Here is a 72,089-nt window from a genome sequence, read left to right as displayed (position 1 = left end):
CACGATGACGTGTCCATGAGGAATAGCAGTGCCACAACAATGCAAGCAGCAGACGGCATGCGCAAGTACCTGGGGAAGAGAGGCACACAAGAAGTCAGCCACAAAAAGCACAGCCACTTGCATGTGCATGTACTCGACACATGTATGGATGACAACATGCTAGGTCACAATTATGACTGGGGAAATACACTCATCACTGGCACCATCACTCCAGTGACACATCCACACACACCTCTTACTCACGTGCCATACATGCAGATGGAGACACACATCGCAACACATGCCACACGGGGACCAATGCGTGCACACTCAGACACTGGTACTCACCACTAAGCAAAGAAGTCGCGTATGAGCCGAGTCCGGATGTCCTCTTGCGGCTCCACATCCTCCACATCACTAGCCCCATTGCCAAGCCCTTCGTCCTCCACGGGTGGATGGTCCTGGTCATCTTGATCCAGGATGAGTGGCACAGCTTTCTCAACTGCCATGTTGTGCAGCATGCAGCAGACCATGAAGATTTTGCAGACCTTCGCCGGGGCATATGAGAGGGCGCCGCCGGTCTTGTGGAGGCATCTGAATCGGCTCTTCAGGAGGCCAAACGTCCTCTCTATCACTCGCCTTGTCCGGCCATGGGCGGTGTTGTAGCGGAGCTGGGCCAGCGTGATGGGGTTGCGGAGAGGTGTGATCAGCCATGGCATGTTGGGATAGCCAGCGTCCCCTACATGGAAAGCACATGGACATAAGTAGGACAGGAGAAGCGGTCGTGCTGGAAGTCTACGCAAAATACAGGACAGACAGACAGTACCCACCAACAACACATGCTCGTTCGTTGCGCAGCTGCGTCATCATTTCAGGCACCCTGCCACGCCTCATGATGTAGGCATCGTGTGCTGATCCTGGAAAACGAGCACAGACATGTGAAATCACCATGTTGGACAGACACACCACAAGGGCATTGATGGAGTGGTAGTGTTTGCGATTCCTGTACGCTACCTCCTGTGCCTGTGGTGGTACCAAAGCCACATGTGTCCCATCTATGGACCCAATGACATGGAGCATCCCTCCCAGGGCATAGAATCCACGCTTGACCCCAGTCAACATTTCAGGGGTTGGGAAATGGATGAAGTCATCCAGGTGAATCAACATGGCCTCTAAGAAATCATGCAGCACACGGCAGAACATGCTCTGGGACATGCCACCAACATGAGCTATGGTATTTTGAAAGGTACCCGTGGCAAGAAAATGTAGGGCTGCCATTACCTTCAGCTTGGGTGTCAGTGCCGTAGGATACCTGTGCAGCGGTTGCAGGTGTGGTGCCAGTCTCGCCGTCAACTCCAGAATCAACCGTTGGGGGAAGCGGTAGCACCGGATACAGTCATTCTCCCGCATGGCAGCCAAGTCCGGAATTGGTCGGGGAAGAGGCGGCGCTCTGCAGTAATTTGGAAGTGACAAGGAAGAGTGAGTGCACCACAACAACAATTTATTTGTACTGAGCACATGTTAATCTGTCTATACACATATGCTACATACGGAGTCAGGTATGTGCCACATGCCCTGGATACGTATGGCTGCCAGGTGACACTCCTACCAAGACCCAGCTACACATGGAGATTGTGAACCTCCACATGCCATGGCATGGGATTAGCTGTGTCCCAGTGTAAGTGAACAGCCAGACGCAAGACAGGAGTGACATACATCCACACATCAGCAGAAGTAGGATGTCGATTTCAGAGACTGGTAGCGGAACACTAGAGCCACAGGTCACATGACATTACACTAGGACAGCCCACACACCTTGCCATTAAGGTGTACATGAGATGCAGCAGCAGGAAGGGGGTAGGTACATGTGTGTTTGTTGTGTTTCACCAGCATTTGTAAGTGCACAGTTGCATGGATACACTGCCAGGGTTTAAAGGTGCTGTGCAGATCCTGTTAGCCACAGTATAGCTGTGCTCTCCTGCCTCCCTTCCCCTCCTTGCAATGTGATCCCTGGTCTGTGTGTAGTCACTCCTTCACAAGGTAATGTAGGCTGGTGCTTTCTCCACGTGAACTATGCCTGTAGCATCATGTGTGGGGGTGGTGTGTAACAGGTTTGGGGACCTTGGCTGTGCCCTGTCCAGTTCAGTCACATGACATTACACTAGGACAGCCCACACACCTTGCCATTAAGGTGTACATGTGATGACTCACCACACATTCATAGAGAGGATGCAGACATGTCCTTGTTACGCTACTCCGTGTCCCATGCATACATACGCACCTCACATCCCATACCACATGTGGCCTGGTGTCCGTAACAGTGTGCCATGTCCATCTACACACAGACACATGTTGGTTGCTGCAAAAGCTGATGCTTTTGAGGGAGCTCCAACATCAAGCTAATGTGAATCCCCCACACATACATGACATAGTCACATCGTGCACCGTGGGTAGTGACATGTCAGGTGTGGTAACCCCTGTACCTGGCCTCAGGGGACACATCCGTGTGTTGGTGTCCGTGCCATGTCAGTGACGCTCATCCCAAGTGTGCAGTACGACATGTACACATGTCAAAGGAGTCAAGGGCATGCCTGGCACACATTGCACCGTCACACATTACATGTGTACACATCTCATCATACATCTGGTGCCTTCTCGACTCAGGAGTAATGTGCCACATCACAGCCTTTCACACCTGTGCCCCACACATGTAGTACTGCCCAGACAATGCCTTGATGTCCATCCATGGACAAGTATGTCAGCCCTATTCCTTCCTGTGTGCTGCCTGTCACCACTGTGATGTGTGAAAACCACCGTACTTTTGCTAAGAGGGCCTGTGTACATTCCCGTATCACTATGGGAGTGCTGCCGTATGCGTACCCATAGTGATAGTGAGCGTACAGGCGTGTGTACGGTCCGTACCACCATGAGTACGCATACACGAGAACACCCATAGTGGTAGGCCCGTACACGCGTGCGTACGTTCACTATCACTATGGGTGTCCTCGCGTATGCGTACTCGTAGTGGTACGGACCGTACACACGCCTGTACGTTCACTATCACTATGGGTGTCCTCGGGTATGCGTACTCGTAGTGGTACAGCCCGTACACACGCCTGTACGTTCACTATCACTATGGGTGTCCTCGCGTATGCGTACTCGTAGTGGTACGGCCCGTACACACGCCTGTACGTTCACTATCACTATGGGTGTCCTCGCGTATGCGTACTCGTAGTGATAGTGAACGTACAGGCGTGTGTACGGGCCGTACCACTACACCTGTGAGCCCCCCCCGTCTAGTGGCACATGTGCAGAGTGAGGTTTGTCGCTGCATTTGGCAATGGCAGGTGAATGTCCTGTGCCTGTGTGTGTCTGTGTACTCTGCTGCGGTGGCGTCAGTGGCCTGTGGCATGTGACTGCTCAGAGGTGCTGCACATTATCCTGGTGTACCTTCTGATGCACAGTGTGAGCCTGGATCATTGATTGTGTAGTTGCCCTCATTCCACCTGTGTCCTTTCAATGGCACGTACTGCTTTTGCCCTTCCCCAGAGGATCATGTCCCTATGACAAAGGTGCAATGCGTAGGATGCATACTATGCCTTGTTGTAAACAGCAAATGTGTTCTAATATGTGTCTCTGTGACATGTGCCAGGTGTATTGATGTAGTGTCACTTGTTCAACCTCACAGGTAGGCGCCTCTGCCAAGGAGCAGATATGGCTGACCGCCGTCAGCGCCGTGAGGAGTGCGGATGGTCGGAAGCGGCGCCTGTCCCAGGTGAGGAAACGCTGGCAGGATATCCGGTGCTGGACGCGGAGGATCGCACGGGTCCTGCTGGGGGACTCACCTGAGAGCCATAAGAACCGCGGGCGCCGCCGACTGAGCCACATCCACAAGCGTGTGCTGCCGGTGGTCTTTCCAGACTTGGAGAGGCGCTTACAGGAGATGCAGCAGCAGGAAGGGGGTAGGTACATGTGTGTTTGTTGTGTTTCACCAGCATTTGTAAGTGCACAGTTGCATGGATACACTGCCAGGGTTTAAAGGTGCTGTGCAGATCCTGTTAGCCACAGTATAGCTGTGCTCTCCTGCCTCCCTTTCCCTCCTTGCAATGTGATCCCTGGTCTGTGTGTAGTCACTCCTTCACAAGGTAATGTAGGCTGGCGCTTTCTCCACGTGAACTATGCCTGTAGCATCATGTGTGGGGGTGGTGTGTAACAGGTTTGGGGACCTTGGCTGTGCCCTGTCCAGTTCAGTACATGTGGGTTCCATGTCAGTTGGCACTGATGCAGAGTCCAGACATGGGAGTTAGTCTCACAAGTGTCATGCCTTACAGCGCGCATGTCCTCTGTTGTGGCCTGTGACATGATGTGCATGAGTGTGCGATATGCATAGTGCAGGGATGTTGGGGTGTGTTGCAGTCATTCCCATTCAGGACCATGGAGTTGTGTTGCCACTACTGTCCCCTGGGGCATATTTTCCTGGGTGTCATGTGTGTCATCACAAAATGTGGACACTCTCAGTGTCTACAGCATAGGTTGTGCTCTGTGCCATTGTCCCCTGGCACCATGTATATTGAGGTGAAATGTAGTACAAGTGTCCACTGTACAGCCTGACCTGATTTTCCTTGTTCATAGTCACAGTGGCCAGTGCCTGTGTGTCTAGTTACAATCCTCTGATGATGCCCATTTGTATATGATTATTTGGACAGGCACACCTTGGGTATTTGGCGTCCAATCTTGCATTTCTGCAGCCCCTGTGCATTTCACCCAGACTAAGAGATGTAAGTGCCACCTGTGTCTCAACAAATTGTCTCATGTAGGGGGTAGTTGGTGCGGGCCAAGCCTACATGTCAAAACCAGGATTCTCCTTGCTAGGTCTGGCCAGTGTGTGATGTTTGTCTGGACATACACTGAAGGTGCAGTGAGCCAGTCATGGTGGGCATGTTTTCAGTATTACCTATGCAGCATGTGCCTCAAGTTCATGGATATGGTCCCTCCTCATCCCTATTGTTGGCAACGCTGTGTGGTGCAGATGCAGTGCTGGATTGTCCCCAACATAATAAATATACATCTAAGGGAATGGCATGAGATATGCCTTCTGTCAGATAGGGAGTATGAGTATCTAAAAGCAAACAATTCAAGGTTTCCGTGTATTTACTCGCTCCCTAAGATTCACAAGACACTTATGAACCCTCCTGGAAGACCAGTAATTTCCGGAAATGGTAGTCCCACGGAACATCTAGCAGAATACCTGGATGGGTTTTTACAACCACATGTAAAAAACCTACCATCTTATCTGAGAGATAGTAGTGATGTTCTGGACAAACTAGAGGATTTTAACTGGGACAGTGATGATCTATTACTTGTTACCATGGACGTTGAAAGTCTTTATACTTGTATCCAGCTAAGTAACGGGCTGGAAGCCCTAAGATTTTTCCTGTATAGAAGAAGTGCAAGTCATTTAGATCACACTCAAATGTTGATAAAGATGGCAGAGCTGATACTCACAAACAATGTCTTTCTGCATGACGGGACATGGTTCTTGCAGAAACAGGGTACAGCAATGGGTTCAAAGTTTGCTCCATCTTATGCAAACTTATTCATGGGTTTGTATGAGGTGGAGCAGTCTTTTGGTAGAGGGGCCCATGCCTGGCTGGACAAAATCATCTTTTATGGTCGTTACAACGACGACATTCTGATGATTTGGAATGGAAGTGCTGAAAGCCTTGGAGAATATCATGCCTATCTCAATAACAACAGATTTAATGTCAAGCTGACTATGGCCTACAGTAAATTGGGCATTGACTATCTTGACCTCAGTTTATATATCAAACATGGAAAAATTGAAAGTAAGATCTTCAAAAAATCCACGGCATGCAATAGTGTGCTTCATGCCCTTAGCTTTCATCCTCGGAGCACCATCAATGCCATACCCTATGGTGAGATGGTTCGAGCTCGCAGGAACTGCAGTGAAGAAACTGAATTTGTACATACTGTGGATAAAATTAAATCGAATTTCACAGCCCGGGGCTATAAACATGAATGTTTGGAAAATGCAGAGAGAAAAGTCAAAAAGCTTGATAGGAAACACACACTAAAAGGTAATGTGCATAAATTAAATGGTAATAAGAAAGATATGGAACCAGATAAGAATGTATTATTTATTACACAATACAACCAACACAGTAATCATATATACAGTGTACTGAAGAAAAATTGGTCTGTGTTGGGTATGGAGACAAGTCTTTCAAATATTGTGCCTAACAGGCCTAAGGTTGTCTATCGAAAGGGTCCAACCATCAAACAGAAGCTTTGTCCCAGTTATGTAAGAACAAAGGATACAAATACGACTCCAGTCACATGGTTACCAAGCAAACCTAAGGGTTTTTTTGTATGCGGCAACTGCTCAGTTTGCAAAATAGGTAAAAATAGAACTAGCGAGTTCACACAGAATACAAGCAAGACATATAAGATCATGTCATTTATTAATTGTAACACCACCTATTCAATTTATATTATAGGGTGTGGATGTGGCAAAATTTATGTGGGCAGTAGTATACGTTGCCTAAAGGTGAGGATACAAGAGCACGTGCGAGCTATCAAAAACATGGATGAAAGATACTCAGTTGCTATGCACATACAAAATGTTCATCCAGAGAATAAAAAAATCTGGTTTTATGCAATTGAACATGTGACTGTAGATGAAAGAGGGGGGAACAGAGAACTTTTCCTCAGACAGAGACAGGCCAAATGGATATGTGCTCTGAGGACCATGTATCAGGGACTGAATGTGAATTCGGAAATGCATTATTTTCTGTAAAAATACCATTGTATTTTCCATCCTTTAAGATTCTGTTAATGGTATATCTTTCTGTGAGATCTCTGGAACATACCAGTTTTGCTCTTAATGGCATATATAATCTGCTGTCCATGTTGATTCTGGTAATGGTATGCTTTTCCATGAGACTTCTGGAACATACCAGCTCTGTTTTTTATGACATATATAATCTGCTGTCCATGTTGAGCTTTTTGTGATGTATCTGGGCCACTGAAGGTAAAACTATTGGTGGGATTATTCCTCGGATGTCAGAGATAGACACTTCTCTAATAACTGTGTCCTCCTATTCACAACATGATATTTATTATGATATTGACTGTTTAATGATGAAAACTTTCCAAATCAGGTTCAAACATTGGTGGATTATCATGTGGTTTTGCTACAACATCATTTAAATAATGAATTTGTACTATGGGTCTCACACTACATATCTCCTTGTGAGTACGAGGCATTGATAGTGGTGATTTCGCTCTATGACCACTTTGCCTTTTAATATTGGCTTATACTCTATTCTTGTTTATCATCTCATTATTGATGGCATTATGGGCCACGGAATGGAAATCGACTTACAACTGTGATCGTGTTGAAAGTCTCTTTATAATGATGCCTTTGTTTATCCATGTTTATACTCCTTTTGTAGGCAAGTGGATATTATGGAATAGGAGAGATATCGTTACCTTGATATAATGAAATCGTATGTACCACACAGACATCGTGGAATACTTAGCAAGATGTTGCAATTATAAGTGTTGTCTGGCTCAATAAGCCTTTTCAAGATGGCGATATCATTTATATGATACATCTTAGATAGTACATGTTTCTATCAGGAGGTTGGTCATGGTAATTTTTCCTAGTACACTCATGGCAAACAAAGGCGAGATTTCAGTTTTATATATATTTTTTCATAAACGCATATGCTCATTTACTTCCTAAAAACATTGGCTATCAACACTAGCACTTAGCTTTAGGGATCATGTCTTATTTTCAATACGTCTGTTTCTGTGCTCGCTCTAGAAGCCTTTCTAAGATGGCGGATACAGTTTACATGTTATTGGCAATTGGCGTGGCAATTTTCCCCGGTACACTTATGACAAACAAAGGCGAGATTTCAGCTCTATTTTTTCACAAACGCACATGACCATTTATTTCCCAAAAACATTGGCTATTAATACTAGCACTTCGCATTGGGAATAATGCTTGGTTATCGTTACGTCTGTACCTGCGTTTGCTCTAGAAGCCTTTCTAAGATGGCGGATACATTTTACATGTTATTTGACTCACGGCGCATGCACCAATGATGTGATGTGGCGTCTTAAGCCCGCGGCTTAGTAAACTCGTCTTGCATATCCAGCAAGAAGATGGAGTGATAGCTCTCACAAACTCACACTTACGGTAACTAAGACTAAGCGCTTTTCAACTCATATCTGTATGTGTGCGCTGTGTATTTCCCGAATTTTATACGTACGGGGGCAATGTTTTTTTAAACAATTCTTTTCCGGGTTCTTAATAATATATGGTAGTAATAATAGCTTCTTGACATCTGGAATAGTGTGCTTTATGCGTTTTAATTGCTGGGTGAATATTGTCAAATAGTTACTGATACTGTCTCTCCGAGACATATCGCCTACTTGCATAGCCTTTCCAAGATGGAGTATCTCAGTTGCGCTTGTTTACTTGCAAATGTGTCAATCAAGGAACCAATGCGTAAAGCCCGTAACTCAGTATACTGGCATAGCTCATGCAGTGTGCGGAAACAACGGTTTGGCACTGAGAACATTGTGCTTATTATTTTCTATATTTTCATGTAAATATTGTTATATGTTGGATGTTATGGTTTAGATAGGAATGCGTATTATCCACATACTTAGTTGGATCTGGTTAAGACAGGCTTTCCAAGATGGCGGTTATCTTGACAATTTTGCTTGACTGTGCATGTGCGAATCATGAAAGAAATGGTCTTAACCCGCAACTTGTCAAACTAGACTAGTTCGTGTTGATGAATTTACGATTCTTATGAGACCACTGACCCCCTTTTCTTTGGAGTGGCATATTCAGTTAGTAAATTTGCTAGCTGATATGTGGGGGGATCTTGCCATTTTGTTGTGTGATAAAGGATGCATACTAGGGTTAGAATAGCCTCGTTCTTTGATAAAAAAAATTTTTGGGGATTTTGATGTTTGTAGAACTTTGATTATGTGTTCATGGCCATGCACATACACGTATACACACAAACATATGCGTATGTCAGGAAAACACAAGAAGGTTTTCTTTTATTTTTATCTCTTTCTATTAGATGCCTGTAATAGTGATTACCTAAAGAAAGCTTTCAGAATACATTTCGTCCTATACCTAGGATGGTCGTCTACCTGTCGTCACATAACTCAGTACGAATGAGCATTATCTAAGGTATGATGTTTCGGATTGGTCTTAAATATATGTAATTTTGTATAAATTAATGTTGTGAATGCTATGTTCTAGCCCCTGATATCTATTAAGTACATGAACAAGAAACTTGAGGCTGTCACTGATTTTTTGATATGAACAATATTTTAATATATGTAATGTACTGATATATGATTGACACTTAAAATATCACTAAGGATTAGATGCAATCATTGTAATATACCTTTATAGAGAGAAAAACGAGGTACAACCAACAAAAGGAGAACTATTCAGACTCTCATATGAAGAACATGGATTGAGGTATTGAAACTAGAATTGATGTTGGATACAAATGCAAATTAAGGAATATATAATGATGTATGGGAGTAATATATGGTTAGATACAAAGGAAAAGACACATAGGATCTCCCTTTCTCTTTAGAAGTAATATGCGTAAACTTGTGATTTTGTGCTGTAATGAAATTTGTTTTGTTTCAGTGTGGCATGTGCATCTACTACTAGACAGTACTCTATGAGTTTCCCATACTGTCTGATGTCCACACTGGTACATTTTGAATAACAGATTTTACACTTTGTTATGATAGATTGTGTGTCTGGTTAAATTGGATCTGTGAATTCTTATGATTCAGAAAATGCATTGATCTAATACCACTATAATTATAAACCTGACTGTATTTTAAGTAAGATAAAAAGTTTTTATGGTTAATGGTTTTTAATAATAGTTATCATTTATATTGTAGCCCTGAAGAAGTCCCCAAACAGGACGAAACGCGTTGGCTACTAAAAGAAAGAATACGAAAATAAAGAACATTTTAAAAATACACTAACTGAATGGACTTGTATTTTTCATCTGAGTGCGGATCTAAAATTCTATAAACTGGATTGTCCCCAGGGCCTGGCTCCTATGTCAAACTCCATTTCATGTCATTTGCTATTGTGTCATGCTCTCCATGGATTTTCATTGGCATGGTGGGTCAACCAACTGTGTGTTGCATGCCCTACATCTGTACCTTGTTTTGTAGATGTTACTGATCTTTCTTTTCAGGCTATGCACTGTAACCTATGTAGATTGGACTCATGTGACATATGCATACAGGTGTGTGATTAATTGCTGTCTCTTCACCTTGCCCACAGCATCGTCGGGGGACACGGAGGGAGACATGAGCACAGACGGAGCGGAGGGACCGAGCACCAGTGCCAGCGTTGACATCGTGGCTGGCACATTGAGTGGTACAGAGGCGGAGGAGAGTGAGGCCGAGGACCTGTCCACTGGCACCACCGAATATGAAGCCGACGGGTCCGAGGATGATCTCTCCGAGTGGGCGGAGGCTGCACCACCAGCTGACAGCGGCACGACATCGCACCCCGCCCCCTCCATTGCCATCAGCCGCCTCCCACTTGCTCGTGTCCCTTCCCAACGTGCCCGGTCACCACATGTCTCCTTCCTGCCAGGCACCGCACCCCCTGCCCCTGTCTCCACTGCTGCCGCCAATGCCGAGTCTGTGGACATCCAGCGGCAGTTGCAGATTGGTCAGGCTGCGATCCTTAATGTCCTCCATGGCCACAGCCAGGTCCTCAACAACATGGAGGCATACTTGGAGGGCATTCACTCATCGCAGGCTGACCAACGCAGCTTGCTGAGGTCGATAGACTTGACACTGACTGCAGCAGTGGGTCTCCTGCAGCGCTACATCCAACCCCCTACCCCTGCCCCATCCACACCTCCCACTCCCATGCCTGTCCCACGTACACCCAGAAGTCAGCATGCACCCACCATGACGGACACAGGCACCACACCAGCAGGGAAGGTCACCCGCACACCTCCTGGCACGCACACACAGGGTGAAGTAGGCACACCCACTGGGTCAGGGGGCAAACGTAAGACGCGCAGCCAGAGTCGGAGTCCGCATTCCACCAAATCCACTCCCTCCAAATCCCCTCCCCTCAGCTCTCCTGGCCACATATCACACAAAGACTCCTTCATGGCCGCTCTGTCCCTGAGCCCCACAGTGACACCACCCCGCAAGCGGTCAAGGGAGTCCCCGGTCAGGGTGGTTGATTCCCCCCCATCTGTCTACACCCTCCCCCAGTGGCGCTGCGACCCATCCCTCTGATCCCCCCCCCTCCTTGGGGCCTGTGGTTCCTTCAGGTGCAGGGGATTCCCTGGAGGACCTTGCTAAGGTGTGCAGCGAGATCCTGGCCTCCGCCTTTGGCCCTGCCCCACCCCCTGTGGTGGAGTCCTCCATCCCTGCACCCACGACGCCTACCCTTCAACCTCCTGTCCCTGCGGTGCCTGGTTCTTCCCCCCCACAAGATGCCCTCACCCCTGTGGAAGACGACGGAATCTAACTCTGCAGGCAAGCTAGGGGACACGCATCCAGCTGTGACTTCTGGACTGCCCTATGGGCTTTGTAAATATTGAACTTCCTACAAACAAGATTTTTTGATTCATGCTGAATAAAGCAATTTATTTTTTTCCCCTTGGAACACTACTGCTTTGCTGGTATTGCTGTTGGTGGGGCTGCTACATGGTTTTGGGTGGTGTTCATGTGTTGGGTGTGTGGGAAATGTAGTAGTGTGCTGGTCATAGGGGGGACCCTGGGATCTGTGTGCCATCACACGGTGTTAGCTAGGTTTCTGTGTTCATGTAAGCAGTTGCTGCATGGTGAAATTGTCCAAAGGTGTATTCCTTCCTCTGTGTACCCTGACATCTTCCCTGCAGGGTGTTCCCAATATTTAGCGCTGAGCTGTGTGTACATTAGCTGGGTGTGTGACGGACTCCTTCAACTTTGCACATGCATGCTGAGCGATGTCTCCACCTGCATCATTCGTGGCATCCTTGGTAGTCATTGTACTTGTGTATGTGGACTATTGACATGACTTCATGTGGACATGTTTTCTTTTCTGCGCTATGCATGCGTATACTCCCAGCCTCGCACACATGTGGTACATGTACTGCAGGGTCTTTGTGCACCTGACTGAAATTTGTGGGCATGGTATCTGTGGCTACTCCACCCTTTGCGTTCCATGGGCACTGCTGTGAGTGTTAGGCACACACCCCTCCTGTCTCTGGGCACTGCTGGGAGTGATAGGCACACACCCCTCCTGTGTCTGGGCACTGCTGGGAGGACTCTGCACACACCCCTCCTGCATCTGGGCACTGCTGGGAGGACTCTGCACCCACCCCTCCTGTGACTGGGCACTGCTGGGAGGACTCTGCACACACCACTCTTGTGACTGGGCACTGCTGGGAGTGATAGGCACACACCCCTCCTGTGTCTGGGCACTGCTGGGAGGACTCTGCACCCACCCCTCCTATTTAACAATATGTACGCTTAGAACATACACGTGTGTGAGTTCGCTCCATGGGGGTACGGGTCGTACTTACACTGTTGGGGTGGGAGTACGCTCCATACGTACGCGGGTGAGGGTACGGGTCGTACTTACACTGTTGGGGTGGGGGTATGCTCCATACGTCCGCGGGTGAGGGTACGGGTCGTACTTACACTGTTGTGGTGGGAGTATGCTCCATACGTACGCGGGTGAGGGTACGGGTCGTACATACACGGTTGGGGTGGGGGTACGTGTCGTACATACACGGTTGGGGTGGGGGTACGCTCCATGCATACGCTGGTGAGGGTACGGGTCGTACTTACACTGTTGGGGTGGGGGGTACGCTCCATACGTGCGCGGGTGGGGTACAGGTCGTACATACACGGTTGGGGTGGGGGTACGCTCCATGCATACGCGGGTGAGGGTATGGGTCGTACATACACGGTTGGGGTGGGGGTACGCTCCATACGTACGTGGGTGAGGGTACGGGTCGTACATACACGTTTGGGGTGGGGGTACGGTCCGTACATACACAGTTGGGGTGAGGGTACGAGTCGTACTTACACTGTTGGGGTGGGGGGTACGCTCCATACGTACGCGGGTGGGGTATGGTTCGTACTTACACTGTTGGGGTGGGGGGTATGCTCCATACGTCCGCGGGTGAGGGTATGGGTCGTACTTACACTGTTGGGGTGAGAGTACGCTCCATACGTACGTGGGTGGGGTACGGGTCGTACTTACACTGTTGGGGTGGGGGGTACACTCCATGCGTACGCGGGTGAGGGTACGGGTCGTACTTACACTGTTGGGGTGGGGGTACGCTCCATGCATACGCGGGTGAGGGTACGGGTCGTACATACACGGTTGGGGTGGGGGTACACTCCATACGTACGTGGGTGAGGGTACGGGTCATACATACACGGTTGGGGTGGGGGTACGCTCCATACATACATGGGTGAGGGTACGGGTCGTACATACACGGTTGGGGTGGGGGTACGGTCCGTACATACACGGTTGGGGTGGGGTACGGTTCGTACTTACACTGTTGGGGTGGGGGGTACGCTCCATACGTCCGCGGGTGAGGGTACGGGTCATACTTACACTGTTGGGGTGGGAGTACGCTCCATACATACGCGGGTGGGGTACGGGTCGTACTTACACTGTTGGGGTGGGGGTACGGTACGTACATACACGGTTGGGGTGGGGGTACGCTCCATGCATATGGGGGGTGGGGGTACGGGTCGTACATACACGGTTGGGGTGGGGGGTACGCTCCATGCATACGCGGGTGGGGGTACGGTCCGTACATATCCGTACCCACGCTATGGAATGCTTGTGCGGGCCGTACCCAGGCCTTTGCCACGTGGGTACAGCCGTCCCACCATTGTTGGGGTGACGTAGGTGTGGGCGTGGTACGACTCGTACCCACGCTCTTAAGGCGTGGGTACGGGACGTACCTGTATTGTTGTGTTGCCGGTTCGCGTCGTCAGGCACTTCCATTGTGGCGGACGCTGGCTTTGCTGGACATGCCCCCACCCCCTCGTAGTGACCAGGGCCTGGGGGTCAGGTATGTCCAGGGCATGTGTGCTGTGTGACTTTGGTGGGGGTTTTGTGGCCTGCCCCTGGTCCTGCCCCCCCCCTTTGTTGTTCTGACCTTCTGTGGCGTCTGCGTCTGAACCTGTAGAGGAGGTCGACTGCTATGAGGGCCGGGATGACACGTAGGTTCGGGTCCATGTCTGTCCGTCCCGTACAGGTATTCCTTGTTCGCGTCGTCCTGATTTCCCGGCAGTTTTTGGCAGCCGGAAAATATTGTCCGTGCGGGATGACGTTGGTGCGAATCGTAATTCCTGGTTCGTGAATGGCAGGCTGCGTGCGTCCCGACGTCACGTCAGCGCTTTCCCGGATCGCATTTGTATGTTTATTTTCGTCGGTCGGGGTTTCGTACGATTCGTACGGAAATGGAGTTTCCGTGCGAATCGTAATTCCATGTTTGTATATTGTTCCGACCGGGTACGCGACGGACGGAGAATATGCTCCGTCCGACGGTTCGTACCCGGTTTTTACAGGATCGTAATCGGCACCATAATATTCCTTATGTTAAAAATAATGCCTATGGTCCAACTAGTGTTTAATGTAAAATATGAGAGCGCAACAGTGTTGCTGGAACGACGTTCAGAGTGGGGATGCTGTCATCGATGATGTATCAGTGAAGTCATAGGGTTCTAACAAATCGAAGGGTAACACATGGAATAACAAATGATCCACGCTTATACAGCAGGAGAATGATAGGCGAGTAGTGTGTGTTTTCCACTGGTGCCTTTGTGGAGGGCATTGTTGTAGGAAGGTGGAATCTGACTATATGGTTGCCCCCACTTTTTTCCTGGTGTTTGAATGGTTTTTGACTAGTCTGGCTGGGATCCTGCTATCCAGGACCCCAGCCTATCTGCTTACACCCTTAAATGATTGGTGTGCATATTAGATGCACTAGTGATTGGATACTGTGGTACCTTATGAGCCCCTAGTAGATGGTACCTTAGGTACCTAGGGCATTGGTACTTCACAGGCCTACCAGGGGCTGCAGCATGTATTATGCCACCCCTGGGAAGCATCCACAATCTGACACCACAGGCCTGCTACTGCAGCCTGTGTGAGGTAGTGTTAGCACTCCTCACTGAGGTATAGATTCCTATATCTCACCATACACACACATATAAACCTATCAGTCACCCCTCTAGCAGGCCCTAACAATCCTGAGGGCAGGGTGCTTGGTTTACTATGTGAGGGGGTGCTTCTGCCTGAGCAGGACCCCTCTGCAGCTGGCAGAGTCTATTCTCTGCTGCTGTTTGTGGATGCGGTTAAACCATATACTCTTAAGTGCATTATAACCTCGCGGTAAATGCTAACTTTGGAATGACTGCATCAAAACATGTCGTGTTTGGTGTCAAACAACTTGGAATCCTACCCCCACACCAGTAACTGGTGTGGGAGTAGGATCCCACCCTTCTAGAGGGGACGACATGTACCCACTGTACTACACGGTAGAAATCTTTCAGTGCCCTGGCATCACAAAATGGATGCCACCAGCACAGACACCGGGCTGCCCTCCTGCTGCTGACCGAAACTCGCAGTGGAGGGAGCTCAACAAAGGGTTTCCTGTCACAGGGAGGTGTCACAACCTCCCAGACAGGATTTAGTGTATTGGAGCTGGGTGGGTGCACTCTTAGAGTGCTTTGAAGTCCTGCACTGGGGGAGCAGTAGGCTCCTCTGTGCATATGCCAGATCAAACCGGTTCAGGGGCTGCCTGCCCCTGTCCTGGCGCGAAACTGGACAAAGGGAAGTGGGTGTAACCACCCACTACCCTGGCCCTCCTAGAGGAGTGGCCATGGAGCTAGTCCCTCCCATCTTATCAGTATAAGATACCACACATTGCCAATGCAATTCAGATTACACCTGGACGACGCTCTACGAAGAAGAATCCTGGCCCTTCAACTTTCTACTACCTTTAGAAGACCGAAGGATCTCCCTTGGAGTCAAGGAGTGACTCCCCTGCTTGGCAGGCACCAAAAGGACTAAACAACGGTTGCAAACTTTACCGCTCCCGCCGGAGCCCGAAGCCCCTGCATCCCCTGAAGGTGATTTCCTGACCTCTCGTCGGCCATTTTGAGTCCCCAGCAAAGCTGTGGCATCTGGACCCCACGAGTGACGAGGTACAGCAATACCAGGGAACCGTGCACTGATTTCGAGTGCAAGCCTTGAACGACAAAATACAAACTTGTGCTTTGGACCACTTAATGTCCAAGTCCCTAGCAGGTCTGGAACCCAAGATCAATGGCCTACCTTGTCCTGAGTGACCGTGGGCTGCTCCTGAAGTTTCCCTGCGAAGGCGTCTTTGCAGTTACTTGCCCGTTGGCTAGTAGCCTGCCCGAAGACTTTCTGAACTGCTCTAAGGGTTCGCCTGATTGCTCTGGGCCTGCCCTCACTTACCCTTGCTGGGTAAGTCCATCGGACCTTGCTGGTCTGAACCATCCAAGATCTTCATTCTACACAAGACTTGCAGTTGCCAAAGTTTGTTGGCTCTAATCCGAGTGCCAACACCGCCATCAGCTGCAGACGTCATGGCACCCTCCAAATCCAGCTGCTGGTCTTCATCAATCTCTCCTGGACCACATGGGCGAAGAGACAAAACACCATCAGCGACGTGAAGAGACTCGACAGTTGTGGTCATCTATCCTGAAGGCCACCGGTCACTGGCAAGTGACTCTGAACTCTGTCCCCTCAATTTCTAGGTCGCCTGCAACTCCAATCCATCGTTGGATTTCCACGGACACTTCACCCGACGACACAAGCAGCAAGACTTCAACGATTCCCATTGAAAGCAGCATCGCGACCCGACACCAAAGGACACCTATGCACCCGGCTTCCCTGGGTGAGGTAACTCTGGCATTACGGTGCCCAAGTGTGCATTGGCTATCGAAGTACTTACCCTGTAAGTTGTTTGCTTGTTGTCCATTCCGAAGTGCCCTAGAACTGTAAAATACAAACCGTGACATTTGCAATTGAAACGCACTGAAACCCGCGTGTGTGTTTAGACACTGCACGCGTCTCCTGTGGGCTGATTACTTACCTGTAAACACTGCAGCAGTGAAGCCCCAGCGATTCCCAAGGCCCTAGGCCTCTTACTTTTGCAAGTCGAGTTTGTTATACCACTATTTTAGTATATGGTCTGGTACGCCCCTAGGGCTACAGCCATAATTGTGCTTAATTTATTGAGAACTGTTGATCTTTTTAATGTTTACCTGGCTCTAATCTCATAAAGAGATTAGTAGAGTATATTTAGTAATAAATACATATATATTTGATATATATACCTGTGTGGTGTCTTTTCATTTGGTAATTCAAGAGATTATAAGGTAAAACAAGCTGCTTTACATTCCTCAGAGACTTAGCCTGAAGGCTGCTCTCCACAGCTACCACTAGGATAGCTTTCTTTATCAAGGTTGTCTTTAACCTATCTACCAAGAGTCGAATTGGACTGGTGCAAGGTGGCCACTAGAACTAGTGACCAGCATATGCCAGGCCAACTTCTCACAATTGTCCCATGTATATCTATAAGGTATGGTGAGCTAGTGAACTATCTTTTACAGAGAGCACAGTTTTAACAAAACTGCCTCCTGAGAAGGCATGCACATTTGTATCAGTGATGCAGCTTTCCTGCTTGACCTAATCTGGTACACAGATGATAAAGTGTAAATCTGATTTCTGGACATATTTACCATTTGCGGTGTCAAGTGTCTCGGTTTGTTTTGATCCTACTAAAATCTTTCTTCTGATCATACTTTAGAATTACAAAACAGTTCCCCTCGTTTGAATTTTTCTAGCTGCTGATATATTTTGAAATATCTGTAAAATCCTTCAAATATATTTAATATTTGTTTTGTGTTAGAAAGCATTTGACATACCGAATGCGTTCCTTTCATACTTCCTGCACCCCAGCTAGTTTTTCACTTGGTTTAACTTAAAAAAATGCACTCATTTTGCAATCAATGGAAGAAAAAGTAAACACCAATCTCCATGTTAAGTAAGTACCTGCTTGTCAAAATACATTGTATGATACATGACCTCTGACTTTGAACTCAACAAAGGGGACACAATCAATCAATCAATCACAAAATTTGTAAAGCGCACTACATACCCGTGAGGGTTTCATGGCGCTGGGAGGGGGAGGGGGGGAGGAGCTGTTACTGGTCGAAGAGCCAGGTCTTGAGTTGTCACCTGAAAGACAGCAGGTCTTCGGTTTGTCGTAGGTCGAGGGGGAGGGTGTTCCAGGTCTTGGCGTAGTGATGGGAGAAGGACCTGCCTCCGGAAGTGGTTCTCCGGATATGAGGGACCGTGCCCAGGGCGTGGTCGGCGAAGCGGAGGTTCCTGTTGGGTACGTAGAAGGAGAGTCGGCTGTTGAGATAGGCTGGGCCGGTTTTGTGGAGTGCCTTGTGTGCGTGGATCAGGAGTTTGAAGGAGATTCTTTTGTCGATGGGGAGCCAGTGCAGGTTCCTCAGGTAGGGGGTGATGTGGTCGCGGCACGGGACGTAGAGGATCAGGCGTGTGGAGGCATTCTGGATTCTCTGTAGTCTGCTGATGAGCTTGGACGGGGCTCCGGCGTAGAGGGCATTTCCGTAGTCAAGTCTGCTGCTGACTAGGGCCTGGGTGACTGTTTTCCTCTTGTTTGTTGGAATCCATCTGTAGATCTTGCGGAGCATGCGGAGGGTGTTGAAACAGGTGGAGGAGACTGCGTTGACTTGTTTGGTCATGGAGAGTTTCGAGTCGAGGATAACTCCCAGGTTGCGTGCGTGGTCGGTGGGGACCCCAGTGAAGTGGGCCACCAGGAGTCGTCCCAAGCGGAGGGGTTGGGTCCGAGGATGAGGATTTCCGTCTTGTCTGTGTTCAGTTTGAGGCGGCTGTCCTCCATCCAGTCGGCGACGGCCTTCATTCCCTGGTGAAGGTTGGATTTGGCAGTGAGGGGGTCCTTTGTGAGGGAAAGGATCAGCTGAGTGTCATCGGCGTATGAGATTATGTTGAGGTTGTGCTGTCGGGCGAATCGTGCTAGTGGTGCCATGTAGTCGTTGAACAGTGTTGGGCTGAGGGAGGATCCTTGAGGGACGTCACAGAAGATCTTGGAGGCCTCTGATCGGAATGGGGGAGGCGGACTCTCTGCGTTATGCTGGAGAGGAAGGAGGTGGTCCAGTCCAGGGCCTTGTTATGGATCCCTGCGTCGTAAAGGCGTGTGCGTAGTGTGAGGTGGCAGATGGTGTCGAAGGCGGCGGAGAGGTCCAGGAGGATGAGGGCAGCCGTCTTGCCTTTGTCCAGCAGGGTCCTGATGTCGTCTGTGGCGACGATGAGGGCTGTCTGGGTGCTGTGGTTGCTGCGGAATCCTGATTGGGACGGGTCTAGGATGTTGTTGTCTTCGAGGTGTCGGGTGAGCTGGGTGTTTACTATCTTCTCGATGACTTTAGCTGGGAATGGAAGCAAGGAGATGGGCCTGAAGTTCTTGAGGTCGCTTGGGTCCGCCTTGGGTTTCTTAAGTAGGGCGTTGATCTCTGCATGCTTCCAGATCTCAGGGAAGGTGGCGGTCTCGAAGGACAGGTTGATGATTCTGTGCAGGTGGGGAGCGGTGGACTTGCTGGCTTTGTTGAAGATGTGGTGCGGGAGAGGGTCGGATGGGGATCTGGAGTGGATTGTTCCCATGGTCTTGATTGTGTCCTTGATGCTTACATTAGCCAAGGAAGTCAGGGTGTCATGGGCGGTGGGAAGGGTACGGTGTGGTTGGCAGGGGTCGTCCGGGGTTTGAAGCTGTCATGGATGTCGGTGATTTTCCAGTGAAAGAAGGTGGCGAGGGAGTCGCACAGGGCTTGCGATGGTGGGATGGGTTGGCGTTGGAGCTGGGGTTGGAGAGTTCCTTCACGATGGTGAAGAGCTCCTTGCTGTTGTGTGTGTTGTTGTCAAGGCGGTCTGTGAAGGAGATTCTTTTGGCGGTCCTGATGAGGTGGTGGTGGTTGCGGATGGCGTCTCTGTGGGCAGTGCGGCTGTCTGGCGTCTTGTCGTTGTGACATATGTTTTCTAGTTTCCGGCATGTGCTTTTGGAGTTGAGGAGTTCCGGGGTGAACCAGCTGACTCTTCTGCTGGTGTCTGTGTTGGTGGGGTTTTTCAGTGGAGCGACGGTGTTGGCGTAGTCGTTCATCCAGCGTTCGAGGGCGAGAGCCCCTTCATCTGGGTTGGTTGGGGTCATCGGGGGGTTGAGTGCGAGGTTTGTATGTAGTTGTTCTTCGGTGATTTTGCCCTAGCGGCGGCGGGGGGTCTGTAGGGTGCGGTGGTGTGTGGGCAGTTTACGGAAGGAGAAGTGGATGCAGTGGTGGTCTGTCCAGGTGAGTTTGGAGGCGTGGCTGAAGGTGATGTGGGGGCTTGAGGAGAAGATGACATCTAGCGTGTGGCCGGCGTTGTGGGTCGGCGTCGTGACGAGCTGTTTCAGACCGAGGTTGGCGAGATTGTCGGTCAGGGTGGAGGAGTTGCTGTCGTTGTTGTTCTCTAGGTGAAAGTTCAGGTCTCCGAGGAGGATGTAGTCGGTGGAGGTCAGCGCGTGCGTGCCTCTTAAGGTGGTCTTTTGGTTCGTGTGGATCTGGAAATGCATGTGTTCGGCGGTGCTGAGGGTGTCGTTGGTGTTAATTGAGAGCTTGATGGTGTTTTTGTGGGCGATGGCGATTCCTCCTCCGGCCCTGTTGATGCGGTCTCTGCGGGTGATTTTGTACCCGTCTGGGATGGCTATGGCGATGTCTGGTGTGGAGGTTTCGTTCATCCAGGTCTCGGTGATGAAGGCGACGTCCGGTGATGTGGTGTCGAGTAGGTCCCAGAGTTCGACGGCATGTTTGTGTGCGGAGCGGGTGTTAATCAGGATGCATCTAAGCTGGTTGGCTACCGTTGTGGTGGGTGTCTAGGCACTTTCGTGACAGGAGAAGCTGCAGTTTCGGCAGGTGAAGGGGCCATGGGTGCGCCTCGGGCAGCCTTGCAGTAGGTGTGATTTCTTCCTGGGTTGAGAGCGACGAGGGTCTTGGCGTCGTAGTGGAGGTGATCGTCCTGGAAGGTGCGGGGGCCAGGGGTTCTGGTGCTGGGCGCGGTCTGGGCAAGGACGTGCGCAGATGGGCTTGCCTTAGGCGCGCCTTTGGCGCGCCAGCGGCATGCCCGCTGCGCGCGGCCGCACAGCGGCCGCCATATATGGGGAGGTGGGGAGGGAGGAGCAGCTGGGAGGCGGGAGGTGAGGGACGAGTGTGGCGAATGGGCACGGAGGGGGCGAGGCCGCAGGGGAGGCAGCGGCGGGTACGGAGGACGGGAGACCGGCACGGGGTACGGAGGAGCGAAAAGTGTACAAAGCAGAGGGGCACAGAGCAGGCGGCGATCAGGATACAGAAATCAAAACCCTGGGGCAAAAAGCGGAGCGGCGATCAGGATACAGAAATCAAAACACAGGGGCACAAAGCAGAGCGGCGATCAGGGTACAGAATGCAACACAGGGGCACAAAGCAGAGCGGCGAGCGGGGGGCAGGGGGCACAGAGCAGGTGGCGATCAGGATACAGAAAGCAAAAAGAGGGGCACAGAGCAGAGCGGCGATTGGGATACAGAATGCAAATACAGGGGCACAAGCAGGGCGGCGAGCGGGGGCAGGGGGCACAGACCGAGCGGGAACAAAACAACGCTGGCAAAGTAAACAGTGAGAAATAAACAGTGAAAACGAAGCAGTGAAACAAACGAACCTAAGGGCCACCACTGGCCACCAGGGATGAGGCGCAGGTGGAAGCCTGTGGGTGGAGGAGGGCCTCGATTTCACCGGCGGTAGCGGCAGCAGCGGTCAGTGAGCAGCGGCAGCGGGGGTGCAGGTGGAGCTGCTGTGGTGGGGGTGAGCGACCTACCAGGAAATAACATTTAAATTCCCTTTAATAGCTCATTCCTCTACGGAACTCCTGCTTAGATTTTGGGGGGGCGTTACAGCACACCCACCCCCAACACTCCCACTTCCAGCACCCCAAAGAACAATTGTCGTTTCAACTGACCAGTGTGGTCAGTTGGAGCTGTGCACAAAAAACTTGTAAAATTTCCCTAATATATATAAAATTCCTCTCTATTCAAATCAATTTAGTATGAACATGTGAAAAGAATGTGTTCTTCTCAGTGAAAAACGTATCTAGTGTGCAGTTGTCATGAGCTTCCCTTCATGGACTCGTAGGATGGCCTTGAGGGGGATCTATCATTAATATCCACAAATACTGAATCTGTTTATCTCACAAAATCCTGCTAGCCTTACCAGGTTAGGCTTCCCGAAAATGTGAAAGGTTCAACACAGGGCATTGTGGCTCCTGGGCCCCATAAGAACCTTAAAGGTGTTCCCCTAACGAAAGATAATGTGAGGCTTCAAACAAATAGAAAACAACATTCAAAATGGATCAACAATGGAAGCATCTGTGGTAAGACAGTTACCAGCATTTCCCTTCTTGAATATATGAGAACAATACAACACAATAGGAGTATCCTTTCACACTGGATGTACATATCAGCATTCGCTAAAATCAAATTACAAGAACATGATATTCCAAACCCCCAGTTCACAATAATCTTCCACATTTTGCTAGCTTTTATCCAACATATTTGATAAACAACCTTCCGGAGAGCCAACCTATGAGGTTCAAAAGAATTACCAGCAATATCACTGAGTACGAGCGACAAAACTATCAGATGTTGGATACATTTTGCGACAGAGGTTTTCCAGAAGTGATCTCAGCCAACGCGAAATCTAAGGTTGATAGAAAAGACTGTGAGAATTTACTGCAACCTGCATGAAGAAAAGAACACAAAAGGCTAGTTTTTGGTTCAAACTGTTCTTCTTCAAGCTGTAGAATCAAGAAGATTATTGTCAAGCACTGGCCTCTTTTGAACAAAGAGCCTCACCTCAGGGAATGTTTCAATGAGCCTCCACTATTTGCGTTCAAAGAGAAATGAACCTTAGTTACATGTTATGCATCAATCGAGAGATGAGCATGAGTCCTCCAGTCCTGGAGACACAGGACTGTGTCTCAACAGCACCACTGGCAGTGCATTTATCAGAGAACAGACTATAGCACATCAGTAAGTCAAACTCAAAGGCATCCTCTTATGATATACGGCCAGCTGCATGAACTCACTCAAATACCCATGCAGCAACATATATGCAGGTAAAACTGAATGCAAAATTAAAATAAGATGGAAACATCCAGTGCTAAGATATAAGGGGCCAGATGCACGACGTAAAATTGCATGCGCACACGGGTTTGCAGCCTGTTTGCGAATGCAATTTTAGTCTGGGCCATGTACTTACATCATTTTGCGAGTCGCAAATAATTTGCGTCTCGCAAAATAGTGTATTGCGGCTCGCTTTTAGGAAGGGGGGTTCCCTTTCTATTAGCGACCGCAGAGCCATGTATGAATGTTTTGCAACCACAATTGCGGTTACAAAACATTCACAAATTACCGCCCTCTTCAAGAGGATGGTAATGAAGTCGTAAATGGGAAGGGGTTCCCAGGGGACCCCTTCCCCTTTGTCACTGGCTCCAAAAATATTTTTCTCAGAGACCACTGCCTGCCCTTAAAAAATTAAACGAAAACTTTTCTTTTTTTTTTTTTAATGCATCCCATTTTCCTTTAACCCCTTCAGCGCGGCGCGGATTCCCGCGCAGTGCTGAAGGGTTCGAGCGCGGGCGGGGCCATGACGGAACGGTTCCGTCATCCGCACAGCGCAACCGATGCTCATGACGGAACCGTTCCGTCATGAGCATCGAAGGGGTTAAGGAAAACGAGCTGCATTTAGAAAAAAAGCTGCTTTATTTAAATGCAATCCCAGACATGGTGGTCTGCTGAGCCCAGTAGGCCACCATCCCCGGGAGGGCCTGTCATTCCCAGTGTGGTCGCAAATTGCAAGAGACTCATTAACATTCATGAGCCTCGTAATTTGCGACCCCATTGGGAATCGCAAACAGTGTTAAACACACTGTTGTACATGCAAAATAGCGCCTCGCAAATTGCGAGTCGCAAGAGACACGCAATTTGTGAGGCACTATTTTGCACGTCGTACATCTGGCCCAAGATCCTCTGTAGCACAGCATTTTTTTTAACAGAAAAACTATTTAAGTCAATGGAAGTATTAAGTAACGGAGAGAAATAACAAAAAAGATGTTGTAAACAGCAATATTATATCCTATTACAGAGAGAGACTTTCTGCATTATCCATTTTAACAGTTTAATGCCCCTTGGGTTCAATGACAGACTAGACATGTCCTATTTCATGTAAATGTATATTTCTGATCAATTTCCCCTGAGGTTGGGTGAGAAAGTTCATGCAAATTACTTTAACAATCCTCTTGATTCTGGCTTCATTTCAATACAGGATGTTACAATTACTAATGCATGTCATTAACATGTTTGCAAAGAAGTTGATAGGTATGAACAAGATCAGTACCTTCTGTGTCAGTAGCTATTCACTTTATGATCATAAACCCCAGTTTTCATATTTATTTTGAAAGACAATGAATGTATAGATGTGATCTGCATGTTTCATATGTACAATTTGTATATGATTAGTGAGATTAGGATCCATATTGATTATTTGTTCAAATTGCTCTCAATATGTATTCTAGTTGAGTTAGCGATTTATTACTTATGCTTAATTCAGCACCCGTAGAGTATATGAAATAGCTTGGCATAAGTTGTTCAGCAGGGTACGTTTCTACTGTCACTCTTGTTTCACTTTGCACGTTAATTGTGTGGTTTTCCTCTTATCCATACATTTAATATGGTGGATAATGCTTCACCAGCCGCACTTTGGGCCTTTCACGAGGCGCCACGAGACTTGTGGGGGTGCGGCAATAGCGCTCCAGCCACCGCCGTACTGGTGGTACGACCCCCTTATTAAAAGTGTGGCCTTCCATTTGACCGACGCAACTGCCAGATAACCATGTTCCCCGATGGTGGTGCGGCGATCAGGGGCTCAGAATATGCTGGTGGTGCTGCTCCGACACCGCCATGCATATTTTGAGTTTCCTCACCACCAGCCTTACATGGCGGCCTGCACAGCCCTGGTGGGGAAACAAAGGGGACCTTACAGGGCCCCCCATGCAGGTAAATGCATGTGGAGGGGGCACATATTCCCCGTGTTTAAGGACCTTCCCAGACTTTTCACTCCATGCCGTGCTGGACCCATGGCAGGGCAGTATTAAAGACTCATTAAGCCTTTTTACTGCACCGCCGTGGGACTACCCACCTGCCACACAGAAAATGATTTGTATTGCAATCTGGCAGGTGGGTAGCATTTGGATTTGGCAGTGTGGGAGTGGGTGGTGGTGAACCACCCTGCATCGTCAAACTTCTAATAAGGCCCTTTGACTTCTGCATTTCAATGATTCCCATTCAGTTCAGGAAAACTTCCCTCCACCCATGTTCCTTTAATTGTGTCTATCTAACTCTATCCGGGTGAGAGGTTCTCCATTTCCACTACTTACAATCACTTTGTTACTATAGATTTTACATTATGCTTTTACATTATGCTCGTAAACCTCACTGGTTGTGTTTCCTAATCCACTGGTGGTTTTACTATGTTGTAGTGAGAGGCAATCATGGTGCATGATTGTCCATCCGAATGTTGGCACTTTGCGGGAAACTTTTAATTACCAGTCATGAGCCCATCAGTGGTTTCATCGGCAATCATGTTTACAGGGTGTGTTGTGAGTATGCACGGTCATTAGGCGCACTCACTTCTTTTGGTATTCGAAGTTCAAAACACTGTTATTAAAGGTCTCACGTCACACTCTATTTTAGTTTAGTCCTTGAAGTTCAAAGGTAGTCTTATACCGAGCATGAACTGAGTTTTCCCTTCACAAAGCATTAATTGTTTCACCCATGGGTGATATTACACATATAGATTTAATTAAGTTGTAATTCTGTTGTATAAATTTTGGGACACGTGCAAAGACATTTAGCGGCCTAAAACTCTGTGATTCACTCTATCACAGGGTTTGCGACAGGTGAATGGCTTTTGGAATGTACTAAACCCATTTTGCGATTAGAAGAGCATAAAAAATTGCTATTTGGAAGGGCCATGCTATTGGCATCCCTTTCAAGTTTGGATTCGGTATGGTATGAATCAATGTTTTTGCCAATGTGATCTGGTCACAAAAAAAAGAAAAAAATTACTGACTTCCAACATGGGGCACACAGTCATTTACAAAACGGAATGTGTTCCCCAGGGACCCTTTTCCACGTTGTGAGTGTATAAAAAAAAATATGTTGGGGAGTAGGCAGTGGTCCAGGCGACTGCTCTCTGCTCTCAAGCAAAAGTTTTAAAAGTTTCAAACTTTCTCTTAAGCGTAGCTCCATTTCCTGTAAGGAAAATGGACTGTAATATATATATATATGCCAGTCAGTCACTCAGAAAACTTTATTTCGGCTTTAGCCATAAAAGTACATAAAAGACATAATATTATTAAAAGTTGATACAACAATGGTCTAATAAAACTCATTCATCATTACATAAGATAAAAGCAGATAATAAGATACAGGTAAAAAGACCAAATTAACCTTAATGAGGTAGCAGTTTTCTTCTAGTTAGCCACATTGAGAAAAGAAATTTGGCAATTACGGTAGCATATAAAGGAGAAGTGTCGTGCTTCAACAACCTATGGAGTTCCATGCAGTGTCTAGCCCCTATGTTCTTGGCTAGTTGGATTATCCATAATCTGCGCGGGGTAGTATATGCCGGGCAGAAAAAAACAACATGTACCTCAGTTTCTTCAAGGGTACCACAACCAGGGCAGGATTGCCGGACTGAGCCCAGCCACTTGTTTGTTCTCGAAAAGAGCGGGAGGGAGCCGTGCCTGAACTGTAAATATAGTTTTTTGGCCATGACTGGATGAATCAGGTCTATTACAGACTCAAATTTGTAACTAATTTTGGCCTCTAAAAATACAGAAGTCAGGTTTGTTGTAGTGGCAGATTGAATAAGGTGAGACAAATTTCTTTCCTCCAGAATTTTTGCCAGAGATCTCTTAGAAAGAGAAGGGCATGCATACTCCGGAGAATGCCAGAGGTCTTCTCTCCCTATCTCCCTTAATGATTTCTTTATATAGGCTAGCCAAGGGATAGCACCTGCCGTTGGGATCAACAAAATGGACTTCAGTTCCTCCTGAAAGTTTATCAGTTCAGGGGTACTCCATAGGCGGCGCCAATACATTAGTGGTCTGGAAGCCACCATATCCGTAATCTGATGGATGCCTAAGTCCATCCTAAGTGGCTGCATAGGAGTGCTTGTTGGGAGTACAAGTATATTTCTAAAAAATTTGTTTTCTGACTTAAGTAAAATCGGGGAAGGGGTATGGCCCCATAGTTCTGCTCCATAAGCTGCAACACCCCGGGCCTGGGTCTTGTAAATCTCTACGAGTGGGCTAATCAGTTTGAGGTGGCTGTTTTTATGCATCTTAGTAATGCCCCCGGTTATTTGAACAAGTTTCAGGTTTACTTTAGAGATCTGAGGTCCCCAAGTCATTTTGTTAGTAAGGGTCAAACCCAAGTAATCAAATGTGGTGACCCGTTCTAAGGGCTGGCCGTCCAATTTAGGGGTAGGATGATTGGTAGGGTCTGCATGGAACACCATGTATTTAGTTTTGCTTACATTAATGACTAAGTTCCTTTTCCTGCAAAAGGATGCAAAGCCGTCCAGGACTCTTCCCATCCCCATAGGGGTCCTGGAGAGAAGCAAGGTGTCATCAGCAAACATTAATGCAGGGATTTTCCTACCCGCCAGCTTGGGGGCGTCAATGTCTCTTATAGTCAAAAGGTCCTCGACGAGCCCATTTAAAAATAAGGCAAAAAGTGTTGGGGCAAGGACACACCCCTGTCTTACTCCCTTTTCTTTCTTTTTTTTTTTTTTTGAAAACCTTTATTGACATTTCAATCAAGAACAAATATGGGCCTACAACCCCCCGGGCCGGCCGCTAAGCAATCAGAGCAATAACGATCAAATGTAAACACAGGCAGCATTTCGGGGAGCAGAATCCTCATGCTAATACTGTGAACAAGGCAGGTAGGGCAACAGAAAAAAGGTTTTCATTTTATAATAGAACAAGACAGAAGGATCAGGTGCCAGACAATTTCCCAACAACGATAAAAGGTATGCAGAGTAATAGATGTAAGCAATATACCGCAATCTATTGGATCAATGGCGCAGACACAAAAACGTCAGGATGGGGAAGAATATCATAAACAGTTGCGCCTGCAGTCCCCCGCCCAAACTCCCAGAGAACACCCCGGAAATTGTGGCACACATGGAATGGCAACGAGTCATAACAAAGGAGGCGTATCACACTGATCCCAGAAAAGGAAAAACAAGAAGAATCAGAGAAGAAAAAGGAGGCCATGGAAAAAGAGATGAAAGACTAGAGAATCCCCTCCCCCAACCCCCCACCCTGCACCTCTGCAGATGAGTACGGCCCCCCCCCCAGCAGTGTGCCTGTCGCCCTGGAACCAGACCCGAAATATAGGAGAATAGGGAAAAAGAAGCAGGAAAAGAACCCCACCAGACGGGGGGGTAGAGAAAGTATTAATAAACTGGAGGAGGGCCTTCAAAACATACCCCCGGCTTCTCCCTCCCGCACGGTAAGTATCCCCCAAAGTGAACAATAAGCAGCACAAAATCGATCGTATCAAAGAAAGAGGGGGAGCATTATGCACCTATCATGCTATTAGCTATTCCAGGGGAGCACGCAACCCCTGAGCCCGCCCATCCACTAGATAACCACCCCTGAAGGATCAGCCTTATCCCTGACCACTCTTTGTAATTCTGCCCATGCCTACCCCTCGACCCAGCACCATAACCGATGTTTCAAGGTAGAGGAGTGTCCAAAAACGACCGAGAAGCGACGCACACAGGTGGGGTGGAAGTCTCTGAGCACAAACACAGTCCGCAGCATGGAGGGACAGGCTTCCCAGTGCTGCCCCAGGATCTGCACAGCACTCAAGGTCCAGGAAAGCAGAAGCAGCCAAAGCTGACAATTGTTTCTGGAATTGTCCCTGGGTCGCCGGAGGCCATGTACGGGACGAGGCCACCACCTCCCACTCAGGTCCAATGCCTCCGGGACAGATCAGGCCCTCAGCTGGCCGAGCACACGGTAGCATACTGTCCGGAGCGTCCAGCTGTGCACTATCCTCGGGGGTGGCCGCCACCGTGTCCTCCTGTGCGCCGTGTGTGTAGTCCCTGTGTACGTGAGGACAGGCGGGCCGCCACTGTCCCAACGCTGACGCCACACCGTCGAGCTTACTCCCCAAGACCCCGACACCATGAACCAAGGAGAAGTGAAGAGCACCAAGGGCCTCGAGGAGGTCGCCGTACCCCAGCACAGCTCTCTGCGATCGCTCCGCCACACTCCCAAAAGTGACACACTCACAAACCCGCTGCGACACAGCGGACAGGATGGTAGGCTTCATCGCAACAAGATGGCCGCCAAGTATGCCCGACCCGCACCGGGGCCGGGACCCAGGGACAAGCGCCTCGAGGTCCACGTCGCTGGGGACCGGGTTCCGGGGGCAGGCGAAAAGTTATCCGTTGCGTGGTCACGGGCAACAGTCATCCCCACCACGGACCAGCTCCCGCGAAAAACCGGGAGCGGCCCGCAAGGATCAGGGCAAGATACGGGCGGCGTCTGGGCAGCTCACCATCAAAGGCAGGGGCAGTCACCGGAGGATCTGAGAGTTGCACCCCCGGGCGTGCACTCGGTCCGCTACGCTTGACAGTAGAAACGACCACGACGAAATGTAGGTCAAATTTGGCACCGCTCCGGTGGACCGACTCCCCCCAGTCACCACAGGCCGCTGTTGTCGAACTTCCACCCGGCCACGGCGTCCACTCAAGGTCCCGGCTCCAGGGCCGCAAGGGCCGCTAAGTTCAAATGCACATTTCTCCGGCGATACCGCAGCCAGAGACCTCGGAGTCACACGATCGGGTGCCACTCTCCTTCAGAAACACAACCGCGTAGCACAGGCTGAGGATCTCGTACAGGATATCCGTGCGGGATGCGGAGGTTCACGGAGCCGGGAGTCTACGCTGCCGTCCCGGTCGCCATCTTGGCTCCTCCTCCCTTACTCCCTTTTCAACCCCAAATGGGGACGTAAGTTCACCCTTTAATCCAAACCTGACCCTGGCGAAGGTGTCTTTGTGGAGTCGCTCTAGTAAGGCGCAAAGATAAAGGGGTACTCCCATCTCCTTTAGTAGGTCCCAAAGCTGGCTGCGGTCCACCATATCGAAGGCAGACTTTAAGTCAACAAAGGTGAGATAAAGACTGCCCCCTTCTAGGATAATGGTTTTCAAGTGGATCAGTTGCAGCCTAAACAATTGATCCACAGTTGACATCTTTGCTCTAAAGCCCACCTGTAGGGGAGTTAGTATGTTGGAGTCCTCCATCCAGGTCTGGAGTCTCCCTAGAAGGATACGAGCAAAGATCTTCTGGGCTACATCGATGAGGCTAATAGGCCTATAATTAGCCGGATCGAGCGGAGAGCCCTTTTTGTAAATTGGTATTATCTCTGCTCCGGCCCATGTAGATGGTAATGGCATTCCACCCAAGATTGCATTATAAAGGCCATAGAGATAAGGGACCCAAATATCAGGCTCGCTTTTAAACAGGTCTCCTGGGATCTTATCTAAGCCGGGGGCTTTATTAGGCAATACTTTGCTAAGAGCCACTCTAATCTCGCTAAAGGTGCACATCTCTGCCTGCCCAGGTATGGTGTGTGGGCTAGGAAAGAGGGAAGGGGGGTGATCGTTTACTGCTGGTGCATTAGAAGCGTATAGATCTTTAAAATGGCTACGCCAAATTTCTTCACCAAGGTTGGGTTGGAGTGCTTGGTTGGGGGCAGATGTTCCTGTCTTAACTAAATTCCAGAAGGATTTGAGGTCCCTATTCTTCAATGCAAAAGAGATCTCCTCCCATCTAGTAGTTTCCCAGTCTTTCTTTGCATCGTGAAGGGTTTTCTTATAGGAGGCCCTAGCTTCCTTAATTTCTAGCGTATTGCCATTCTTGAGAGTTGTCAAGAGCAGTGACTTTGCTTCCCTGCAGGATTTAATGAACCAAGATGGCTTCCCCCTGATTGGCGCTAGCTTGGTCCTTATAACTCGACTAAAGTGGGTCCCAAGGATGGCACAAAGTTCAATATGGGTGGATCCAATTAATTCTATGTTTACATAGCCCTCAGGAGTAGTAGAATCTCCCATTGTTTTCTCTAGGAGAGGATAGATCTCAGAGTACATTGCACTGAGATCACTTTCGGATTGGACAATTTTCTCCCATCTAATTCTCCGTGCCCCATCAATAGTGGTCAACGGTAGAGCGATAAGAGGGTCATTGGGAATAGTAAGGGAGGTATTGAAACCCTCCATGGTTGCAACTAAGGGATTGTGGTCACTTTCGTGACGTTTAATGACTTCAAAATTCGAAGTCCTGGACCACAATCCCATACTAACCAAAATGTAGTCGATAATGGAGGATTGTCCATTTCTTTCGTAGGTTGGGTTACCAGGGCTATCTAGGGGAAACCTGCCATTACATGCTCGTACTGAAAAGGCGAGTATGATTTGAGTGAGTTGGAGGACCAATGGCGTCCAGGCCTTTGTGGGATAGATATTGGGTGATGGTATATCCCAGACTTGATCCTCCTCCTGTGTTACTGACATGGTTAGGCCATTCAATGGCTCAAAGTGGCAATTGAAATCTCCACCGATAATAAGATGCTCAGGATTAGTAGTCGTACTCAAGAATGCCTCAAGGCTGGCCAAAGTGGGGGACAATTGACCATAGCTTACTGGGCGGGAGTATATGTTAATCAGGTTCAACTTACGCCTGCCCTGAAGAGACATATCTAGACACATAATATCCGGGGAATCAGTGCGGATTTGTTTAAAATCATATCCCAGATGTGTTCGGACCCATATAATCATCCCTCCCGACGGTCTACCTTTCTTTGATTTTGCTGCGGGTTCCCAGAAGGTAGCAAACCCTACACGATGGCAGGGCCTCAGTGCCCAGGTCTCCTGTAATAGGCAGATATCATATCCATCAATGAACTCCCCCCAATCTGGAAGTTCGAGCAGGCGTGTCAAACCTGCCACGTTCCAGGAAAGGATTTTCAGCCCGGCGGTCTGATTGGTAGTGGGGTTACCGGAGAGGGTCATACAGGAGGTTATGCTGGTACCCAAGGGGATAGCTGGACTATCTCTGTATGTAACTCCTGATCTGGGGGAGTCAGTGGAGGAAAGAGGAGAAAGATTATTAATAACATGGGGGAGGGAATGTGAGGGAGCAACCAAACTCAGGGTAGGCTCTATTGGTGGTATTACAGGAGGACCTTGGGGGAGACTAGGGGACAGTCAATCTATACAGTCCAGAGGACTGAACCTGTTGTAACAAGGAATATTGTGTTGAAGCGAATGTGGCTCAACATCATGATTGCTGGTTTGGCAGAAGCGCATTCTTTGTCTGCCTAGTTGCACATTGGCTATGTCCCTCCCGTGGGTAAGCGATCCAAGGGGGTAAAAATAGGAGAGGGGGAAGGTATAAATTCCATTGGCAGTGTCCACCCATCCCCCCTTAAACACGTATTGTGAGACCCTTGGATCTTTGAACGTTACAACTATGCAGTCTCCCCTAGTGTTCTTCGTGCCCCGACCCACCCATGAGACTCTTCGAACCATTAAGATTTCCCCATTCAGAGTAGATGGCAAGGGTCTATGTTTATTCAACCAATGTATTGTCTTGAACTTCAGTGATAGATAAGATTCGACGCTGTCCTTCGGGAGTTCTGGTACACCTGATAAGACAACCACATATGGGCTACAATCAGGCGGAAGGTCGAGTCTCGGGAGGATCTTAATATTGGGGAGGGTATCAGGTCTGAGATTAATCAGAGGAGGGGTGGGAAGCTGAGTTAGGGGGCCTGCCAGGGTACCCGCTGTGGTGGAAACAATCGACTGGGGAGGGGGGGCAGGGGGGAGAGGTCTACCGTTCTCGCTAGGGACTGATTTACCTGTGTTATCAACTAAATTACACTGAGTGGCATTCACTGTGAGCCTTTTGCTCGGGGTGTTAGAGGAGAGTGAGATTAAATTATAACTAGTTGGTTTCGCTGTTGTATGTTCTACAGGAGCGGTGTCAAATTGGATCCTTTCAACTAATGAAGCTAGCTTTGATTCTATAGCAGAAAGGCGCCTAACTAGAGGAGACAACCTTCCGTCAATTACATTAGCCAGTTTATCCCAAAAATTACTGGGGAGCAGCTCCCCCGTAGTTTCCTCTCTAGTTATCATGGGGGTAGATCGTTTAGCAGGGTCCTGTATCAAAATGGATTGTGTATCTGAACTTCGGGTAGGGGCATTAAGGGCTGGATTGGATGCTAGTGTTCTTGTTTTTTTTTTTGAGGGATAAGTCATTGTAGCACCCTCTCTTTTCTTGGCCTTTGTGGCTGGGGGGTTTGACCCAGTGATTTTCCTTCCGACAGATCGGTCTACCATTGACCTAGTTTTGGGGCAATTGACAGTAGGTGAAGGAGCGTGTATGTCATCCTGGGTAGACCCAGAGAGAAACGAATCAGCTAGGGTGACGTCGTCGAGAGGCGGAGGGTCCCTTATCAATGCCTCAGCTGTGTGACCACTTGTTAGGGGAGGCTCGGGGTTAACGGGTGGGGGGGAGGGAGCAAGCGCAATGGGTCCCAATGAGGATCTTTTCCCTAGTAGTGGATCATGGGATAATCTTCTTTCAGTTGCGGCAATCTCGTAGGCCAGGACATTGCTCGCACGAGTTATAAAGTTGTCCAAGGTCCCCATAACGTTGCACCCTTTTGAGCCCGCCCGCAAGAATCCAGTTGCCATATTGTTTAACTTACTGGGAATATCAACCAGGGGTGGGACCAGCCCAGCCTCGATCAGTCTCGAACGGCCTCAAACGGCCCGCTCTTTGCCCGGTCTTCGCCCCGGTGAGCGTCCCGTGCGCGTCCCGCTAGCGCGGGTGGGAAGGTATCTATATAGGAGTGGCAATGTCTATTAGAGGGGGGGAGGGGCCGAGAAGAGCTTCCAGGTGCGCCCAGTGATGTCCGCCGACTGCACCCTGGTCCTCGCAGTCCCGGCAATCAGGCTCCCCCTGCGTCCAGCACCCAATCAGCAGCAACTTCCCCGCGAGTCTGGGGATTCAGGATCTGCACAGCTCCTAGTCCGGTAAATGTAGAGTCTGCGCCTAAAGGCAGAAGAAAACGAGCCCTCTAATGCCGGGCAGCTTATGTCTGGTCTCAGGCGAGTGACCTCACCCTTCGCCCTCTGCTCTATGCACTTAAAGGAGATTCCCCACATGGTGGTTTGCTGATTCCAGCAGCCCACCACCCATATGATGGCCACCAATCGGAGTGAGTCCTAATTTTCTACCAACCTAATGTGCTACTATTCATGAGAGGTTGAACCCACTACCATTTCATATTTTGTGAACCCACCTATTAGTGCACGGGTCAGTCACAAACTTCAGTACAGGTCACAAAAATACTGGTGGCGGGCTTTTGCGACCAGTGGGGCATATCAGCAACAACCAGCGATAATTATCGCTAAGCGCACTTAGCGTTAGGATAGTTATCGCCGGCTAACGTGGATTTTTATTGCTGAGATAGCGTGCTATTAGCAACGCTTATCTCAAAACCAATAAAAATCCTAGTGCTAACTGCCTAACGTGAGATTATCACTGGAAACCCAGCGATAATCTCACACAATGTAGCGTTAGCTTGTTGATAGGGACTTACAAACTTAGCCATGATATCCACCTTCCGTAGGATATCATGGCTAAGTCAGTCCTGAAGCAAGCGTAAGGAAAGTAGGGATAACAGGGGTTATCGCTACTTTTCTTGCCGCTATGCTTCATAGGGTGGGGCTTGATGATAGGAGAAATGTCGCTGAGCGACATTTCTCCTGTCATGTCAGGTCAGGAACGCCCACTTTGCATCTCATTAGAGATGCAAAGCTGGGCGTTAGGAATTTGTGCGCTAATGCAAGGTTTCACGCGTTAGCGTGACCTTGCTAATTAGGTGATAAAATTATTGGCGCTTTTCGGCCGAGAACGGCCGCAAAAGCGGCGATAATTTTCTATTGCCGCGTTGTAGATATGCCCCAGTGTTCTGTAAATCTATCCTTTGTTTTTTACATAGTGACGGTGAAATGTCTGTAAACCAGACCCCAGGTGAAGGCTGCCACTGAAATGCACTGGGGACACATTTGGGAAATTCATCCACACTGGATATGGTTTACATAGTTTTGTTGCAACTGATGGAATCGTCGTTTAATGGTTGTATCATAGGGACATATTAACAAGGAACAGGGAAAATTGATGCTAAGGGCGCTTATTGTTAATTTTTTTAACGCCCGCTATCGCTGGATAATATCGCCTGGTTATCACGTTATTAACAATGCTAACCGCCTAGGCGATAAAAAATCCAGCGATAGCTGCATTTTGGGAGGTTATCGCTGGTAATGCAGCAATAGAACTACAAGGATAGGGATAACCTTGTTGATAGACCATGGTGGATTTAGCCATGTAATCCACCTCCCATTGGATTACATGGCTAAATCTGAAAATTAGCAGACGGAAAAAAGCAGCGTTAACCGCGGTTAGTGCTGCTTTTTTTGTCTGTAACAGGGTTAGCGTGAAGCTTGATAATAGGAGAAATGTCGCTTAGTGACATTTCTCCTATTATTTTGCTCTGGAACGCCCACTTTGCATCTCATTAGAGATGCAAAGGGAAGCGTAGTGAAAAAGGGTGCTAACATGCGATTTTGCATGTTAGCACCCTGTTGTTGATAGAGCAATATTTTTATCTCCGCTTCTTTGGCTTTTAAAGCCAAAAAAGCAGAGATAAAAGCCCTTGTTAATATTCCCCATAATTTGTATGAATGGGCGCTGCTGGAAGTCATTGTGGCTATCCCTGGATGCAAAAAGTTACATCTAATACCACCCCCCCTTCCTCCCTCGTCCTCTGTTTACCAACTCTTGATTTTGTTGTGATGAAACCCCTCCTCTCTGGGCCGTGTGCCCACGGGCACACACTCCCTGCGAGCCCGTGCGCTTTGTCCGTTGTAACACTTACTTTTGTGGTATTTTAAACGCCAATTGCCTGACAGCCAAATGTTAGGGTTGCGAAGCCAGAGGCGTGTCTCTCGACAGAAGCATCAGGCAGGAGGCAGGCAGGGCGTGGGCGGAATCTGCCTGAGACGTGAGAGCCCCGAGAGCGCCGTGGTGACAGGTTGTGGAGGGTGAGACGAGCGGGGCAGGGGAGGGATGGTCTTAACAGTCTCAACGAAAAGAGACAGTTGCTTTTCGGTGCGCTTCAGACACAGCAGCGTTCTTCAGCGTGCCCTGCACGCAGAAACCGCACTTCAAGCAAAATACAGTGCGAATGATGTGCTGTGGTATGTGTGCAATTGTCACTTCGTGCCTGGTGTGTCGTTGTGTTTTGTGAGATGTTCTCTTATATTATGTATTACAATTTTATGATATGTTCTTATGTTATGTATTCATATGGTAATAGAAACGCGGTTCCCCAGAAAGGATAGCTGCTCTTTTCATGCACAATGAATCCAACACGCGCAAAGCTCTTAGGGGGCAGAGGGTGGTCCCTTTTGTGGAAATGGAATGGATTTTAATTCTAAAACAATTGTAGTTTCCAAACACGAAAGACCCAGGCACAAGGAGCTTAATTTAAAAGAAGAAAACCAATGCCTGCACTCCCACCCGAAGTCTAAAACATGTTTATTAAAACAAAAATATAAAACTAAGCACTCAGGGAGACAGAGCTTTGACTCCCAGAGTAAATGACCACGGAACACTAACTTCTCTCAATTCAACACCTTTTATACATTCTCGCCACATGCACAGCTAAGGAAAAGATACGAATGAGAGAAACAGCAACTCAGACAGTGGGCGTGTCCAGTGGCGTAGCTAGAGCTTGTGGCGCCCGGGGCTATCCCTCAGATTGCCGCCCCCCCCCCCTCCCCGGGGGAGGGCATGCACTTCAAAGAGGTCCGAGAGACACGTAGTATGGCCGCTAATAGTTACCTTTATCATGCAAGTTACATGCACATTCATGACACGGTCCAAGGCTACACAGTTGAAAACACCGGTGACTGGCAGTACAAAAGAGAACACACAGACTGCATGATCTATCTGGGGACTCAGAAAAACTGCATGTGACATCCATCAGAGAGCTGCGTGAACAATTACCTGGTAATCCCCTCAACACAATGCAAACATGCACATTCATGACACTGTTCATGTAACCTTCATCTACAGCTTACATTAAATGACCATACATCATGGTCCCCCCCCATTAAAGCAGTGGGGACCTGCACAAACGTGATGTGCTCTGTGGACCCAAAACCAACTTAACAGTATCGAAGCCTGTGATTCTTTATCTTTCAAAAACAGCAAATTAATTATTCACAGGGAATGACTCACTGTGTGCCCTTAAAACTAAACGCAGCACAAAGGGGTCAGTCAGCTCCACCTTGCCAACACAGACCGGATACAAAGCCCACTCTGGTGGCCCAAAGGCAACAACCAGGGGTCACTCCCTGTCATTACTTCCAAGCAGCAGCAACCAACTCCCTGGGAATGAAAAGACATGCGCTCTTGGTTCCCAAAACCAGCTTGTAATAGTGCATCTCTTCTTCACAGCAGCCTCAGCACACACATGGTGCACAGCCTGCCTGGGGGCCCAAAGCTAAAATACAGGGAGGGGCGACACATTATGATCACAATCCTTAAACACAGTTGTGGGGGCCATGGGAACTTGTTCAACTCTATCCAAGACCCGGGACCAACTGTTCCGGCGCTGCGGCACTCCTTGAATATTCAGAAGAAAACAGAAAAATAGGACCAGTAAAACTCACTCTTTTCCAAATCTCTTTCTAAATATTATCACTTTCCATGTAATGTTCCTTTGATGGGAAGAGGAGGTTTCTGAGGTGGGAGTATCAGGCAAGTGATACTACTCGGGCTCCATCTGTTCGAGCCTTCATGGAGGATCCCTCTTCATTACTACCTCCACCTGTTGTTTAGCGCTACTCATATCAGTATAGTGTGTCTGCACTTTACACCACGAACACATTATACAGAGACAATGAATCATACAAGTATGTAAATCAGTCTACAGGGAATGTCACATAAGCCAATGAGGATTACAAGGTGTAGGAATCTGCTGCATACTTAGAAAGAGGACACAACAACCATAAATAAAGATATTTCTCCCCGTTGTGCCTCTGGTGGGGAGGCGTACAACTCTGATACATTCCCAGGTCTACTAATGTTGGTGAATCTGGGAATGTGTCAGAATCCATGGTTAAATGTGCTGGAACACCTACACTCCACCTGAGGCATGCCTCCCTGCTGCAGATTAACGCAAGGCAGCGATTGCACTGCCTTGTGTTACTCTAGATTCCTCAAACCAAGGTGGCCTTGCGGGACTAGATAAATCTCATTTAGGTTTTGTGACGCCGTTTTGTGCCCTTACGACGACGCAAAACCTTGATAAATATGCCCCTGTTTGTCTTTTCTTGTCTCTGCAAAGCGCTCACATTTGAATTCATCCACACCCTCTTTCATCTTGTTTCATTGCTACAGATACAATGATTTCGTTGTAATGTTAGCAAAATGGAATTAAACATGCCGAGGAGGGAAGCAAAAGTGTGATTTGTTATGAAAGGTCTCTAAAAACCTCCCCAATAAAAGATTATTCGCAGCAAAACACTCCAAGTGTTGCTTTATGTGTATGCTATTTCAACTGCACACACTCCTGCTTGCTGCAAAAACCTAATAGCATTACCGGTAGCCTTTGCTACACTGTATTTCAAAGTAGGTCCGTGTCATCCATACTGGTGGCCAGTATATTTTGAGAGGGTTTGGTCTGGGGAAACACAACCTAAGGATTTAAAAGAGTATTCCATGGGGGTCAGCTTTACTGATAAAAATGTATCTCTGCCCAAACATACTCATTTTAGCAACATTAGAATGATGAAAGACTGAGGAAGTTCTAACTATATCACAAAACATATCTATACCATTCACGTTTGTATGCAGCTCTTTGGTGACAGACTCAGTTCATTGGTCACTGTCCTATGTTAGGATTGTAACTTCTGAACTGCAAGTAACACAAGGATCTCTGTGGCAAAGGCAACAACCCACTGAGCTTCGACACAAAATACAGTTCATCTGCATTTAAAAACTACTAACAGACAAATGATTGCTCTCAAGCGAATCATTAATCACCAGCGTTATTGGGGCATCTTTTATTGTCTTATTGTTGTCCTGCATCGGCCATGATAATGATAAAAACTTCAGTATCAACTATATGACTTGTTGCCCCCCTCTTTTCGCTCCATGAGATGGTATCCATTCTTTGTTCACAAGGAGTATAAAATAAACAGTACCCCCCCCCCCGTGATAGAGAATGGAGATTCCTAGCCAGACAGGCATATAAGGATAAAGTGGTCAACTGTGTCTTTCATGTGAAATGCGATGCGAGACACAAGCTGCTCATCAAGATGCTGAAAGCGCCTAGAGGCAGCCATCCCATCTGAGGCAGGTGTTTGCAGGGTCGTCCTACAAAAACATATAATTACCTGACGCCTCCTTTTCTCATGGCCTTCAGCCGATCATGCATGCATCCCGGCCGCTTTTCCAGTGCCAGGTCAATGACAGCAGGTCTTTGTGACACTGCACACTGGCATCCTGGAAATAGTAATGTGGCTGGACACAGAGCTTTACACTAAACCTAGAACTGGCAGGAACCCCGCAGGAAAAATACAGACATGACGTACATCTGCAACCTCATTGACAGGGTTCGAGGTTCAGAGCGCATAGACCCAGGCACCACGTCATTGCCATAGTAAAGTTTGAACCCTTGCCTTGTGTTTACTCTGTAACACACAAAAGTATTTTAATACCAGGGCATGCTGAGCCAGGTAATCGCTGCTTGAAAGAAGGACTATAGGGAACAACGCATCCTACCCAAGAGTAGGCTCGAGCGAGATTTCAGTTATGGTAAATTTCACTTTATACACGGAATCCTTCACAATCCTCAAGGAAACCTTCTGAACTGCAAGTAACACAAGGATCTCTGTGGCAAAGGCAGCAACCCACTGAGCATCCACACAAAATACAGTTCATCTGCATTTAAAAACTACTGACAGACAAATAATTGGTCTCAAGCGAATCATTAATCACCAGCGTTATTGGGGCACCTTTTATTGTCTTATTGTTGTCCTGCATCGGCCATGATAATGATAAAAACTGTTTAAATGAAGCGCACACGAAGTACGTGTCCTGCTGGACCAGCGCATATTTAAAAAAAGAAATGAAACACATTCTCTTACCTACTACTGCAGTCTGCACTAAAACGAATTATCCACGCAGCAGGCTCAGCAGACTGCCCCAGGCCACAAGGTCCTCACGAGAGTGCGTAGTGGTGAAGCGCGTGACGCGTCACCGCTACGTTCTCATCGCGAGGGCCGGGCAAAAATGTAGCCCAGGGCCGTCATTGGTAGCGCTGGCGCGCGCTCTCCATGATTGACGGCCCTGGAGCAGGCTGGAATGGGCGGCGCCGCGGGCAGAGAGATTAACGGTCATCATGGCACTCATAGCACTACAGGTTAGTGCGCGCTGCTTTCCCGGCCGCGGCGGACTTTATAATTTATTTAGTGACACTGTGTCCCTAAATAAATTAAAAGGCCGCCGCCGCCCTAAATATAGTGCCGCCTGGGGCGGTCCGCCCCATCGCCCCCCCCTAGCTACGCGCCTGGGCGTGTCAGAAAGTGGCGAACTTTCTCGTGAGGAGTAGCAAGAGGTCCTTGAAAAGACACATATGATGTCCATTTCTCAGGCTCTGAGTGAGCTCTTAGTGGGTCTTTGCTTGCAGCTGCCGATACGAACAAGAGGCCGAATACGTCAGAGGCGCAAGCACTGTGTTGGCCTACGCTTAACATGGGGATATAAAATGGCAATGATGTAACAACATGGCACGTGTGTTAAATGAAATATCCATTGACAAAACCAGGACAGAGTAAACTGGCTTCACAATATTCAGATTGCTTTCAGCTTTCATTGAGTTCATAGCCTGCCAAGGTGCACAACAGTCTCCCTCGCGCGATGGTTGCAAACCTTGGGTGAACATCTATCTCCAAAAGAGTCTATCACCTTTTTGGGGAGCAAGACATCTCACATTTCATGGAGCTCCCCAAGGGGGCTCTGAGTCAGCTATTTGTGAAAAGCTGTGACCCCTTGCGACCCGTAAATCACTTCATGGCCACTAGTAGACTGCAGTTCCTATTGTGCCGTCCAGTATACTGGCAGTGCAAATATGGCTTCAGGCCTACCACTGTAGCCTGACTGGAGCGGTGTAGAAACTGCAATTCGACCCATAAAACTAAACACTTTGGACAAGTATTAACCTTCTTTTTGCATATTAATAGGTCACCCTTAAGTAGGCATTATAGCCCACAAGGTCGTATTCACGGTATTTAAAAGAAGGGCATGTAGAAATGTAATGGTAAATGTGCCCTTACAGTGACTGGCACCTGAAAGCTATTAAGCATGTAACAAGATTGGCTGGGATGCAAACATAAAATTACTCAGGCTATCTTAGGGTGGGGACAAATTATAAATAGGAATCAACAACTCTTTTTAATATATATCAAAATCCCATCGTAATGATGATACCAGATGTTTGATGAAAATTGAGGAAAAGCAACTTTAGAAACATACCTTTTCCCTGCCTGAAAGTCCTAATTGCTAATTTACATGATGCTTCCAACTGTCACCCAGGGAAAATTGCCCGGAATGGGGGTGAGAAAACTGCTCCTGGAGCATAGACAAAGGCCTGGCTGTGGGAGGTGTTTTTGGTCCTCTGACAGGATGACCATTTGGCTGTGCCCCGTAATTTTAGGCTACCTCAAAGGGGCCTCCCCTATCACAAACAGATGTCAAATTACATCTGGCAGGTGCCAATTCCAGTGGGAAATGAGCTCCACCCAGAACTTGTTTTAGGTAACCACAATGGTGCTCATTAACTTGGCCTCTGGGTAGGTACATAGGCTCTGCACAAGGGGAGAAGTGTTTCACAATTTAGAATTTTAGAACTAAGGCACAATGTAGGGTTGTTTGCAGTAGGGCAAACAGGAACTGCTGCAGAATTGGGCAGGGTTACCCCTAGCAACTTTTATCCCATTGGTTAGGGAGGGACCAGGAGTCATCCACTGTCAGTGCTGTTGCTCCTCAGGGTCAGTGCGATGGCACCACCAATTCTGCTTGCTGTTTAGGCACAGAAGAGAAGTTTGGTGGGCCTGGGTGAGGGAAAGGGTGTGGGAAAGGAACAACTGTGAGGGAGATCTGAAATACAGAAGGAAAATAGTTACTTCTCATAGCTATCACTTTCCTAAGACTGTTATCTATATATATATATATGTCACTGGTGTTCTTTGGCTAAACTCCCAGGGTTACCTGGGTGATATGGATGCTGTCACCAGTTCTCTAGTTCTTACATGTACAACTCTGAGCTGTCCTTGTGGGAAATGGTGAGTGGAGCATTGTTGGGCGCGCTGAAATAGATTTTCATGAGAAGATTTTACATACACAACACTACCTTTTACTTGCAGTTTTCTTAGTATATTTAGAATAGTGACAACACACCACAACAACGCTTAAAAAAGAAGAAGTAGGTGTCAGAGTCTTTATGTCAGTCTCTCGAGTGTTCAGAATGAGTTTCACTATAACTCTTCATTTGTTTTTTTGTGCTACAATTCTGTGTCTTTATCCAACTGTCTTTAAGTTGCACATAAACAGTTCGGAACATGAAGGCTTCAGAATCCAGTTGCAAGATGGATTCAGTTCAACAAAATAATCAGGGAAGCTTCTCTCCCTTATATTTGCTTTTTTGTCTCTTGCACAGAAAGATTCTACAAGGAGAGCTCACCGCTCTCTCTCCTCTAGGACCCAAAAGGTTTACTGGGTTCAGATTGTGGGTAGGAGAGTCTTTTACCTTTGTGGTCCTTGGACTTACCATACTGTTGGCCCCGAAGCTGAAGACCGCGAACAATCATTGAGCACTTGCCACTCAGGGCAACTACTATACAAACAACAATGGTTCTTATGGGAAACGTTCACAGGACACTGGACATCTATCATGAGGCTGAATCAATCCTCATGTTAGAAATCATGATACACGCGCAGCCTTACAGCCATAAAAAACACAGAAAGTGATGAGGCACAGTGTTCGCGAGTTGTGACGAAGGTGATTGTGAATGATGCAATGACAACTCAACTTTATAGACAAGCTTGACTGCCTTTTAGAATATTTTGGATAAAACAATCTTAAGTTTCACAGTTTGTCCCCAAGATATGCAGAAGATTTTTAATTTAGGCATTCCAAATATATATATATCGTTTATGTATATAAATATCAGGGACTGTGTGGTTAGATCTGTGTTACCCATAAAGGAACAACTCATGACCCACTCAGAGTGGAACCTTCCTCTTGTACTTGAGCACTACAGATGTGGTAAATGTAGGGCATGCAATTCATGTATTGAGGACACTTGGTTTGAATACAAGGGTAAACAAGCATATGCAATGCAATAGGTCTTGCATTTTCAATGCCAACAGTACTAACTTTAGCAGATGCAAGACCTATTGCATTGGAAATGTAATCAGTCTCGCACTTGTTGGAGTTGGAGTTATTGGCAGTATAAATACCAATGTTTTTACCTAGCCATGTTGCAGGATGCAGTACCATGTGTGGCCAAAAGAGGTCCTCGGGGATCTCTTTTGGCCACATATGGTACTGCGCCTCACAATGTTGGAGTTATTGGCATTATAAATGGCAATATTCTTTACCTAGCCATGTTGCAGGGTGCAGTACCATATGTGGCCAAAAGAGGCCACATGTAGTACTGCACTCTGCAAATTTGGAGTTATTGTCCATTAGTTATTGGCATTATAAATGTTGCAGGGTGCAGAACCATATGCGGCCACGGGACCTCTTTTGGTCACATATGGTACTGCACCCTGCAAAAGATATGGTGAATCCACCCTACCCATAATGCATTGCATGCAAGAAAGTACCACGAGTACATTCAAATAGCGATGTCGATATATGCAATTAGTAGCTTTGAAGTGTGACAAAAAAATAATTATATTAATTCTGAATTAGGTTGTACCCTGTGTGGAGTTGACTAAGGGAATGTAATAGAAGATCTCATATAAATGTGAGATGTGCTAGTGAGTAAAGTAACCACTGCCAGCCTTGCTTAGGACCGAGCGTGTGCACTGCCTGAAGCCCTTAAAGAAAATAGAGCTCTGTGGCTGTAATTAAAACCTAGGAGTAACAACACAAGTAACCGGGGTGTCCTCGTGGGAGGTTACAAGAAGAGACAAGGCGGTACTATGGAGGGACTACTAAGCCTATTACAATGTTGCTTTTATCAATGATCGAAGAAGGTATGTGGATGGACACACCACGCACTGCCTTTTGTAACAATTTTTATTAATTGAAACAATAAATGTGTTCATTCATTCATACTAAGCCTAGGAACCAATGAAAAGCCACCATTTACAAACGACAGGGACAGGAGCCAATTAAAAGATGGGCAGAAAGTGGGCGGAGCTTTATGCCTATATCCTGAATATAAAAAGTAAGAAAAGAATTGCCTGAACCTCAATTTATTTACAAGCTCTTATAATTTATGCTTCATGGCCAAACACATTTCTTTTTGTTTGTACCAGTGTTTTATTTATACCTTTTACTTCATACGTTTATACCTTCATTTAATTTTTTATGTATGAAAAGGGAAATAGTCCACAATTTTAGACAATACATATATACATAATTTCAAAAAAACTTACAAAAAACATTTGAAATCCACATATCTATTAGGACATACTCTACATACTACATCACAGTACACAATTATATACAAAAAGCTAAGTAGACAAAAAATCATAACCTTGTTCGCAGGTTACAGTGAATAAATCAGTATCATAGATTTTTTAGAAAAGTATCTACATATCCATAAGAGCCCAAAGGCATTAATCACATAGTCAATCAAATAGAAATTAATTTTAAGTTTAGTGAAATGCAAGATTTTTAATCAGGGCTTCTTGATTTTCTGTACAAGATGTATAAAAAATAAAAACATTTTAGGAAAGGGGGCTTCATTCTTTTTAACACATATCCACTCGCTCCTACACTCTACTCTCTATTGTACCTGAAAAGGTGCAAATGGTTCTTCCTCATCGGTTATCTCCCAGGCTAATCTCCTTAAGCACTCTTGCAATTGATTCCTCTCTCTCTCTCTTCCAATTTGCCTTCTACTCTTGCACAATCTCTCATGCTCTTTTCCATTCCTCAGCCTTTCATTTTACTCTTTCTCTTTCTGCCCCTTACATCCTTTTTAACTCCTTTGCTCTTTTACTGTCAGTTCCTTTCTATGTATGTATTTTCCTGTCCCTTTCATTATCCTTTCTTGTTTTCTTCTAGCTTGTACATCTTGGTTAATTTGCCCTTCCTTATGATGAGTCTTTTGCAGTTGCTTCTTTTTTCATTCGATAATCCACTTTCTTTCTAATTCTAGCTATTTTCATCCGTTTCATTTTCTCCCTTCTTCTTCTTTCTTCCTCTTCTTGCCTTTTCCCATTTCTGGGTCTCTCACTTTACCTCCACTCAATTGTTCATTCGCTCTTAATTTATTCTCTTGCTTTTTTAAGTCTTTCTGTATTAATGCTGAATCCTAACTCCTCTTAGCTCTTGTACCCTCATTTCTCTCAGGGTTGTCTCCTACTTGGGGTATTTATTACTCTTTGCCAAGGTGCATAGGATTCATTTCACTTGTAATCGATGTCAATCCCAAAATCACTCTCCATCTTTAAATAGCTACAGTTCGGTGAAGAATGAGCACTGAAAACATCCATATTAAAAGCAATGCACCATTAGAAGCCAGGAGGGATGAGCCACCTTCACCAGAGAGGTGTAGTCCAGGTGACAGCTATGAAAGCACCTCACAAAAAACAGGTAAAATACCAAAACAACAGCGCATAATGATGCATAAGAACCATAAAAGTACTGGGGAAACGGCCTTTATAACTTGGGCAGAGCCACGCGTGCCCTTTCCCCGCAAGCGCACCCACACAAAGCCTTAATCATGTATATGCGTGGTTAAGGCAGTGCACGGTCTAGATGTCTGGATGGGCAAGAACAGGAACATTCAGGACACAAAGCTCAACAGGGACAGGTAACTGAGGCTGGGGACAGGTTTGGGGGGTGTGGGGGTAATCTTAGGGGTAGGGGTAGTTATTTAGGGCGCAGGGGATCGGGTTGTTTATAGGGCAGGGTTTTAGGGCTCAGTGCAGGGGGCGTCTGGGTATTTTTAGGTTTTAGGGGTAGGGACAGGGCTTTAAGTGGGCCGTGTCTCACCGGTGCTGAGCACCAGTAGTTTTTTAAAGGGGGCCTCGAAACAGGTCTCTATCGGGCACTGTTTTGTGCCCTACCACAGGCGGTCCATTTTCTTTCCTGACTGCAGTGACAGCAGGCACATCAATGTGCGCGTTTTCACACTGCTCACTTCTCACTAGTGGAGAAGTTACCGCATGACGTCAGGCCAGGTGAGCATTGTAGGGGGAAGGGAAATCCTTTAAAGAGAGTCATTTTCTCTCTGGGTTTCCCTTCTCTTTTTGAAACGCAGGAGCAGCAACATAGTCGTGGTGCCACCAGGGCTTTAAGTGGAAGCTTTTTCAATATTATATACAAGCCATAGTTGCTGCTTATTTATCTTATGCAACTAACAACCATTGACAAAGCCAATAGTCCTGACTTGTTGTAGGTATGATGTTACTTGTTGATCATATATCTGGATGCAATTACAGAAATAGCAAAATACAAGCCGGGCGGCACACTATGCTACGCACAGATTTTTACCCTATATATTTTTAAGCCATGCCCTAAATTACATAGGCCACGCCCCTTTGAGGCACCCCTTAGTTTTTTCATCCCACTTAAGGTCCTGAGTGAGGGTAGTTTTTAGGGTTAAGGGGAGGGAGTCGGGTTGCTTAAAAGGCAGGGGCCAGGGTTTGAGGGCTCAGGGTCTTGGGGCTGGGGTGTGTTCTTTACCACACATCAATTTATCAATCACGCCTTTACCATGAAATTGCGTGGTAAAGGCATGCGTGGTAAAAGCATGCGTGGTAAACGAATGCGTTGTTCGGACGCATTAGTTGTTCAGGCTGCATTGTAGAGGTACGGGAGGTTTAGCCATGCATGCCTCTGTCATATAACCAAGTACAAATGTACACAGCTGCTGAGACGCAACATGTCACGTGACCTTCAGCCATCCTGCATTTTTAGACAAAGCCCTGTGCAGACACGAACATCTAGTGACATATTTGAAATGTAAAAACAAAATTCAAGTGCCAGAAAGCACAGTGATGCTGGGTAAGTATCTAGGGCTAGTTGCCGGTTTCCAATTTGGCGTGCTGGTGTATGTGTACACGTGTTTGTACCTGTGTGTGATTGTGTATGTGTATACCAATCGGTCAAATGTTCTAGGAACTAATCCTAAATTATTATTAAATAGACTGCTTCACCTAGTAGTAAATCTCCGAGTGGTGTCAGATGCAGCTGGGCTGTCAACTTTTAAATGCATGTTTTTGATCTGGCAGCACCCTTCTGAATGCTGTCACATTAGGCTGCTGAGAAAGGTGCTGTTTTAAACATTACGAAATGACTACATTTTTGGGGTTTCATTCTAATTCCGCCTCCTCTAAATCAGGCCTTTGTAACAGACGTAACTCGGCCGAGATGAGGCTAGTCAAGTGTGGTTACTACTCAGACTGTTTTTGAGTTCTAAGCCCTTTGACCTCCTTCTGGAGTAAGCCTTCTCTGCTCGCTCTTGCACCTTTGGTTGCAGCAGAAGAGAAAAGACACAAATCTGTTCAACTAATGGAATGGAATTGTCTTAAACTTTGAAATATCAGTGGGTTTAGTTTGTACCTTGCAGACTGCTCAGTAGCCACTTGCAGCCACAAGACCTGGTCTATGTAAAACAAGCATTGGCATAGCCAATAGGTCTCTCCTTTGGGACCTTATAAGTGTTTAGCCATGCAACAGTTGCATAACTAAATGCTTATAAGGTCCCTTATAAGCTATGCCAAGCGGCCGTGCGGCTGCGAAAGTGATCGCGATTGCGGTCAAACATCAAAGCGGCGAAAGTGAAAGTAATCGCGGCCAAGCGCGGCGCGCATGCCCGCGCACATGTACTGTAGCTCTAGGCTGGCCTGGTAGCACTTTTTGGAGCCCTCTCAAAAAGACTCGCCAGACCAGCGCATGCGCTGGGTCAGGCGAGACCTAAAAAGCTGCAAGTGAGTGGATAAAAACAGAGTAGACAGTCCTTGGGTGAGGGTGGGTGGGGAGGAGTGCTCACTCAAACTTTAATATGTTGGTAAATGTATAGCCTTTGCAGCAAGTAGAATGGTGCTTCAGTGTCAGGTCTACCACTTTAACAAACTGATTGATCCTGGGCAAATCATACTCTGACTGCGCCTCTCTCTGCAGGCTTAATTGAAGAAATAAACAGCAAGGGCAAGCTCCCAGGACAGGTCCCCAGCATGGTCATCATTAAAACATTGAGGGCTGTTTATCCGCAGGTGGGTGGATTTGCAACTCAATAGCTGAAATGCTCTAGAAGCTGCATTGAGCATGACCCCCCTTCTGTGCTGCACCAACCACCCACCCCTCCCCCCGGCAGCCACCTCTCCTACAAGGCATACGTGGCTGGAAGAGTGAGAGTAGCAAAATGTGGGACACTGGCTTCTTCAGGACACCAGGAACAGGTAGCACCATACAGCAACAATATTTGAGCATGAGACCATACACACAATGCAGTGGTGAAAGTTACTCACCTCTATAATCAAGGGAAATAACTCACCTCTGAAAAAGATCAAGTGTGATCTTCACTCGTCCCTGCACATGTATCAAAGTACAAGTTTGTGAGTCCTTAATAGCAATTTTTTGTGAATCGCTATTAAGGATTCGCAAACTGCTATGTAGGTAGGAATCTGCTAATATTTAGCGATTCCTACGCATTCCTTATTTGTGACTCGCAAATTGTGAGTCTCAAATAAGAAATGGCTTCCCATTCATTCCTATGGGCCAGGAGGCCCATAGGAATGAATAAGAATAGCATGCACAATTTGCCCAATAGGTACCCGCAAATTGCGCACGCAATTTCAGGGCTTCAAGAGTTCCTAAAGGACACCCTGTTGCACCCCTGAAATGTGCAGGTGTGCACATGTGGCGCACATATATGCCCAAAGGGCATGTATGTGCACCACATGGCACTTTGAAAAATGCATAAAACTGCATTTTTAAAGGAAATCGCAATTTACCACCAACCTGAAGTTGGTGGTAATTTGCGATTCCTTACAGCAAAATCGCAACTTGCGATGTCTCCCAGAATAGCATTTAGGGAATCACAAATTGCAATTCTCTAAATGCTTGCGCAAAATAGGGAATCGCAAATTTTGCGATTCCTTATTTTGCGAGTGGGTTTCTACTTACCTGTCTGCGAATTTCAGCGTTTGCGAACGCAATTTACCTTGATACATCTGACACTAAATCCCTTGATATATAGAAACTGCAACTTTGAAATAAAAGGGAGAAAGAGAGGGGAGCAACATGAATGACATGACCCTCACTGGTCACGCAAAGTGCATCTTGTGAAGCACCTTCAGTGACAGCTGAAATTGTCACTTCATCAACTGAAAAAGTCAAGGAAAGAGAAGTCACTTTTACTTCGTACTGAAACAAAACAAAGTGCGAGCCATTTGAAAAAGCAAATCACTCCTCTTGCATTAGCTCAATGGATAATTCCTCAAGCGTAGGAAATGAAAAAGAAAAGGTGGGAGTGAGAAAGCAACTATGTCATGAGTATGGGGTACGACACACAATAACCAGACTTATCTACAGCGTGTCCCCTTGTTACCTCGAGCGTTGCTTCATGAGGAAAGCCGGTGGGCATCTTACATATGAAACAAGCATTGGCATAGCCAATAGGTCTCGCTTTTGGGACCTTATAAGTATTTAGTTATGCAGCACAATATCCTTGGTGCAACAACAACTGTTGCATGGCAAAACACTTATAAGGTCCCAAAGGCGAGACCTATTGGCTATGCCAATGCTTTTTGCTGTTTTTGTGATACTGCAATATATAGGGATGTTATTTGTCACAGTTTACAGTTTGGATTAGATCATTGATGAAACTATTGTTCATAGGATCACGATGTCTCCAGTGACAACTTCTTGCTGCCCAGGTCGTGCAGAGGGGTTCCTTTTCCGGTGGTTCTGCTGTCCTGATCGAGCCGAAGGTCCTGCTGCAGTTGTCTCCTCCCTTTGTGTGTGTGGTTGTGGTTGTGTGTGTGGTTGTGGTTTTGTGTGTGGTTGTGTGTGTGTGTGTGTGGTTGTGGTTGTGGATGTGGGTGTGGTTGTGTGTGGTTGTGTGTGTGGTTGTGTGTGTGGTTGTGGGTGTGGTTGTGTGTGTGGTTGCGTGTGTGTGGTTGTGTGTGTGGTTGGTTGTGTGTGTGGTTGTGTGGGTGGCTGTGGTTGTGTGTGTGGTTGCGTGTGTGTGGTTGTGTGTGTGGTTGGTTGTGTGTGTGGTTGTGTGGGTGGTTGTGGTTGTGTGTGTGGTTGTGGTTGTGTGTGTGTGGTTGTGTGTGTGGTTGTATGTGTGTGGTTGTGTATGTGTGGTTGTGTATGGGGTTGTGTGTGGGGTTGTGTGTGTGGTGGTGTGTGTATGTGTTGTGTGTGTGAGTGTGTGGTTGTGTGTGTGGTTGAGTATGTGTGTGGTTGTGTGTGTGTGGTTGTGTGTGTTTATGTGTGTGTGGTTGTGTGTGTGTGTGTGTGTGGTTGTGTGTGTGGTTGTGTGTGGTTTTGTGTGTGGTTGTGTGTGTAGTTGGGTGTGTGGTTGTGTGTGTGTGGTTGTGTGTATGTGGTTGTGTGTGTGGTTGTGTGTGTGATTGTGTGTGTGGCTGTGGTTGTGTGTGTGGTTGTGGTTGTGTGTGCTTGTGGTTGTGTGTGTGGTTGTGTGTGTGTGGTTAGGTGTGGTTGTGTGTGTATGTGGTTGTGTGTGTGTGTGGTTGTGTGTGGTTGTGTGGTTGTGTGTGGTTGTGGTTGTGTGTGTGTGGTTGTGTGTGTGTGGCTCTGTGTGTGTGATTGGGTGTGGTTGTGTGTGTGTGTGTGGTTGTATGTGTGGTTGTGTGTGTGGTTGTGTGTGTGTGTGGTTGTGTGTGTGGTTGTGTGGTCCCAAAATGATGCCGGTAAGAGCCTGACCCTCATTCATGATGGGGGAGGGGCTGGCGGTCAGGATTTGATTCCTCACAGGGAGGCAGTGCACATACAGTATTAGGATTTTGTACACAACCTTGATCTTTTATTTGGATCATTGTTCGTAGAGATAGAGGTATGTTGTGAAACGGACTGTTACAGACCAATGCTTTGTGATTTTTTCATTTTCATTTGATGCATGTAAAACGTACGTATTTTGATTCGGTGGTACCAACCTTTTTATGAGCATTTCTCTAATTTACTGACTGTGCTTGAAACGGAATTACCATGTTATGTAGCAGTCTCTCACTAGCGGCATATCACACATTATTCCTAATAATCCGTACATGTAGCAGCATTTTTCCCTGTGGCTACAGCGCCAGAGACCTTCGGTCTGAATTACATTTTCCTGGATTGCTATAACAAACATATTTTGTATGTAAAGCGGGTTGGTTTAAGCCATAAATACCGATTATCATGATCTACAGCGCCGGAAATGTGTGTACTCACTAGTCAAGGATATATGGATCTTTTAAGTGCCATTACTGTACAATTATAGTGTGTTATTTTTGAGAAATGGCCGTACTAGTCCATTAAAGACATAATCGCCATGCCTATGTACCTGTTCTTTAAAGAACGATTGTTAAAAGGTTGTCAAATTGGTGTATTAAAGACTGACGTTATTGGTAATAAGTTCTAGCGCTGCACCATTGAGCAGAATGACATTAAATTGTGCCAATGCAGGTTCATTGAAGATTGACTTTGCTGTTGAGATATGACTGCTAGTTTGCTAAATTAGTGCTCAGAATAGTCTGTAAGCATGAAGGTGGGGGGAGGGGCGGAGGCAGGGAGCAATCAAGAGGAAAGACGGATGGCGCTGAAGGCTGGCGGTTCACGCGTGCTCGCTCGCGTGAATGCAAGCTTGTCGCCAGCCAGCAGCACTTTGAAAACTCACCTACTAAAGTCTCTTCGTGCAGCGAATGTGCGCTGACTCAGCAATCCCTAAAAACAGTGTGCAAATGCATGACCCTCATGGATGTATGAAGAAGCAATAATTGACCGAGGTCTAAAAATAGAGGACCTATTCTCTGGTAATAGTATGGGTAGTATGGAGAAAGAGAGCCTAAAAAAGAATAATATTAATAAAAGTAAAATATTGAATAAGATGGTGAGTGACTTAAATAAAAATAGAAGTACTCAGATGAAGCTCAGTGAGTTTGAAAAGAGAACAAAACTGAAAAATATATATTAAAAAATTAAATACAATAGCTTGTTGTTCTTCTGAAGTCGGGAAAATATTTGTTTACACAAAAACAAATGCACCAACGGTACCCATCTAATCTGTGAAGGCAGGCTTCCATCTTTAAAGGTGAAAAATGACGCATCAGTGCATGAGTGTGTTGGTAGTTTGAAAGACAGAGAATGTCTTGCCTTGATTTAAAACAGACGCCTTTAAGGTAAATTACATACGCTATAAGAAGATAGGTCATCGAGAATTTATAAGTGAAAAAGATCAGACAAATCTGGTAAGTGATGAAATAAAATTGAACGAGAGGCAATCCTTCAATGAGTAGCGAGAAGGACCCCAAAGGTTCTGACCCTAAAAGGAAATCTGTGGACCCAATCCCCATCACAAAACTTGACAATTTCAGATTGCCAATAATGTTTTTGTGAAGAATACTAATGTGCATATAAATACAATAGTTATGAAGCACGAGTATACATACAATTTGATACAGACTTATGATAGCCCCACAAACATTGGTCCTTAGCCATATTTGATGGGTTCCATAGGGAGACCGACTGTCTCCGTTCATCCATTTCATTCAGTCCATAGTCAATTGATTTCAAATGAACTATCCATTCACAGAGTTCTACGGTTGCAACAACATTTCTGCCTCTTGGGTTGGGAGTTATAATTTCAATGGTTAGCCACTTGATATCGTTCATGCTGTGTCCTCCGTCCTTGTGGTGCTCCGGTAGCTGTGCCCCCACAGTGCAACACTTGATACGACTCTCGTGATGGAGAATCCTGTACTTTACTTTTGGTGTAGTTTGATCTGTAAATGTTGAGTTGCATGGATGCAGCAGGACATAAATGACGCTACTGGTATCACAGTTACTAAAGTGTCTCGTGCTATAACTCATATCATCGAGGACAAAAACTTTTTCCTCAATACAAAAGTAGCATGTAACATATTCATCACATTTGGAATGACCCCCGAGACATGGTGATACCAAAAGGGATGATGGACGGGGCGTTTGAGCAAATCAAACACTCACCCTCAGTCAACTGATCTGGGTTTAATCCTTCATCATTCTTTAGCTCACTCCACCACCCCAGTTCAGACATGGCCATATGCAAATCAGTCTGACCCTGTGCCTCATGGGAACAGTCCAGCCTGAACTGCCAAGCCATGTCTTCCCTGGACCTGAAACAAGCTTCCTAGGACTGGTTTCGGGTTCATAACCCACATCAGCCAGGCTATCTTGAATCCAGTGGCAAAGTGAGCAAGGGATCCACGTCTGGGCATACCCTGCCATCTTAGGGCGAACAAAGCGATACCAAAGGGGATGATGGATGGAGCGTTTGAGCAAATCAAACACTCACCCCCAGTCAACTGATCTGGGTTTAATCGAGACATGGTGGGCACCACTGTGATTGTAAAGTTGGCAATGGATAATTGTATGTATTTTTGCATAAGGGGATACCCATAACAAAATGCGGCATTGGCGTATTAAAGGTAATTTGTAACGCATGTGGAACTCTCAAGGCAGTTTTTGAAAAATAAAAATGGGGTGAACTCCTGGCAAATATTATGCCCTACCATTTTCACCAGCCGCCACTGATAATAGTTACAAAGACCTTGATGTGACAGACTTTACCAAAAACACTATAAGAAAAACTATCTCCAATGCAACAGCCTAATACACTTCATTCTTCACTGCGGACTGCAGGGTGCAGTGCAGGGCAGTGTACGAGCAGTGTGCACTGCTGTTTGCATCACTGCACAAGTGCACCCTTAACCACACAGTTTGAGGAAGTCTGTGTGACTGCATCAAGAGTGTTGTGCTGTGTGTGGGAGTGCAGTGTGAGGCAGGCAGTGTAAGTACACTGTTAGTGATAGTGCAGTGTTAATTCAATGTGTGCTGTAAAGTGGATAGTGAGAAGTGAACACTCAACTGTGAGCAGTGCAGCACGTGCATGTGTGTACCTGTAGAGAGGAACATGTGAGTGCAGCATGAGCATTATAGTGTTTGTAGAGTGCTGCTGGCACTCTCTGAAATGAAGGCGCGGACACGGTTGCAGAGGTAAATTCGTGATCACTAAAAAAAACACACCCGCCTCACGGGTCTGTTTTATCAACTTTCTGACTCTCGCCGTCAGGACAAGCTAACTGGCTTCACGTCCACAGGGGAACACGTAAACTTCCCCTCCCTCGGGCATCCTACTTAGTGCACTCGGCCAGAGATGCAACACTACATCCCTCCTTTAACATAGAATTAAAAGTAAATACATGTTACAATAAAACATGCTCTTAACATATAGTCAGTGGACTCAAGAAAAAATGTTTCAGCAGCTTGGCATCAGCTCATGTCCATTTCTCGGGGTATTGGCGCTAAATCACAACTTCTCGGTCAAACCCAAAGTCAGCATAACATTGTGCGAGATCAGGGTTGTACCTCAGGTGACACTACCCTCTACCACATCTGTGGGTGAATACCAGGGGATTTCTCTGGCTTCTGGGAACCTGAGCTCTTCCAGGTGTTGCCACGTTGAGGGTGGTACCATCGCTAGTCGCAATATGGTTGGATGGGTCATCGGTGGCTCCCTGGAAACAGGGGTATTGGAGGCATCCCTGCTGGGTGCACTTCTCAGCGGACTGTAGTCTATAGCATCACCCTCAGACATGGCACTGTCATGGGAACGGGCAGCTCTTTGTTACTGGTGACTTCGTCTGTCATTTACCATGGTGTCATTAATGCCAGTGACTGTCCATGTGGTGACTTCAAAATGTAGGTGGAACTTTTCACCTGGATGCCGATCCCTGTCTACGACTCTAGCTCCAAAAGTGGTACTTGGCATGACATTGTCACAAAGCGTATTCATTGTTGAGGGCCCTTTTGGAGTCCGAGCGATCCGGGGGATTTGGTTGGTCAGCCCACAGAGGATGATGAGGAAAGTTATCTGTCAATGGCAGCATAAAACACAGCTTACTTGGGGATATGCCGGTGGCAGAGTGTGGCATAGGCCGATATTCTCACAAAAAATTGTAGATGCCACTTTCTAGGTTCCTGGTCCCTACCACAGCAATGCAAATGGCTTTTGCTAAGGTTCTTACAAAGTGTTCCACTTATCCATTGGTTGGGGCCATCGTGCGTTATAAGGCGATGTTTGATGTTTATGGACCATAGGTAGTCGGCCCACTCATTACCTCTGAAAGGTGGGCTGTTATCTGTGCGAATCTCTCCAAACAGTCGGTGAGTGGCCATCATTTTGTCATTGTTTGGCATGGAAGGTCAAAAAGTCAGCAGGGTTGCGAGTACCTGGCTAGTACTCAACAGTAAAGTTGAACTCCTGCAGCTGTAGGATCCATTTCTCGATCCTTTGGAGACCCTCTGAACAATGAAATAAGTGGTTTATGGTTTGTGAACATGGTAAAAGGATGCCCATATATGTAGATGTACAAGTGCCGGCCTCCCCAATGGATCATGGTACCCTCTCTCTCTATTTGAGAGTAACTTAGCTCCACGACGTGAGTGTTCAGCTCCCATACGTGACCAGGACCCATTCTCTGCACTTTTGATGCTGTGCTAGACATGCTCCGAGCCCACTGGGGCTAGTGTCTACCACTAGCTGAGAGCTGTTTTGGGGGTCAAAGTAGACCAGTGTTGTGTCGGCAGACAGGGCTTCCTTGATGCTTTTGAAAGTCTGTTCTTGCTTTTTGCCCCATACCCATGGGCTGTTGGATTGGTAAGTTCTTGAAGGGGTCTGTGACATCTGATAAGTACTCTATGAAGCACCCACAATAAGCTGCCATGCCTAGGAAACTACTGACACCTAACACAGATGTGGGAGCTGTGGCATCTCGAATGTCTCTCACCTTTTCAGGGTCTGGGCCGATGCCCAGGTGAGAGAATCGGTAGCCAAAGAAACTGATATTCCTCAAGAATTCACATTTCTCTTTGTGGAGAGTCAACCCATGTTCCTTCAGTCTAGCGAACACAGCACGCAGACGAGTGAAGTGGCTGTCTGTTGTCAGGGCATGTCCCAAGATGTGTTTACTCACGTTCAATACCCTAGGGAGACCAGTTAGTACTTCTGTTTTTTCTTATGTGTTGAAAGACTTCAGCTGTGCTTCAGATGCCAAAGTTTAATCAGGTGTATCACCAAAGGCCTACATGTGTGGAGAACGTGGTTATGGAATGAGAGTCAGGATACAGCGGTATTTGATGATAGCCAGATCGAAGGTCCATCATGGAGAAACACTTCGACCGGAGAGTTCCCCAATGATGTCATCAATGGTCTGTGTCAGGTGGCCCTCCTGTTTGATAGCCAGGTTGGGTACCCTCATACCGATGCAGATGTGCACCGCTTCTGGTTGCGTGGACTTTTTCACAACAACTAGGGAGACACACACGGTCGAGTCAGCCACCTTCTCGATGATGTTGGCTTTCTTCACTTTGGGACGAAGGTAGAAAGCTTTGCGCCAGTGTTGGAGTGCTACTGGTGCAATTGATTGAATTTTCTGGATTAGTCTGTTGAGATTGCTGGCATGTACACTGAAAGCAAACTGCACTAGCTTCAGATCCTGGGTGGTAGGGGAGCCCAGGAGAAATTCCGCCCCTTCTTGTGACACATAGTCCATGGCTTCAATAGAGGTGGCATTGTGTGCAACTATTGCGTGGAATACCCCTTTGGTGGAAATGGTGACTTGTTGCCGAAGGCATACACTTTGATCTTGGTGGTACTGAGGATGGGCGGGTTAGGAAACTTGTGGTATATCTCATTTCCCATGAGATGTATGTAGGTCCTAGTGTTGATGAGTTTGGTGGCTGGTTCATCCTGAATGTAAATGTAGTGTGGTGTGATGCAAATCAACAGCCTGCTCAACAGGGACCACCCCCTGCTTATCATCATCCAATGTTGCTCTCTGCTGGTGTGACAGATTGAGGGACAATAGCACTGATAGACGTCTTCGGCTGGGCTCCTGTGCACCGTTGGATGGAGCAGCATACTTTAGAGAAGTTATTGAGTTTCCCGCAGGTACTACATGTTTTTCCGTGTGCTGGGCAGTCACCTGCGTGGGGGTACGAGCCTCCACACCATTCGCAGAGTTTGCCTGGTGCTCTCAGTTTAGGCGACTCTAGCTTCAACGTGAGAGGCTCTTTGTGGATTGCATTGACTGGCTCATCCTTCATGGAAGCAGACTGAGCTGGGTGCATGTGGGATGCTCATGCCGTGGAAAGGTCCTTGGACCGCCCGAGGGTCAGAATGCCTCTCATGGACTTGTTGGGCTCCTATAAAATGCTTTCATGAAGTTTCCGCGATGCGCACCCCTGTATGAACTGCGCTCTTACTTCACCCCCCTCATCAGGCAGCATACATGTGCTTGCTAACTCTTTCAGGCAGCTAAAGAATATATGTACGAATTTGTCTGGTCTCTGCCGTGTCTTGTGGGGGTCAGTACAGCCTTCTCCTCGGCAGTATAGAGTGCTGCTGGAACACTGTGAAATGAAGACACAGGCACGGTTGTAGAGGTAAACTTGTGGTCACTAAACTAAACCACACCCTCCTCACATGTTGCCTTTATTAACTTTCTGATTTTCGCCATCAGGACAAACTAATTGGCTTCACGCCCACAGGGGAACACCCAAACCCCCCTCCCTCTGGTATGCCACCTAGTGCACCCAGTCAGTGATTTGACACTACAGTGTTACTGTGTTGAGAAGTTTGCAGTATACATTTAGTGTGGTATTGAGAATGCGGCAGTGTCAGTGTGAGCTCAGAGTGAGATGTACATCACGCCGGGGACCCTGTGTTGCATGATGAAAGGACATAGCACGAAACAGTATTGAAAAGTGGAGCCAGATATCCACAACTTCTCTTAGTTCCTGGGTGCTGTGGGTCACGTGATTTCTGTACCGCTTGTACTCAAACGCAGTGGCGAGCGACATATACAGAAAGTGGTGAGGCGGGTGGAGGTGGCGCTGTTTGTTAGCACGAGGGGCACAGGATGGGGAGCACAGGGAGTAATAATTTTAAAAATGACTTACTTGAAACTGCCAGCCACCTCACGCCTCAGTGTTCTACTGCTTCCGGGTCTCAGCAGACCCTGAGACAGCATCAGAGACTCCCTGAGCAATCCGCGTGCTGCTTTCATACTCTTACCAATAGCATGAGAGCAGTGCAGGGATTGGCCTGAGTGGGCTGGTTTAACGCTCGCTCAAGCATAGGGAGTCTGCGCTATTTTTTCAACCTGGTGGTGCAATACAGCTGGGTTGGAGAAACCTAAGACAGCCGTCCAAACAGACATGCGCACTTAGAAGTGCACATATCTCGCCATTCCTCCTCCTCCCATGGCCTGGCCCCACCCCTCTCTACACACGCTGGCTGAGACAGCTGCTGAAAAATAAAACAATAATAAAATATTGTTTTATTTGTCAGCTGCTGGCTGTGAGCCAGAGGGGCGACGCTCCACCGCCATTGCGGAAGAGCCGCTGCTGACAACACGAGTCATTCTAAAAAGGGAGATGCCAACATAATCATTTTATTTGACCTTGAACAAATTAATGTTTTCACCTCAACTCACCTGTTGCCAGAGGTTCAATGAAACCTTTTGGGGTCCTTTACAGGGTGCATTGAAGGGGCTCAACATTGTTAGTTTCATGCACATTCAACAGGCACAGCATGCAAAACAGCTGTGCTGGTCCACCTCGTAAGACAGGAACAGCACGGAAGGCATCTGGCACAACATGGAAAACAGCTGTGCAGGTGCTCCTCTCCAAGAGAGATACAGCACAGAAAGCAGCAGCTGTGCAGGTGCTCCCCTCCAAGAGAGACACAGCACAGAAAGCAGCAGCTGTGCGTGTCTCTCTCAAAAGACAGACACAGCACAGAAAGCAGCAGCTGTGCAGGTGCTCCTCTCCAAGAGAGATACAGCACAGAAAGCAGCAGCTGTTCAGGTGCTCCCCTCCAAGAGAGACACAGCACAGAAAGCAGCAGCTGTGCAGGTGCTCCTCTCCAAGAGAGATACAGCACAGAAAGCAGCAGCTGTGCGGGTGCTCCCCTCCAAGAGAGATACAGCACAGAAAGCAGCAGCTGTGCAGGTGCTCCCCTCCAAGAGAGATACAGCACAGAAAGCAGCAGCTGTGCAGGTGCTCCCCTCAAAGAGAGATACAGCACAGAAAGCAGCAGCTGTGCAGGTGCTCCTCTCCAAGAGAGATACAGCACAGAAAGCAGCTGTGCGGGTGCTCCCCTCCAAGAGAGATACAGCACAGAAAGCAGCTGTGCTGGTGCTCCCCTCCAAGAGAGATACAGCACAGAAAGCAGCAGCTGTGCAGGTGCTCCCCTCCAAGAGAGACACAGCACAGAAAGCAGCAGCTGTGCAGGTGCTCCCCTCCAAGAGAGATACAGCACAGAAAGCAGCAGCTGTGCACGTGCTCCCCTCCAAGAGAGATACAGCACAGAAAGCAGCTGTGCGGGTGCTCCCCTCCAAGAGAGATACAGCACAGAAAGCAGCTGTGCGGGTGCTCCCCTCCAAGAGAGATACAGCACAGAAAGCAGCAGCTGTGCACGTGCTCCCCTCCAAGAGAGATACAGCACAGAAAGCAGCAGCTGTGCAGGTGCTCCCCTCCAAGAGAGATACAGCACAGAAAGCAGCAGCTGTGCAGGTGCTCCCCTCCAAGAGAGATACAGCACAGAAAGCAGCAGCTGTGCAGGTGCTCCTCTCCAAGAGAGATACAGCACAGAAAGCAGCTGTGCGGGTGCTCCCCTCCAAGAGAGATACAGCACAGAAAGCAGCTGTGCGGGTGTCACTCACAAAACAGGTGCAACCTGGAAGGCACCTGCACAAGTCTCCTTCACAAAACGCTCACAGTGCAAAAGGACTTGTCCAAGTCTCCCTCACACAAAAGTACAGCACAGAAACCAGTTGTGCCAGTCTCCCTCACAACACAGGTGCAGCGCATAAGGACCTGTGCAAATCTCCCTCATAAGGGAGTTTCAGCACAGTATTCAGCTCTGCGATTCACATTCACAAAACAGATGCAAAAGGGAGATCTGCTGTGTAGGTTTCCCTCACAAGACCGGTACAAAACAGAAAGCATCTCTACAGGTCTCCTTCACAAGTCAGGCACAGCGTGAAAGGACTTGTGCAGTTTCCCCTCACAGACCAACGACAGCACAGAGGGCAGCAGTGCAGGCCTACTGCATAAGACGAGGTACAGCGCAAAGCAGATGTCAAGTGTTCCTCACAGAAGAGGGACAGCAAAAAAACATCTGTGCAGGTCTCCCTCACAAAACAGGTCCAGCACAAAAGCTCCTCCACAACTCTTCCTCACAGAAAAGATGGAGTGTGAATGGACCTTTACAAGTCTCTCTCACAAAACTTATATAGCACAGAAAGCAGCTCTGCAGTTCTACCTCACCTACAACAGGCAGGGTGTGAAAGCACCTTTGCCCAGTCTCCCTCACAAAACAGGGACAACATTGAAATCCGCTGTTCATTCTCCCTCAAACAACAGGCACAACACAGAACCCCTCTCACATAGAGCTGGTACAGCAGGACAGACCCTGTGCAAATCTTCCTCACAAAACAAGTACAGCACAGAAGGTAGTTGTGCAACTCTCTCTTTTAAGACAGGTGCAGCAGAGAAAGGACCTGTGAAAGTCTCCCTCACAAAAAAGTAAGGCACAGAAAGCAGCTGTTAAGGTCTCCCTCACACAAAAAAGATACAGCACAAAAGCGACTCCTTAAGTCTCCCTCACAGAACAGGACCTGAACACGCCTCCCTCACAAAAACAGTCAAGCACAGAAAGCAGTTTTCCAGGTCTTCCTCACGGAAAGGCACAGCTCAAAAGCACCTCCACACGTCTTCCTCACAGAACAGGTACAGGGCGAAAGAAGCTGTGCAGTTTCCCTCACAAAAACAGGTACAACATGTAAAGCAGCTGTACCGGTCTCCCTCACAAGACAGGTGCAGCACAGAAGCAGTTGTGCAGGTCTCCCTCACATGACAGGTGCAGCAGAGAAAGCATCTGTGCAGGTTTCCCTCACAAGACAGGTGCAGCGCAGAAGCAGTTGTGCAGGTCTCCCTCACATGACAGGTGCAGCAGAGAAAGCATCTGTGCAGGTTTCCCTCACAAGACAGGTGCAGCGCAGAAGCAGTTGTGCAGGTCTCCCTCACATGACAGGTGCAGCAGAGAAAGCATCTGTGCAGGTTTCCCTCACAAGACAGGTGCAGCGCAGAAGCAGTTGTGCAGGTCTCCCTCACATGACAGGTGCAGCAGAGAAAGCATCTGTGCAGGTTTCCCTCACAAGACAGGTGCAGCGCAGAAGCAGTTGTGCAGGTCTCCCTCACATGACAGGTGCAGCAGAGAAAGCATCTGTGCAGGTTTCCCTCACAAGACAGGTGCAGCACAGAAGCAGTTGTGCAGGTCTCCCTCACATGACAGGTGCATTAGAGAAAGCATCTGTGCAGGTTTCCCTCACAAGACAGGTGCAGCGCAGAAGCAGTTGTGCAGGTCTCCCTCACATGACAGGTGCAGCAGAGAAAGCATCTGTGCAGGTTTCCCTCACAAGACAGGTGCAGCACAGAAGCAGTTGTGCAGGTCTCCCTCACATGACAGGTGCATTAGAGAAAGCATCTGTGCAGGTTTCCCTCACAAGACAGGCGCAGCACAGAAGCAGTTGTGCAGGTCTCCCTCACAAGACAGGTGCATCAGAGAAAGCAGCTGTGCTCAGGCCCCCAGGGGTCTGGTTGTGGTGGCGAGGCCTGCACTCAATCTCCATACCTCTGTGGAAGAGGTCTTCCAACCCGAGTGAGAGCCCCCAGGGTGGGCAGCAGTGGCCCAGAGGAGCATCGTGCCCAAAACAGTGCTGTGTTTTAGTGAAAAAACAGAGTGAAAGCGAGACACTCTGTAATGGCTGTCGGTGCACCTTTTTTCACTAATGTCTCGGCTGGGAGAAGGTGTCCGAGGCTCCAAATAACCCTCAAATTCCCTCCCCCATGTGTGACAAAGGATTACTCTGTGAATACTTTTACTCATTAGGGAGACCAGGCAGCCCATACTATTTTGACAATCATGTATTTGCATTATGAAAGGGTGAACTGGGCATAATTTAAATATCTTAACCATTAAATATGTTTAGAACTACCAATTTTTTAGAATAGTTGTGAAACTTATTTTTTATTGTGGGGGTCGCAATGATTTTCATTTTTTACACGAGTGGGGGTACGGCCTTAAAAAGTTTGAAGACCACTACTCCAGGGATTGTGCGTTGCTTGCAATGGCTAGCCCTGCGCTCGTTTTTATCCAGCAGTGTTCTAACACTTTTATTCCTATGTCTCAAATATTCGTTAGTGTCTCACCTGTCTACTAAGCAGGCTCTCTCTTTCACGGCCAATCTCTCTGTGTGATGTGAATATCAAACAAAAAGAGAGTGTGAACACACAGCCTCACATCCCAGCACTCAGTTCGCCCCAGTGCATTATGGTAAATGCAGTGCATGATAACACTTACTTCAGCAACAGTTTGTTCATTTTTCACCCTTGTTGGTGCAGCCAGTGCTGTGTATCTATCGACCCATGTTCCAGGGTAATTGTCTTTCTTCAGTTGACATCAACACATCGTTTTGGGTGTGCTGGAAATACTATCCAAAGACTTCTCAGGTCTCTGTAGCACTTAATGGGCGCAGGTGCATCAACACAAGCTTGTCCGCTCAGTAGCTCAAGTAAGTCTTTTCAAACAAAAAGAGAGTGGGAGCATTGCCTCCCATCTGAGCACTCAGTTCGCCCCAATGCATTATGGTAAATGCAGTGCATGATAACACTTACTTCAGTGACAGTCTTTAGTTTTTCACCCTTGCTGGTTCAGCCAGTGATGTGTAACTCTAGATGTGTTTCAGGATAATTGCCTTTCTTCAGTAAACAGCAACACATGGTTTTGGGGGTGCTGGAAATACTGCCCAAAGCCTTTCCAGGTCTCTTGACCACCCACTGGGTGCAGGTACCTCAACACAAGCTCGTTAGCTCATTTGCTCAAGGGAGTCTTCTCAAACAAAAAGAGGGTGGGTGCACACAATACTAAAAGATGTCAACTGAGGTGAGTGTTATCATGCACTGCATTTACCACAATGCATCTGGCTTAACTGTGTGCTGGTATACCAGGAAGTGTGCTCCCTCCTCCTGTGGTGATTGGCTCTCTGCTGAGTTATTGGGCTGACGAGCTCTGGGATGCACCTGAGCTCTGGAAGAGGTGCTGAGCCTTAGAAGACTGTGAGCAGCTCTGCCAGCGCCCTCACATTTCACTTTCTGCTCTTTACTGAAGGGAAACAATCCTGAAACACGTGTCTAGAGATACAAGCAGTGGTTGCACCAACAATGGTGAATACTAAAGACTTTCAACTGAGGTGAGTGCTATAATGCACTGCATTTACCACAATGCATCTTCATTCATCGTATACTGCTATGCCAGGCAGTATGCTACCCCCTCCTTTTGTGATATGAATATCATGTTGATCTTGTCTGCAGCTGCAGGGGCAGTAGCTAGTGCCAGCCTTCCCGTGTGTACTTGTCTGGGGCCACTGAAATAAAGGGAATGGGGGCCAAAATATGCATCTGGAGTGACTAATGTAAACGTCGAGGAAAGGCAAATTATGATGCATAGTAGGTAAGAATTAAGTATGTAACGCATTGTGAGGCAGTGTTATATAGCTAGCATTGTGCACATTTAGCAGATTTCTTCAAGTTGTTCTTCACCAACAATAAATAATTAGGTCTGGCCTTTCAAACAGCTTAGGCGGTCCTGCCAGACTATTGTTTTTCCGCAAAAAAAAGCAAATACATGCAAAGAGGGGCATTTGGTCAGTGGCTTCACTCACTGACCAGTAAAATTGTGTTACGGTTTTGCTTCTGCCCACCACACACACAGCATGGAGTACTTGATCAGCCTACTTTACCCACTGGCTCCCTTCGCTTTGAGTGATTACATATCCGCCTAAAATAGTTTATTCCTCTTCACTTGCAATTCTGGTTCATCATGTACTTTTTTAATTGTAGGTTTTATATTTACTTTAACACTGGCTGTTTATTTTGCCTGCACTCCTTATCAGAGCTTATATTATCAAGTGCCTTAGTGACATTATAGCTGCCTGCTGATAATTTATTCTTGTCTGCTTCACAAATAAATTCATGGCATAACTCAAAGATTTTTATTGTTTACAAAACATCATTAGTAAGGCATTCTCATTGCGAATGCTTTTTACAATTCAAATTTGTATTACAAAGATAACGTAACTACGTTTAGGTAACGGCATATCTTGTTTCCATTTTTCTGTTCTATTGTTGTGGCATCGGCTTGACAGGTTTGACAAGGCCTGGTCTGGTGGCTTGACAGTGTTTGTTTATAGCATTCAAGCGTAGAAGCACAGTTTAATAACACAGGTGCTTAATTTGCAATAACGTAAGCGCCGGGGCTCTCGTCAGGAGTCCACTGCCGCTTGCACCACCCATTGCCCCTGACTGCGCAGCCAATGACAGTACCAACACATGGAACCTCTCACTGAAATCCTGCAATCATCCAATGTGCAATTTCATATGTATGCGGACGACACACAACTATACCTCAAGATCAATTCCATCGAAGACATTAATATGCTCAACTCCACACTCACGATCACCCAGTCTTGGTTATCAGAAAACCATCTCAAACTGAACGCATCAAAAACAGAATTCCTCCTCATAGCACCACCGGCCAAGATCCCTTTAATGCATGATTCGATCAAACAGCTCACCGCGTTCAACATACAACCAACTATCGTGGACTCAGCAAAATCCTTGGGGATCACTCTCGACAACAACCTCATGATGCAAAAACACATCAGTAACGCCACTAAGAGAGCTAACTTCCAGATAAGTATCCTAAGGAAACTGAAACCCTTCCTGCCAGTAGAGGACCTCAAGTTAGCAGTACAAGCGCTAGTTATCCCTTGTGTTGATTACGGAAGTGTCTCCCTGTGTGGCCTCCCAAAAGCTGCAACAGCACCCTTAAGAGCGTCGATCAACGCTGCAGCTAGACTCATCACTGGCTCGAAAAGAACTGCACACATTACCCCGGACTTAAAATCCCTGAACTGGCTTCCTTTTGAAGCTAGAATCCACCTAAAAGTGGCGTGCATGACCCATAAAGCCTTACACCACAGCTCTCCCAGCTACCTCGCGCAGAAACTGACAATCTCTGGGTGTTTAAGGTCCTCCAGGAGTGCTGAAAATCTTTTACTGAAACCCCAAAGGTTCAACAAAAAGAAAACTTATAATCGATCCTTCTCGGGGATGGCGCCCAGAATTTGGAACGCTCTGCCCCCCGCAACCAGACGGAACGCCTCCTACGCCGCTTTCAAAAAAGAAGTCAAAGCGTTTCTCATGGCTAAATTTACATGAGCTCTTTCTCCTCAGACCTGAGTTCTCCTGTTTCCTGTTATAATAGACAGCACCAATCTTTAATCCTCCTACTTTATGTGCACCAACTATGCTTTTTTTTTTTTTTTTTTTTTTCATGATTGTTTACCTGCATATTTTGTATTGTTCTACTTACATCCAGCTGTTATGTAAAGCGCTCTGATATCCGCAAGGATCTTGTTCGCGCTCTATAAAACTTTCTAAATAAATAAATAAACTGCTAACCATCACACTCCTACAACTGTGACAATTCAGACTTTTCCGGGCCAACCAACAATAAAACAACGGCTTGGGCGGCAGATAGAATCATGTTTAATGTATATTAAATGAATAAACAGCTGTTGTTGTGCTCATCTGTAAATTAGCCAAACACGGCCACCATGTGGCAGAGTGTCATAGGTGCCGGTGCTGACAACTAGGTCCGAGGACTGGAACCTCTGGCTCAAATTAAGCACTGATTAACACTCCCCTTTCCAACTATCAAAGTAAATCTGATTGTGTAAAGCATATAATGCTGCACTCAGCTGAAAACAAGCACACAGATATATACTTATTCAATGTTTCCTGGTTATGCTCTAAAAGTTGCCTGCAGTATTGTGTTTTAGGATGTTCGACACATAGTTCCTCTGGCAGCACCTCTTCCACTGAGCAGTGAGCACAGTCATACCTATGGACAGATATGCACTTACCCCAATGGTGGCTGGTGACATTTGAATGGGGTGAGGTGTAAATGTTTGTGACCAGTGCCATGTTGCGAGCAAGCGTAGCGAGCGAGCCTGGCCATCCTAAGGTGGGTTCGGGGGGATGGGGTTCTTGACCTGGGAAAATTTTGAAGAAGAGTGCACAAATTGTACATTTTCAAGCAAATTTGAGAAAGCAAGAAGGTTAGTAAAGCAATTGTAGTTAGGACATCCTTAGGGCACAAAAGAATTTAAGCCTGTAACATGTGAAACAGGCTGAGACTATTTTACACATTATGGAGCCTCTAAATGTACAGCAGAATGTACTCTGCCCCATATATATTATAGCCAACTGTTATGTGTCTGATACTGTCTTTTGATGTCACAGAACCTGATGCTCCATTTTCCTCACAGGTGCCATGCTCATGAGCCTGTTCTAGTCGTTTAGCTTGCCAGGAAGTTATTCCTCATGGGCAATTAGATGTAGTCACTTGAGATGCAGCGCTCCAAGCTACAGTAATAGAAATAAACAGCTGTGCTTCTGATGCATATTAATCATGCTCATGGCTGATAGGTGATTCCAACTTTCTGCAGCAGAAAAAAGAGGTGTGTTCACGCAAACTATTCAGGCTCATTGCATTTAAAATGTTGCTTGAGGACACTGAGTGCTGTAAAATAAAGACTCCGAAAATTGTTTTTTTTAGGTCTCACCTAGGCAGCGCTTGCACTGTTTCTTCGAGACATGCTGAATTCAGGTTATGGTCATTAAGCAACACCCATCTTTCTAATTGGCTCCTTTAACTGTCCTTTGTAAATGGCTGCTATTCATTGGTTAATATGGTCACTAGTCCCTCTTTTTTAGGTCTCGCCTGGAGTAAGAAGCGCACAACGCTGCCCTCACCATGCGAAGGCTTTTTGTAATCAATTCAGCATGTGCCCGCGTACGGAGGAACAAAGATGGTGTCGGGCTGACCACTGACCACATACAGCTGTAAATGCACACACATGTGGACAGCCTGACGCCATCTTTGTTCCTCCGTACGCGTGCACATGGAAAAAGCCCTCGCATGGCGAGAGCAGTGCTGTGCGCTGCTAACGCCGTTGGGCTGTCAACATGCACGTGCAAATGCACGCGCGTCTAAGAGCCTCCCAGCCACTGATAGGTCGGCCTTATTGCACCTGGTCACTTGCGCTCTTGAGCCGTAGTGTCGTCACCTCCTCAACCCTCTGAGCATGCCATGGACAGGGACCCTCTGTGCTGGTCACACGGCCAGGTCAAACGACCCTCTGTCCTGACCACTCAGCAACTGGGCACCCTGTGGCAAGGGATGCGCTGCCCGGCTCACTCGTCTCTAGGCAGGGCATGGCCAGAGTCCCTCAGACCCAGTCACCCAGCCTCTTGGTCGGCCATTGGCAGGTCCTGCCTGACCTGGTCAATATCCTCCAGAGCCCTCTAGACCAATCACCCCCCTCCCCCTAATCTGCTCAACCAGCCTCTCGGGAGGTCATGGCAGTGGCTGTCCTGGTGGTGTTTGCTGGCTCCTCTCTTGTGGCGCTTTAATCAGTGTGTCCTCGGTGGGACGGCCGAGGTGTCTAGGATCCCCCGAAGCTGTCTGCACATTTCCACCCTCTGTCTGTCTGAGACAGGGTTTCTTAGAAAGCAGAGGGTGCCGGGAACTCAGCACAGTTTAGGGAGCATCACATTGCGCAGAAACAGGGGAGTGGGTGACGTGAGTTTTATGCTCAGTGCAGAGGGTTTTATAGGTTCACAGTTTTCAGTTGTTTCCTGATTTTGTAGGTGGCTGAGAATTCTAAATGTACGCAGAGCACCCCACAGACGGTCTGTCGGACTTAGATTCTGTGAACTTGGTAACACGTGGAATGCCGCAGATGGTGTTGAAGTGTGTGTGGTGACTGGTTGGTATGGGTGCCCAGCATGTTGGTTCTGTGGCCCCTGGATGCAGTTTGTGCTTGGACTGTGAACGCCCGGTACCGGAGTGATGTGAGGAAGGCGCCCTCGCCTGACTTGGGACTGGCTCACTTGTTTGGAATACACTGCTCCCGGTGCACGCGGTTAGACAAGGCGCTCCCGGTGCGCGTAGAAATGGCGCTTCTGGTGCACGTGCGTAGAAAATGCGCCCTTTGATGTGCAAGCCTTCATTATTTCCCCTCTCTCAGAGGTACATTGCTTTCACTCTGTGACGTACATAGAAGTACATTGCTTTTACCCTATGACGTAAAGAGGGGTACATTACTTTCGGTTTGTGAGTCTAAGGGGTGTTATATTATATGGATAGAAATGTATTTAAGCATACCTCTTCGAGCTTCCAAGGAAGGTGACGTGGAGCGGTTCTGAGCCTGACCATTGTGAAATAAATAGCAATGCATTTATCATGGGGGTGGGAGGTGTCGTCAGGGTGTGCGGGTGGGGCATTCTGGTCTGCGGGCAGCATTTTAATTGTTTATAGATTAAAGAAGTCCAAGGAGGGTGGCATCCCAGTCAAGGCTGAGGTCTATGCTTTAGCTGTGACGTAGAAGGGCTCATTGCTTTCAGCTTTTGCTGATAAGAGGAGCCCCCCCACTTTCACTCTGTGAACCCACGGCTGCATTGCTTTCAGTCTGCGACTCGAAGGGTATGTTTTTTTCTCTCTATGTGCTAGAGAGTGCATTGCTCTCATTATGTGACTATATAGATACATGGCGTTTGGGGTGGGTATTACTCATGTCATAATTTACAGTAGTTTATTTTAGTCAAACTACATGAAATTACGCAGAATTGCACAAGGCATGTAACCCTGCATCTAGCTCTATTTTCTTAGCGCAAAAGGCACTCTTGCACCTAAAATGAACGAGGATATGCATTTTTGCACTAACAAAATAGCTCTCAATACAACTTAACAGGATCAGCAGCTCACACTCTGTTCCTGTGCTCTAGGGTAGCATTTTTGCCCCAAATTACTCCAATGTATGCAAATGTACCTGATCTAGTAATTTTCAGTAATTTCTTATCACAACAGTATCGCGAAATTACCTAAATAACTCACGTTGCTGGGGAGTAATTCATTTCTCACCCAGGCCTAATGGCGTTAACTATGAAATACCATTTGCAATGCAATAGGTCTCGCAGTTACACAAGTTTAAACAACAATGCCTTTTATTTATGTTTTTAAAAAGAAAACAAAATAAAAGGCATTGTTATTTGCAATGTCAATAGCTCAAACCCGCGTAAATGCAAGACCTATTGCATTGCAAATGCTGGTTTACTTTTGTAGTCTTCTATGAGGACTGAAGTTTTTACATATGGTGTTACACGTCAAGCTATTTATTAGTGTCTGAGCGCAATTTTTTTCATTTCACGCTTGCTCCCCCGTCTTGGCTAAGTTGATTAGAAGGTCTTGCTTTATATTTACAAAAAAGTGCTTGCTGCACGCCGCAACACCACTTTAACTTTAATTATGTTTATTTGTGCAATGCGCCACAGCACGCTTCACATTTAAATAAAAACATTTATTTTCGATGCACGTCCCGAATGCCACCCCTAGGGTGACGTTAGGTTCTGACGTATTCCCAGGTTTATGATTTCTTGTAAATCTGGGAATGTGCCAGGTTCCATGGTTGTTGAGTGGGAACACCCACTGCACCACCCATGGAAAGCCCCTTTCGCGCAATTTCCTGCATAAAAGGTACACATATTTATAAGGCCATGAAAAGCTATGGAAAGTGACATTCCGCCGGCGCAAAAGTGCCGGTAGAGCCTCATAAATGAGGCCCTTAATCTTCCCGTACCTACTAAGAAATCAATGTGTCCTTGTGCAATATAACTGGTGCTTGTATAAAGCGCTCCAGTGCCTTCGAGTCGAGTTTGTGCTATATAAATCCCCCCCCCCCCCAAATGCTTGTTCCTTTGCCACCACCAAGAGATTGTAGCACCCTCATATAAAATATTTATAGCCATCTTGGGGGCATATCAGCAACAACCGGCGATAATTATCACTCAGCGCTCGTAGCGTGAGGATAATTATCGCAGGGTATCGTTGATTTTTATCGCTGAGATAGCGTGCTATTAGCAACGCTTATCTCCTCAGCGATAAAAGTCCTCACGCTAACTGCCTAACGTGAGATTATCGCTGGAAACCCAGCGATAATCTCACGTAGTGTGGCGTTAGCTTGTTGATAGGGACTCACAAATTTAGCCATGATATCCACCTTCCATAGGATATCATGGCTAAGTCAGTCCTGAAGCAGGTGTAAGGAAAGTAGTGATAACAGGGGTTATCGCTACTTTTCCTGACTCTATGCTTCATAGCACGAGGCTTGATGATAGGAGAAATGTCGCTTAGCGACATTTCTCCTGTCATGTTAGGTCAGGAACGCCCACTTTGCATCTCATTAGAGATGCAAAGCTCTGCATAAAGAATCCCCACGCTAAAGCAAGGTTTCACGCGTTAGCGTGGCCTTGCTAATTAGGCGAAAAAATTATCGCCGCTTTTCGGCCGAAAACGGCCGCAAAAGCGGCGATAATTTTTTATCGCCCGCTTGTAAATATGCCCCATAGTGCGGTAAAACCCCTCTTGGAGCAGCTTCCTTAAGAGGTGCATCTCATTGTTAGAGGGTTCTTCAATAATTCCAAGGATTCCGGTAGTTTGTGATGCACATAATCACTGGAGCTTTAGCAGCCAGAAAACTAAAGACTGAGAATCAAAACGTGCCGCGCTCAGGCAGGTCAATATTAATCACGGGTGAAACCAATCCAGATGCTGCTCCCTTGCTGTTCCACAGCATGAGAGCAGCGCCAGGATTGGTTTGGAGACCGGGAGTTCCGGCTTTGATCAACCCCCAGACCCTAATGTGCAGGTGGAGAGAGGCCTCTAGTGCGCATGTCGGGCTGGCTGGAGAAAGGTAGCCAGCCAACCCGACATGCGCACTTTGAACCTGGCAGCCTGCGCTCGAAGCCAGCTCCAGTATACTGAGGTGTCTAGCAAAACTCAAAGCACCACCCACTTCACAGCCGCTGACGCCCACGACTGAAGGAAGACTGCTGCAGACACATGAAGCAATCAAGCAAAGTTAATTTATGTAGGTGCACATAAAAGGGGGGCCAAAATATGAGTGGGGCAACGCCCCAGTGCTCAAAGGCAGGAACCGCCCCCGCTTTACACTTCAAGACAGTGGAAAACAAAGA

This window comes from Triturus cristatus, chromosome 1_2, assembly GCF_964204655.1.
Source record: "Triturus cristatus chromosome 1_2, aTriCri1.1, whole genome shotgun sequence".
NCBI lineage: Eukaryota > Metazoa > Chordata > Amphibia > Caudata > Salamandridae > Triturus > Triturus cristatus.
This window is presented reverse-complemented; position numbering follows the sequence as displayed.